Below are 72,089 nucleotides of genomic sequence, written 5' to 3'. Positions count from 1 at the left end.
CTGAATTTGATCGATCAAAAATTTCTTGACAAGTATAAGATTGAGTCTGTACCTTTGTCATCCCCTTTTCCTGTAGTGGCGATTGATAACACTCCGCTAGAGCATGGGTGCGTTTCCTGAAAGGTCACCGGGTTTTCACTCACTGTGAATATGGAGCACCAGGAATCTTTAAATTTGTTTCTACTTGATAAATTGCCTTTTCCAGTCATTCTGGGGTTATCCTGGTTAAAAGTGCACAATCCTGTACTGGACTGGTCATCAAATACTATAAGATCCTGGGGTCAGGGGTGTTATGGGAAATGTTGTGATGTACACATCGCTGCTGTGGTGAAAAATGAGCTACCTGAACCCATTCAGGAATTCTGGAAAGTATTTCCTGAAGTTGAGTCACAAGCTCTGCCTCCGCATAAAGATTACGATTGCGCTATTGAGTTCGTCCCAGGTGCTACTCTCCCTAAGAGTCATTTATTTAATCTGCCGGGAGGGAGGCCTTAAAGGAATACCTGCAGACTAGTCTTGCTGCATGTCATATAAGACCCCCCCAAGTTCCCTGTGGCTGTGGGATTCTTTTTTGTCAAAAAGAAAGATGGGGGTCTTAGGCCGTGTCTGGATTTCAGGGAGATTAACAAGATCACAAGATCATTGTGCGCAATCCTTACCCCTTGGCGCTAATTCCGGATTTGTTTAACTAATTGGTTGGAGCCAAGTGGTTCTCTAGGATTGATCTCCGTGGGGCATATAATTAGCTGCGAATTAAAGAAGGCGATGACTGGAAGGCAGCCTTTAATACCCCAGAAGGTCATTTTGAGTGTCTAGTAATGCCTTTCGGCCTTACAAATGCTCTGGCGTTCTTTCAAAATGTCATCAACAACATTCTGAGACTGTTGATCGGTGGGAGTGTTATCATTTATTTGGATGATATTTTGATCTACTCGCCAGATCTGGAGTCGCATTGGCAGAGTCCGCGAGGTTCTGCAGATTCTGAGAGAAAACTCACTGTTTGCTAAACTGGAGAAATGCGAGTTTGCTGTACAGAAAATTAGCTTTTTGCGGTACATTGTTTACAGTGATGGGTTTGTGATGGACCCGGTGAAGGTTCAGGCGGTATTGGAGTGGCCAAGATGTGAATGCTTGAAGGCAATTCAGAGATTCTTGGGGTTTGCTAATTATTACAGAAAATTCATAAAGAATTTTTCTGTTATCGCCAAACCCCTTACTAATCTGACTAAGAAGGGTGCCAATACTGTCCAATGATCTCCTGAGGCTTTTTGAGCATCTCAAGGAGAAGTTTATCTCTGCTCCTGTCTTAATCCAGACAGACGAGACTAAGCCCTTTCTGGTAACATAGCAACATAGTTTTGAAGACTGAAGGAAGACCTTATGTCCATCTAGTTCAGCCTATTTTTAGTCCTGCTGTTCTGCATTGTTGATCCTGGGGAAGGCAAAAAACCCACAGAGTAGAAGCCAATTTTCTCCATAGGGAAAAAAATTCCTTCCCCTAAGCTGGGTCAAACATCTACCTATAATATTCTATTATTCGTAACCTTCTATACTGTTACTCATAAGAAAAGCATCCATTCCTTTCTTAAATTCATTCAGTGAGTAGGCCATCACCACTTCCTCAGGAAGAGAATTCCAGAGCCTCACTGCTCTTACCGTGAAGAACCCCTCTTCTATGCTGGTGCAGAAATTGTCTTTCCTCCAAACGAAGAGAATGCCCCCTTGTTCTTGTCACAGTCCTTGGTACAAACAGTTCACTGGAGAGATCCCTGTATTGCCCTCTGATTTACTTGTACATATATATTAGGTCTCCCCTAAGTCTTCTCTTTTCTAGAGTAAATAGACCTAATTATGATAACCTTTCTGGGTATTGTAGTGAACCAACTCCGTTTATCATTTTAGTAGCCCGCCTTTGAACCCTTTCAAGTTCAGTAATGTCTTTCTTGAGCACCGGCGTCCAAAATTGCACACAATACTCCAAGTGTGGTCTGACGAGTGATTTGTACAGAGGGAGAATTATGTTTTCATCTCATGTCCCCAGACCTCTTCTAATGCATCCCATGACCCTATTTGCTTTGGTGGCAGCTGCCTGACACTGGGCACTCCAATTTAGCTTCTTATTGACTAAGATGCCTAAGTCTTTTTCCATGTCTGATTTCCCCAGCAGTTTCCCATTTAGTAAGTAATTATAGCATCTGTTTCTCCTTCCCATGTGCATAACCTTACACTTATTTGTGTTAAACCTCATTTGCCATTTTTCAGCCCAATTCTCCAATTTACTCAAATCTGTCTGTAGTTGCAAACTGTCCTCCTTTGTGTTAACTACCTTACATAGTTTTGTATCATCTGCAAATACTGATATTTTACTGTGTAAGCCATCCACTAGATCTTTAATAAATATATTAAATAGTAGGGGGCCCAATACAGAACCCTGTGCTACCCCAATAGTAACCCTGGCTCAATCTGAGTATGCACCATTAATAACCACTCTTTGTTTTCTATCACTAAGCCAGCTACCTACCCATCTACACACATTTTCCCTTAGCCCAAGCTTTCTCATCTTACTTACCAATCTTTTATGTGGGACAGTGTCAAATGCTTTAGAGAAGTCGAGATAAATGACATCCAATTATTCTCCTTGGTCCATTTGAGAGCTTACATCCTCATAGAAGCTGATCAGGTTAGTTTGACAGGAGCAATCCTTCATGAATCCATGTTGATATGGAGTTAAACATTTATTAACATTGAGATATTCCATAATGGTATCCCTTAGAAACCATTCAAAAATTTTACCCACAACAGATGTTAAGCTTACCGGTCTATAGTTTCCAGGTTCCCTTTTACACCCCTTTTTGAATATTGGTACCACATTTGCTTGCCACCAATCAAAAGGAACAGACCCTGTTTCTATAGAGTCTTTAAATATAAGGAATAGAGGTCTGTCTATCACATTACTTAACTCCCTTAATACCCGAGGGTGAATGCCATCAGGGCCTGGTGATTTGTCAATTTTAATCTTACTAAGGCGGTTCTGCACTTCTTCCTGGGTTAGGCAGGTAATACTTAATGGGGAGTTTACATTATCACTCTGCATTTCCCCTGGCAAATCCTTTTCCTGTGTGAACACTGTTGAGAAAAAAGTATTTAAAACATTTGCTTTTCCCACATCGCTCTCTATGATTTCACCCTCATTGTTCTTTAAAGGGCTGACACCATCAATTTTAATCTTAATACTGTTTATATAATTAAAGAATAGTTTGGGATTTGTTTTAATTTCCTTAGCAATGAGTCTCTCAGTTTCCACTTTTGCTAAATGTATTTGTTTTTTACATATTTTATTTTTTTCTCTATAACTTTTTAATGCTTCTTCATTGCCTTCTTGTTTTAGCTTCTTAAATGCCTTGTCCTTGTTATTTAATGCCCTTTTTACATCCTTATTAAGCCACATTGGTGTTCTCCTGTTCCTAGCCCTTTTATTTCTGTACGGTATGGCTAGCTCGCAGTGGGTGTGTAAAACTGATTTAAATATTTCCCATTTATTTTCTGTGCTCCTATTTTTGAGGACATTGTCCCAATCAATTTGGCGAAGGTCCTCTCTAAGCTGATCAAACTTTGCTTTCCTGAAATTCAGCGTTTTTGTAACCCCCTTCCAGGGCACCTTACTGAAGGACAAGTGGAATTGTATTATATTGTGGTCACTGTTCCCTAGGTGCCCATCGACTCGTACTTCTGCTACTCTATCTGGCCTGTGGCTTAAAATTAAGTCCAGAATGGCTGTCCCTCTAGTTGGGCCCTGCACAAGTTGTGACAGATAATTATCCTTGGTCACTGACAGAAATTGGTTTCCTTTCTGAGATACGCAGGTTTCAGTTTCCCAGTCTATGTCGGGGTAGTTGAAGTCCCCCATAATAATGACCTCATTGTGATTTGCTGCTTTGTCTATTTGTTTCAATAATACATTTTCAGAGGTATCTGTTATATTTGGTAGAGGTGGATGCCTCATCAGTAGGAGTGGGAGCTGTTCTGTCATAGAAGGGAGAGGATAGGGTACATCCCTGTGCGTTTTTCTCTAAGAAATTTTCGGAGGCGGAGCTCAACTACGATGTTGGGAACCAAGAATTGCTGGCTATTACGCTTGCGTTTGAGCATTGGTGACATTTTATGGAGGGTGCTAGACATCCTATACAAGTCTTTACTGATCACAAGAATCTGATCTATCTGGATGCTGCCAAACGTTTGAATGCTCGTCAAGCCAGGTGGGCATTGTTTTTTGCACGGTTCCATTTTCCTGTGACATATATCCCTGGGACAAAGAATGTTAAAGCTGATGCTTTGTCTCGAAGTTTCTCCCCAGCAGTTAATACTGAAAAGGAGGAATCTATTCTGCAGAAAGGGCTGGTGGTGGCAGCTTTAGGTTCTGAGTTGGAAAATAGCATTCTTAAAGCCCAGGATACAGCACCAACCAACACTCCGTATGGGAAATGATTTGTGCCTAAAGCCCTGAGGAGAGCTTTGTTTACAGAATGTAATGAGTCTTGTCTGGTGGGTCATCAAGGGATTGCCGAAGCTAGAAAGTCGATCGGTCGGAATTTCTGGTGGCCGGGGTGGCTAAGAGAAATCGTCAAGTGGGTGCATCAGCGTTAAGTGTGCGCTAGGTCTACAGCTTCTCATGCTCCAGCGGCAGGGTTGCTGTGCCCATTAGAGGTTCCTAGTTCCCCATGGACACATCTTGCAATGGATTTTATCACCGTCCTGCCGGTCTCTGAGGGTTTTTCTGTCATCTGAGTTGTGGTAGACCTTTTTAGTAAGATGTGTCATCTGGTCTCGTTCAATAAATTACCCTGCACTAAGACATTTGCCAGGGCATTCGTGAAAGAGATTGTCAGACTCCATGGTGTCCCCACGGACATTGTCTCTGATAGGGGACCACAGTTTGTGGCTCAATTTTGGCGTGCCTTTTGTGACAGACTTAAGCTTCATTTGTCATTTTCATCAGATTATCATCCAGAGTCCAATGGACAGACCGAGAGGAAGAACCAGGACGTTGAGCAGTTTTTGAGATGTTTTGTAGAAGACAATCAGGAGATGTGGTTGGAATATCTACCATTAGCTGAGTTTGCTCTCACTAATCAAATATCTTCTTCGGATGAGTGTTCTCCTTTTTTCTGTTGTACTGGGAAGCATCCATCTTTCTGTCCTTTTTCTAGGATTGGGTCAGCGGTGCCTGAGGAGGAGAGTTTTTCTGGAAATTAGGAAAGGGTTTGGACCAGTGTACGGCATTATCTGAGTCAGGCGAATAGGAGGTCTAAGAAATATTTTGACAAGAAAAGAAGGGAGGCGAGGTTTGTTGTTGGGGACATGGTTTGGTTGTCCTCTAAGAATCTGCGTTTAAAAATCCCTTCCAAAAAATTGGGGACTAAGTTTGTTGGACCCTTCAAAGTGGCTCAGATTGTCAACTCGGCAGCGGTCAGATTGAACATTCCTTTGTCCTGGAAAATTAATTCAGTTTTTCATGTATCTTTGCTGAAGAAAGTTGACACGTCCCTAGTACTGTGCTGCAGAACCATAACATACTCTTTCTTTCATCTTATTTCTGCACCGAATCCTTCAATTATAGGCTCCCCTCAAGGACAGGAAACCAACTGATGCTGGGAATAAGTTCTGCCCTTTAATTCTGTAGGATATCTATCCTTGATGGGGGAATTCCCATGCTCTCATTGGTGCTGTTATGGATGAAAGGAAAAAATAAAGGTCCATTTTATTCCACACATATTTTTTGTAATCTTTAAACACAAGCCTGCACCCAGATTTGTTGACAAGTACGAGATAGACCCTCAGGTCTCTTTGTCTGTTATAAGAAAAAAGCAAAATAATCAGGTGTGGCTTTAACTTCAACTGCTCCTTCACTCTATGTAAACCTTCAAAGATCTTTGTTAAAGTCTACTTTATTTCTGAAATACAAATGTGATATTATATTATTACTATTATTAGAATTATTATTATTATTTAGTAGTAGTAGTAGTTGTAGCAGTAGTAATGGTAGTAGTCACCTGACTGCTACAACCAACCTCTCTCCTCAGTGTTAAAGTGATAAAAAAAGTATTACTATTGCTCCTTGTCCTTGTAGAGATTACTAGAGTGGCCTGCACTGAAGCTCTAGGGGTTTGAGGGAGTGAAAATATTTCCGTTTATTATTTTCAAACACTCTTTGAATTGTATACATTTTTGGAAAGTCAGACAACCCCTTTACTCAGCTGATAATACAAGACCGATATAGAGTAAATAAAATGCAATTTTACAGTATAGCACAAAAGTGAGTACACCCATCACATTTTTGTAAATATTTTATTCTATATTTTGATTGGACAACACAGAATATCTGACACTTTGATACAATGTAAAGCCATCCATGTACAGCTGGTATAAGAGTGTAAATTTGGTGTGCCCACTAAATAACTCAACACACAGCCATTAATGTCTAAACCGCTGGCATCAAAAGTGAGTACACCCCTAAGTGAAAATTGCCAAATTGTGTCCAATTAGCTATCTTTCCTCCCAAGTATCATGTGACTCATTAGTGTTACAAGGTCTCAGAAGTGAATTGGGAGCAGGTGTGGTAAATTTGGTATTATCACTCTCGCACTGTCCCATACTGGTTACTGGAGGTTCAACATGGCACTTCATGTTAAAAAACTGTCTGAGCAACTGAAATGAAATTTGTTGGTCCACAGAAATATGGCCTGAGCTATAAGAAGATTGCCAACACCGTGAAACTGAGCTGCAACATGATGCTGACCTCGACATGGTCGACCAAAGTACTTGAGTGCACAAGCTCAGCGTTATATATAGATGTTGCCTTTTCAAAATAGGCATACGAGTGCAGACAGCATTGCTGCAGAGGTTAAAAGGGTGGAAGTTCAGCCTGTCAATACTCAAACCAGATGCTGCACACTGCATCAAACTGGTCTGCATGACTGTCATTCCAGAAGGAAGCCTCTTTTAAAGATGATGCACAAGAAAGCAGCAAGCACTGATGAAGACAAACAGACTAAGTACAGTACATGGATTATTCTAACCATGTCATGTGGTCTGATGAGACAAAGATAAACTTATTTGGTTCAGATGGTATCAAACGTGTATATCAGAAACCAGGTGGAGAGTAAGATAATCCTTTAATCGTCCCACCGTGGGGAAATTCAGAGTAGAAAGTGTGTATGGCCCACAGTTAAGCATGGTGGTGGGAGTGTCAAGGTTTGGGACTGCATGAGTGCTGCTGGCTGTGGGGAGCTACAGTTCATTTTTAATACCTAGCCAAGGAAAAGCAGACAGCTATAAGCTGGTCTTATTATACTGGGAAAGGGTCAATTTCCATGGAGCTTCCCAGCCTACTAATATCAGCCCCCAGCTGCCTGCTTTGCCTTTGCTGGCTATTAAAAATGGGGGACCCAAAAAAAGATTTGGGATCCCACTATTTTTAATAACCAGATAAGGTGAAAAAGACAGCTGGTGGCTCATCTTAATAGGCTGGCAAGATATTGTGGATATTCTCTCCCTCCCAGCCTAATAAGACCATCCCTGACCCGTCCCAGAAATGGCGCATCCATTAAATTCACCATATGTCACTCTCTGCAAAGGCAAAGTAAACAGCTAAGGGCTGATATTAATAGGCTGGGGAGGTCAATGAATATTGCCCCTATTCCAGCTCACAGCTGTCTACTTTCCCTTGGCAAGTTATTAAAATACAGGGGACACCAGTTTGTTGTTTTTAATTATTTATTTATTTTACACTGTCCCTATGGTAATCAGAGCACAATGGCGGTGGCACCCATGACCCGGCATTTATACAGGCCCGGTCATGTGTTGCACTTTTAAATCACAGCCATGCCAATACTTATTTATTAAGCATCCGAATGCCAAACAGTAAAACAGACTTTTCACTTCAGTAAGGCTAGATTCACATTTGTGAATGGAGGGCTGCGGACTTCCTCCATGAAGCCCTGCCCCCTGCCGCGACTCCTACGGTCAGCTCCGCCTATTTCTGCATGCGGCTTCATGCTGCCTGCGTACCCTATCTTTAACATTGGGTACGCAGGCTGTGCCGCAGTATGCGGATGCCGCTGCATGCATCGTTTTGATGATGCGGCGCCCGCATAAAAATTCCAACATGATGCGTTGTACGGGGGTTGCCACACCGTCAAAACGACGCATGCAGCGGCAGCCTGTGTATCCAATGTTAAAGATAAGGTACGCAAGCCGCATGAAGCCGCATGCAGAAATAGGCGGAGCTGACCGAAGGAGGCACTGCAGGGGGCGGGGCTTCACGGAGGAAGTCCGCAGTCCTCCGTCCGCAAATGTGAAACCAGCCTAAGAAGTCAGTTTTTGTATTCAGCGTCTCCACTACCTACCCCGACCGTAACAATTTTGGTTCACTGATCCCTATTACCACTATACAAGGTATGATAATCCATAAGATGTCAAAGCTGCAGGGTGTTGTAAGGAGGCCCACATGGCAACCAAAATTACATGAGCCTACTCTCTTACGCTTCAGCATTGCAGAAATTCTGCCAGGTAAGTTTTATTACTTTTTTGCAGACTTCAAATTGAATGTCAAAATGTTTGAAGTCTCATGAAACTGCAAATTTTCTGGAAATTTGACTGGAACTAAATCCTCTCAGGATTGATCCGCTCATCTCTATGCACAGAAGGTTCACTTAATACCATTAAGAAAGCTTAACAGTAACACAAGCCATAGACAAATATTAAATTATGTGTCAGACTACGTGTTAGTAGTCAGGTTTCTGTGGTCGCTATGCAGGAATCCAGACCCTCACATTCTGCAGTCTCCTGCTCTTTGCCCACTGCAGAGGAGATTGCTCAGGAGATTGCCTTGCAGCAAATCTCTCCTGAGGCTAAGTCCTTCTCTCCTCTTACTGAGCATGCAGATGGGACAATCTCCCATTGGAGATCGGGAGTCATGTGCTCAGGTCCTGCTCCAAATCTCATTTGTCCATCTCAGAGATCTGGAGGCGTGTGGAAGGTCTCAGCTGCTATAAAAGGCGTGCATGGCTGTTCCGCCATGCTCTAGTATAGACATGCTTGCTGCTGAGTGAATGTTTGATGGATGCATGATCTGGTGAATGACTCATTTGAAACCCCTTCCCTTTGATAATACGCTTGTGTGAGGGATTGAGTTACTACCAGTGCCAGCGCGCTATTGCTCCATACTCAGCTGCTAGCATCCAACATTGCGCCTGCGCCATAGCAGTGTTGTTGAGAGGCAGTATTCACGCTGTGCTGCAGTAGCAGCCCACTTGAGCGTTCGCGGCTGCGACGCTATATACTTGGACACACACGGTAGGTCCAGAAGGACTTAGTGCCGCCATCTTTGGCTATTCCTGTGACCGCTTACCGTGTGTGTTATTGCTCTCAGCTCCTGTGACCCCTCAGTACTTTATGTTTTTGCCATCTCTGTGACTAAACAGAGATTGCTTTGTGCACCAGGGTGAAGGCTAACCCCATGCGCACCTCCGCCATATTGCTATGCCACCGTCTAGCAGCGGTTATACCACCTACCGCACGGTGGACCCCGAGCGGCGAACGCACTTTATTTATATTTTTATTTAGTGCTTTCCACCGTTCCTAACACTACGCTTTCTTTGTGCCTTGAGATCCCAGTACGGTATTATCTGTCTAAATTCCATTAACACGTTCAGTATTTCAGTCAAAACCAGGAGTAGGTGAAAAATGGAGAAGCGGTGCACATGTTTCTATTTTCCACTGATTGTTCCACTCTTGATTATGGCTTACAAATACTGATGTAAAATAATGACCAAATACTGAACATTTGAACATGGCTTAGGGTAAATTATAGGCCAAACAGGAAATACAGACTGAAATTAGGCTTGATCTCATTATCATTAGCAAACTTATATATTTTCAGGGGTCATTGAATCTAGGTGTTGTAATTGTATATTGCTTACATACACTCAGCACCTATTTTTAAGTCCCTCTATGTGTATCTTTACTTAATTTCTCCAAATTTTACTTTATTTCCTTTATACAGTATATGTCTAGGTCCTGTAAAAGACAAACATTATTGTGAGATTGTGAATACACTAGCAGTGCTGTCCTCCAGCTACAAGAGATCTCTGTCGTCTCTAGCATAGACTCTATTGTGGACTTCATGGTGTAGTGAGAACTCTGATTGAGTTGAAAGGCGGAGGACATACATGAGTGAGATCCGTCACCATCCTTAGAGCTTGGTGCCCTTGGTGTCCCAGAAACTGTGTAAAGTACATGAGAATCGTGTCTCTGTTCCAGTAACGATCAATCAATGCTTCATGTGACAAGTCCATCTTACCCTGCCCAGCCTCTCCACTAACGGCTGAACAGATAGTCAGACAGACTTCTCAACAAGCACGTTATGGTCAGTAAATCTTGAGCTTGGCAATCACCATATTGATTACGGTGGGAGCATAAACGCAGACCTAGAGAGAGTTTGGTGCTAAGTGTAGATTGTCAGGCAGAAACATTGCTAGCAGAACTGTACGAACTAGAGCTAGATGCTTACAGCATTAGAGAGACATATACAGTACATATACTCTTAACGAAACCCTCCCTTCAGAGAATTGCTAAGTTCGTGAACTGTTGTGCTGCGCCACTGCTGGGTCGGCCACTTGCACTCATCTAATTGCGCTGTTGTTCATAAGTTAACTACACTGCTACCACATTAGGAAGAAGCATCGGTCTAGCAAATTATAGTGTTTGATAGAACATTCTGGGCGTATAGGTTTTTCCCTCAGGCTTTGTCAGAGGAACTCAAGCTCCATTTTTGGTAAAGAATAGTTCCTTGACAAATCGTCTAGTTGCGTTCTTTGTTCACGAACCATTGCATCCTGTCAAAACCACCCCAGTACACAGTCTACATTATATCTATGTTAGCTTGTCTATCCCCACCAGAGGACCCCTTAGAGACTCAGGTTTCATGTAGAAATCATTTTTTGGGATGTGAAAAAATTGTTTGATTTCCATCAGCATTTTGGATCGGATTTCCATCAATGTTTTGTCACTTTTTACCATTACTGTAAAGAGCGCACCAAACTGGAAATTCATGACCTTTGGTGTGAATGGAGCTAGGAAGAATCATGTTCTAGCCACCAAAACCACCACATTCAGAAACTTAAGACTGATTTTCAGTGACAAAAATTTCTGCCCAAATCTGTCACATGCAAATATACCCTAATATTATCTAGCAATGTATTGTACTAAAATCTATGCAATACATATACAAATCATTTTTATTAGCCTCTAACATTTGGGCAAAACTCTGCTCATATTAAAAAAAGGTACAATAAATTGGCACGTTAACTTGTTTGCATATTACACAAGGCTTTTTTTGACATTTAATACATTCAGATCTTTCTTTGTTTTATGAAATAAAACTTTAGAGCCCGACACTTGTCTCGTAGTCATGCACGCATTTCTTTTGACAGCTAATGATGTTTTCTCTGCCTGATTATTAAATTAGTATAACAAGTTTTTTTATTTGCTAAAACAATGAATACTAAGGGTTTGATAAACCCTTTGCCTCCTACGTACAAGGAAAACATCACTTTCTTTTTTTTATTGGATCACACCTCTATTATGACTTTGTCTTCATCCAATTATTGAAACAAATAAATAAAGATTGTTATTTTCAAAAGCTTTTTATTACAGCTTTTCCACTTAATAGGGCCCAAGTCTCTGATTAAACTATAACATAGCAGAGCACAATGCTGTGCAGACAATGCATATTGCAATGCCTCTAGCTGTCAATTAGACAAAGAATTCAAGTAGATACAGCTGCATACTTCCTACCCCCCTTGCGATCCCTTCTCCCTTTTTATTCTGATGTGGGATGCACTAAACCACTCAATTATGCGATAAACAATTCAGTCCGTCAACAACACGCTTTTGCACTTTTTGAAATGGTGTTTAGAGGTAGATAAATGAAAACAAGCATGGCAGCCTGCCACCGTGTATTCTGCTCCCTGGATCTTTGCAGGGCACTGAGCAAGAAGAGACTTAGCATAAGTGTTTCCTGGAGCCCAAGACATGTCATTTGTGAGCAGACAATAGCGGTTTGTTTTCTAGATAGCTGATGTCTAGTTTAATGCTAGTTGGCGTTTTCAAGCAGTAATGGGTTCACAAGCTGTTCTGAGCATTGCGTAAAGGATATTTTTTTGTCCGCCAACCTTCTACTACAATTCAGAAAATTTAAAGAGTTATTTAATAAAGGCACATTTGGATGAAAGATCGTTTCCAAAAATAAGTGAACATGTAAAATTGTGAAGGACAATTCCGTGGTCAATATTGATAATGGGCTCCTGAGTAACTGATACTAAGCTGAGCATGGTCTGCCTAAAATACAGAAAAGATTAGGATTTTAAAAACTGCATTTAGCTTCCTGCTGTGTTATCACCATCCTAAATTCAGATCTGCCAGATGGATTTATTCTATAATTTGTGTCGTTCATTTTAGCAGTGAACGGGTTAGTTTCTTTATCAGAAATCAACAGAGCTGTTACTTTAATTTGATCTCTTGCTGTGTTAATTGGGTTGTTAAGCCTTCTTCTTGCTATGGCCACAATATATAAGGTTCTGTAATTATATGAAGAAGAATGGGGAATACATTTGATTAAACTAGTATATAGCTTTATCTATTTACTAGCTGAAGAGCCTGGCGCTGCCTGGGCATAGTAACTAACTACGGTTAGTTATAACAAATTATAATGATTATATCTATATATATATATAATGCTGAGTGTAGAGCCCCGTCCACTCCGCATAGTCACATTCAATATAATATCCCACATCATCTCGTCAGCCAGAGCTACCGGACTACTACCCATAATATCCCACATCATCCCATCAGCCAGAGCCACCGGACTACTACCCATAATATCCCACATCATCCCATCAGCCAGAGCCACCGGACTACTACCCATAATATCCCACATCATCCCATCAGCCAGTAAAAGTAGAATAGTAAAATTGCACAGAAACATGGTTCACTAAGATCCCAGGTTTTCTACTGATCAGTCTGATATTCTCACTTATCTGCCACCATAAATAGCATATTCAAGCAAAAAAAGGAAGCACATTTAATCAAACCAGGGCCATTTTCCCTCCACAGAGATATAGACTTCAGTCCTAACAGAGGATTTTTCATAGGCTCCCGTTCAGATGGAGACTACAGTCTTAGTGAGGATTGGCATAGAATAGGGACCTGGAAAACGAGAAATGCCTTAACGTGGCTTCCAGGTACACATAACTTGGCCATTTTATGCGCTAAACTTTCACAATTTTTCATACTTCTAATGCAGTAATGCAATTCATTATTCGTTTTTCATGTTTGCATGGTTTGGCGCTACAGTGTTCTTCCTTTTTTGCTTGAATGTATATGAGTTGGTGACTCTAGGTTAAGCACCTGTTCACACTATGCTTATGCTTGGATGTGACGGTCAGTTTTTTAAATTTGTTTCCATAAATAGCACAGTCATGCTTTTCATCAATGGACAGGCCCAAACCTTATACATTAGTACAGTAGAGAAACCTTCACACACATTTTCATGCATCGTCAACTTGTAATTTGTCTGGCTGAGTTGCTCATAGATGTACAGCATCTGTATGCAGTATAGTATCATATTTAATGGGTTGTTATGGGGAAAGCATTACGTGTTATATGGGTATATTCAGGTGAATTATGGGGAAAGTAGCACTTTAAAAAACTCACAGCATCAGAGCACAGTAAAACATCAATAATGCAAAAAAGTGTCTGTGAGAAAATATTAAATCCACATGACATTTAATATGTGCACTTTCCTACATTCATGTGTGTCACTTAATGATGCCACAAGGGAGGGGAGATTCATTTCTGTCATGTGCTCTGTGCTCCTTTCTGGGGGGGCAGACAATGGCTGGGAGCTTATGTTCCTGGGGATGCAAGATTTCTCCCACCATGTCAGTGTCTGCTGAGGTGTTGTCAAGTGGAAAACTTGCTTATAGCCACCAATCAAAGCTCAGCTACTTTTAACCAGCTCTGGTGAAATGAGAGGTGCTTAGTGATTGGTTGCAAGGAAAACTGTTGATCATAGCAACCAATCACAGCTGAGCTTCTTTTGAACAGCTCTGGTGAAATGAAAGATGCTTCATGATTGGTTGGTGATACACACATACATACATTCATTTTTATATATAGAGATTTATCTATCTCTAGTTATCTATTTCTATATACAATAACCACTGGCAGACATTGGCAGAAATGGACCATGCAAAAACAAAATATGGGCCCTTTGCAGCCCAAGAGCTCCTAAAAATGCAAAGTTGCATCTGATTTGGAGGTAGAAATGGACCACTTTAACTCTTGGGTCCCTTTGCACAGGTTGCACCAATGATATGTCTGGCCCTGAACACAACACAACATTAAAATTGTGACTCTAAATAGTACGGCAGCACCTGTTATGAACTTGTAAGGGGTTGAATTGCTACAAAAAATGAATGACTGAATGAATATTGATGTTTCTTGGCCATATACATGGATAAATGACAATGCAACACAAGAAGATTAAGAAGAGTACAGTACAGAAAGCTGTAGACGATGATGATAGTGATGTTGACAATGACCCGGCACTACTTGAGGATGTCACATAGCTACAAGAAAAGAAAATTTCAAAAAGGAGAAGGACAGCTTGAGCATTAGTCATGTTGCTAGCCAATTTTCTTTTACCATGTGAGCAGGTGATACCATTTCATTAGTTGCTAGAGAGCCCTGGCTCCATGCTGATTTTTGTCAGGACTTCCAAGGTTTATGGTCTCCTTGGAGAACTTGCACACAGCAAAAGATTTGTTGTCTAGCTCAGTAACAAAGAAAATAATTCACATTCCCGAAATGATCATGCATAGAATTTTCCACCACCATGCCTACATTTTGTGCTTTCTTGAACTGTTGGGTCTCCTCTATGAACAGCAGGTGGGGCATTATGTACTCCGAAGCTGACCATGTGGGATGTAAAACTGCCCCTGAAATATCTTTTGACATGATGTAGCCTCCTACGTGTATCACTGAGGCAAACCCCATTGATCTGATGATATCACCTTCTTGTGAACCCATTCAGGAAATCCTTGCCCCTTTCCCCTCTCCATCTCCTGATTTCCACCTCCAGATTTGCTCTGAATTGGAGTGCCACAACCACCTTCGCTGCCATTGCAAGTGTCCCAAGCACCATGACTAACAATACCACAACTACTACCACCACCAACTCGACAACCCCCATTTTATTCAAGTTCAAACTGTAACTATTCATCTCATTCAGCACATAAACCGGAAGAAGTTGTGGTGATATACCTTATTTAGCACCCAGAGTGCTGTGATCCAAGGGAACAGGTAAGAAAAACCATATGTCACTGACAGAATTGAAATTGAATTGATCTGCAATCAAAAAGATTAACTCTTCTGGCAGAGAAGGAAAAATGGGCAGAATACTTATTCAAATTGTTGATGTCATTATTGGAGATCAGTGGCATAGCTACAGTATAGGGGTGCTGTGATCATAGTTACTGGGTCCCTAAGGCAGAGAGGCTCACAGTTCCCCTCTCCACGATAATGATTGCTATGCTGTACTAGCTGCATTGACAACTTGTTTAAGATACCCAGCCATGAAATACTATTGTAAAATGAGAAAAAAGAAAAATGACGCCACTCCAAAAGTAGAAAAATAAAAAAGTTTTACTTTGGCAAATCAAGCCATATTAAAAACAAGAAGCCTGACGCGTTTCAAATGCGTCAAATGCACTCTTAGTCATAGGATACAAGAACATGCAATGAAACAAATATATATACAAAAGACAAACCAATCAAAATACAACAATCATTAGTTACATATGTGCAAGATGTGGTTGCTGAAAACTCTGAACAGGAAAAAACCTCTTCTATAGAACAAACCATTTTAGAATGCATGCATATAAGAAATTTGATGTTCAATTTTGAAATCCAAAATATTTAGCGCATAAAGAGCATTTTTTTATTATTTATTACCTCCTCATATAAGATGAAAAAATAAATCTCAAATACAAAAAACCTCGAAAAAATTGAAGAAATATCTCCCTGGTGAATGAATGAAAAAATACTTCATTGCTCCTGAAAAAATGTTAATAAAATGCTCAGGGATACACATTTTCATATATATATGTATATATGAATGTATATATATATTTTGCTACATGTACATCCAATATATTGTGTTCCGTCTATATGCAGCAAATACAATATGTAACGAATTGTGAATTCCAATTAATGAAGGAAAAAAATCTCTTTGATTTTATCTATGTCAAAATTACATGAATTGCACCAGATCCCAGCACACTTGTGAAAACCAAGAGTAAACCTCCAAAAAAACACTCGGTCCCGTTTCACTTAGTGACGCACCAGCGCTCCCGACAATGATACGACCTGGTAAGGATCGCTGGTGCGTCGCTAAATGGTCGCTAGTAAGCTTCCAAACAGGCAGATCTCTTCAGCGACGCAGCAATGATCCGGCGATCCGTGTAACGACCTCGCCGGTCGTTGGTACCTTGTCACACAGCAGCTTTTCAGACGATTCCCGCCTGCGTCCCTGAGTTCTGCGTCGCCAACGAGGTCGCTCGTCAGGGTCAAACACAGCGATGCGCGCAGACACCGACGATCAAAAAATGGCCCAGGACATTCGAGCACGATCAGCGATATCCAGCGGGGGGGGCGGTCGCTGCTGGGTGTCACATGTAGAGAGATCGCTGGCGAGATCGCTGTTGCATCACAAAATCAGTGACGCTTCAACGATCTCACTAGCGATCTCGCTATGTGAGAAGGGGCTTTAATCACAAGGTACAAGAGAATTTTTTGCAATGAGACAAATAAAAATACAAAGAACAAGCCAATGAAAATATAACAATCATTAATTGCATACATGCAACGTATGGTTGCTGAAAGATTTGGAAAAGAAAAAAAAAACTTCCTCTAATATACATAGAACAAGTAATTTTTTGAATTCATACCTGCAGGAAATTTGGTGTTCAATTTTAGAATCCAAAATGCTTCGCACATAAAAATTTTTTTTCAAATGCAAAAAATCTGAAAAAAAAAATGTCTCCCTGGTGGACATTTAAAAAATGTTTTGCTGCACCTGAATAACATGCATACTGTATCTTCCTTTACAAATGGATCCTTCATCTAATTTTAAATTGGAATTGTCTAATTTAATTTGGGAAGGTATATCTTCCAATGTTCTTGATTCCAAGGTTGGCAAGTGGCTGTTGCCAGATTTCCCCATTATGTCTATTTTTCATGGTCTCCCTAAAACACACAAGGAGGTTTTTCCTCCCCCTTTAAGGCTAGTTTCACACTTGCTTTTTTTTGCAGCGCGTTTTTCCCGCAAAAAAACGCATTGAAAAAACGCATACATAAGCATACAACTGCTGCGTTTTTTTCAAGCATTTTTATGAGCATGCATGAAAAAAACGCAGCGTTTTTATGCGTTTGTATGCGTTTTTAGCGCGTTTTTACCGCGTTTGCGTTTTTTTCCAACATTTTTAGGTGGCCCCTCACACTACCCAAACCATGACTTTACTAACCCTAACCCTGACCCTAACCCTAACCCTGACCCTAACCCTAACCCTAACCCTGACCCTAACCCTTAACCAAATCATACTTAACCCTAACCCAAACCCTAAACCCTAACTAACCCTAACCCTAACCCTAACCCTGACCCTAACCCTAACCCTAACCCTGACCCTAACCCTAACCCTAACCCTAACCCTGACCCTAACCCTAACCCTAACCCTGACCCTAACCCTTAACAAAACCATACTTAACCCTAACCCTGACCCTAACCCTAACCCTAACCCTAATCCTGACCCTAACCCTGACCCTAACCCTAACCCTAACCCTGACCCTAACCCTTAACAAAACCATACTTAACCCTAATCCTGACCCTAACCCTGACCCTAATCCTTAACAAAACCATACTTAACCCTAATCCTGACCCTAACCCTAACCCTAACCCTAACCCTGACCCTAACCCTTAACAAAACCATACTTAACCCTAATCCTGACCCTAACCCTGACCCTAATCCTTAACAAAACCATACTTAACCCTAATCCTGACCCTAACCCTGACCCTAACCCTAACCCTAACCCTAACCCTGACCCTAACCCTAACCCTAACCCTGACCCTAACCCTTAACAAAACCATACTTAACCCTAATCCTGACCCTAACCCTGACCCTAATCCTTAACAAAACCATACTTAACCCTAATCCTGACCCTAACCCTGACCCTAACCCTAACCCTAACCCTAACCCTGACCCTAACCCTAACCCTAACCCTAACCCTGACCCTAACCCTTAACAAAACCATACTTAACCCTAATCCTGACCCTAACCATGACCCTAATCCTTAACAAAACCATACTTAACCCTAACCCTGACCCTAACCCTAACCCTAACCCTGACCCTGACCATAACCCTAACCCTAAACCCCCTTAACTAACCCTAACTCTAACCCAAACCCCTAAATTTCATGGTTTAAAAAAAAAACGCAGATGCAAAAAAACGCATACATGAGCATGCCAGTGCGCACATATGCGCATCCATAGGCTATAATGGCCATTTCTAGCGCAAAACGTGCGCATATGTGCGCATGCGCTTTTTTGCAGGGCCAAAAAATGCAACATGCTGCGTCTGGAAAATCCCAACGCACACCCCAAAAAAACGCAGCGCATGAAAATCGCATACATGCGCTGACCAGTGCGCAGGTATGCGCACCCATGTTAAATATAGGGGAAAAAACGCATGCGCAGGTGTGCGTTTTTTTCCAGCGCTAAAAAACGCAAATGTGAAACCAGCCTAAGACCCATTATCTCCAGTATAGGTTCTCTAAACGAAAACCTTAGTTCCTGGGTTGATAGCCACTTGCAGCCCTTGGTATCTAGAGTTCCTGGCTATTTAAAAGATTCTTCTTCTGTCGTAACTGCATTTGATGATTTGCAATGGGAACAGGGTTTTTGTTTTTTTACATGTGATGTTGTCAATCGCTATTCATCCATTCCACGTGCTTTGGCACTTCAGGCTATCAGTCATCATTTGAATTGTTATAGTAACTATTCTGCGCACCTAAAATCTTTCATTGTCGGATCGCTCACATACCTGCTGTATCATAATTTTTTTATGTTTAACAAAAAGTTTTTTTTGCAAACCCTTGGTGCTCCGATGGGGTTGAAATTTTCCCCGTCCCTAGCCATTCTCTATATGACCTGGTGGGAAGAAAAATTTATTTTTTCTGATTTAAACCCATTTTCTCATTATATTCACTGTTTCGGCAGGTATGTGGACGATCTGATCTTTATATGAAAGCGTCCTTGTGCAGACTTAAATTCATTTCATACTTTTTTGAATTCTAACAATTTAAATTTTTCCTTCACCATAAGTAGAATTGGGAATAAAGGGCCATTCCTAGACATTTGGTTGACAGGAGATGTTCACAGTCAAAAAATACACACTTCCGAAAAACGTTTCTGTCAATGAGCTTCTTTTGTCATGGTCCTCACATGACAAGCACACAATTAAGGACATCCCATATGGAGAGTTTAATAGAGTCAGATGTCTCTGTTCTGACCATGAGTCATTTTTGAAAGAAAGTCGCATTGCCAGTCAGCGTCTTTTAGATAGAGGTTATAATCAACATGCGATACATCTTGCTTTAAATATAGTCTCTAATCAACCTAGATTTTTTCTAATGCCGCTATCCCTTCCAATTTGCCCATAACTTTTTCCACACCTTACAGCCCCCAGTTTAATTCCATCAAAGCGATAGTTAAAAAATATTTGCCCGATCTTAATCAGGATTAAAAATTGAGTACAATAATAAGTCATGGATGTCGCTATGTGGAGAAAAAAGGTTTTAGTTTGAGGAATGCGCTCTCACCTAGTTTATTTCATGAAGTTTCAACTAGTAATTTTTGGATATCTACTCAGGGTTCTATAAGTGTGCGGGGAACCGATGTAATGCATGCAACTTTGCTTCAGATAAAACCAAAGAGATTTTTTCTTGTTCCGTTCCCGGTTTTGCCCCTAAAAAAATTACCTTTCATTAATTGTAATTCACAATTTGTAATATATTGTATTCATTGCACAATATGCAAAGTACAATATATTGGGTGTACATCTAGGAAAATAAAAAACGCATCTCTGAGCACCTTACTAACATTGTAAATAAAAATGCATGTTATTCAGGTGCAGCAAAACATTTTTTAAATGTCCACCAGGGAGACATTTCTTTTTTCAGATTTTTTGCAGTTGAAAAAATTTCCCACCCTATACGAGGGGGTAATAAACAAAAAATGCTCTTTATGTGCAAAGCATTTTGGGTTCTAAAATTGAACATCAAATTTCCTGCAGGTATGAATTCTAAAAATTACTTGTTCTATATTTATTAGAGGAATTATTTTTTTTTCTTTTTCAGATCTTTCGGCAACCATACTTTGCATATATGTAACCAATGATTGTTATATTTTCTTTGGTAGTTCTTTGTATTTTTATTTGTCTCATTGCAAAAAATTCTCTTGTATCTTGTGAATAAAGCCCCCGTTACACACTGCGATATCGCTAGCAATATCGCTGCAAAGTCACCGATTTTGTGACGTTGCAGCGATATTGTTAGCGATATCGCTGTGTCTGATACTTACCTCCGACCGGCTCCCCCGCTGGTTATCGCTAATCGCGCGAGAAGCTCCTGGACCATTCCTCGTCGGTCACTTCCTGCGGCGCTTCCTGTGGCGCCGACGAGCGACGCGTGGAGCCGGGCGGGAGGACGCAGGATCGCCGCGTCTGACAGGTAAGTAGCGATCCCCGTCCCCAGCGATGTCGCTGGTGAGATCTGCCTGTGCGGCAGCTCACTAGCGACCACCTAGCGATTCACCAGCGATCCTGACCGCGTCATATCGCTGGTCGGGATCGCTGGTGAGTCGCTAGGTGTAACGGTACCCTAAGAGTGTTTTTTTTGAGGTTTACTCTGAGTTTTCACAGGTGTGCTGGGATCTGGTGCAATTCATGTAATTTTGACATAGATAAAATCAAAGAGATTTTTCTTTTTTTTTTTCCCTTCAATGATTGGAATTCACAATTCGTTACATATTGTATTTGCCACATATAGGCGAAACACAATATATTGGCTGTACATGTAGCAAAATTTCTATATATATATGTATATATATATAAGAAAATGTGTATCCCTGAGCGTTTTATTAACATTTTTTCAGGAGAAATGAAGTATTTTTTCATTCATTCACCAGAGAGATATTTCTTCTCATTTTTCAACGTTTTTTGTATTTGAGATTTATTTTTTCATCTTATATGAGGAGGCAATAAATAATAAAAAATGCTCTTTATGCGCTAAATATTTTGGATTTAAAAATTGCACATCAAATTTCTAATATACATGCATTCTAAAATGGTTTGTTCTATAGAAGAGTTTTTTTCCTGTTCAGAGTTTTCAGCGACCACATCTTGCACATATGTAACTAATGATTGTTGTATTTTGATTGGTTTGTCTTTTGTATATATATTTGTTTCATTGCATGTTCTTGTATCCTATGACTAAGAGTGCATTTGACGCACTCGAAACGCGTCACACTTGTTGTTTTTAATATAGCAAATACTGGGCACACTCAAGGAGTTTAGATGCAATAAATTGGAAATTTTAATACATACAGTAGCCACTAGTAGCAAACTTTCGGTCATGATAGACCTTCATCAGTGTACTACAAAAGAAAATAAAGTGCAAAATAATAAATATGAAACATAACAGAAGTATATACAAAGTCAAAGATCGAATACATTAATATATGTAAATAACAAGTAGGAGGCCAATCCAACATTTATAAATAGGCTTTGTAGAGACCAAAATTAAGGAGAGCCAGAGCAAACCTAGCTAGGGTTAAATATTAGATGCTAATGTGAGTATCTCACATACTGGTAGACAGAAATCTAAGGTAGAAAAGGGGGGGGGCTACATTTCTGGGCCATGATGAACATATAAGGCAGAGGCCAAAAGCAGACGAGACATACCGGTATAGAAGTGTTGCCCGGAGCTTAAGTGGTCAGTGACCTGTAGTCAGGTATGCTGTGATAAAATAGTGGATAATGCTGTGATGGTGATAAGTAAATGAGGCCAGACCAGTGCAACCTTAACTTACCAAAATAGATACACGCCAGGTATCCTATGACGTGGTGTCCACCGCCAGTCAGGGAGGTGTGGGGGAGAGCGGCTAGTGTCTATTTATAGAGTGCAGAGTGACCGCTCAGCGTGCTGTGCATGGGTGCCTAGGATGGCAGGCAGGAAGTGACGCGTGTGGTCCACAAGGCGGAAGTGACGGTGATATGCATTCCAACTGCAGGAAGTAGCCGGTCTATGCGTTCAAAGGAGCGCTTGTATTTGCATATCACAGTGTAGTGAAGAGCTGGTGAGGAGACGGAGCCAGTGGGTCCAGGGCAGGACAGAAATAGATAGGAACGTAGTAAATGAAGGATAAGTATTCAATTCATTCAATATTGGCGACTGTGTAGAAAATGGAAAGTGGAGTCAGAGATTGATACATGACAATATGAATATCACAGAAACATTGTTCAATTAATAAAGATTATAGAAATTATAAAAATCATAAAAAGGGCAAATACATAGTTCGGCACTAGATTTATATGAAACATTGTAAGTCATAGTCTCAATGGATGGGTGGGCAGATTGTAGTATAAGCCAATTTTTCCGTATTGCCTTATGAATGAGATACGCAGATGGATGGTAGTGGTGGATGAATGGAATTCGGTCAACAGTATTTTTGTTCCTAGAATTAGTTGTGGTATTGTGAGAGTCTAAGACATGTGGAGGGTAACCCCTCTCTAGAAATTTAGATTTCATTTCGCTGATGCAAAGTGCTTGTGACTGGGGGTCAGTGACTATTCTGGTGACCCTTTTAATTTGGGAATATGGTATAGACTCCTTCATTCTTGTAGGGTGGAAACTGTCGTAGTGAAGGACACTATTCCTGTCAGTGTGTATAGAGTACAGGTCAGTTGTTAGGTAGCCCCTATTGTCCTTAATGACTAGGGTGTCAAGGAAGCTAATTTGGTCATTATGGTGTGTCATGGTAAAGTCAAGTCCGGGCCAGGAGGTCCTGAGGAATGAGAAAAACATTCAAGGGATGTGAAGTCCCCTGTCCAGATGCAAAAAATGTCATCTATGAATCTCTGGCATGGGTACGGAAGAGATCATTGGTATAGATGAGGGACTACTCGTAATGAGCCATGTAGGCATTGGCATACGGAGGCGCGACGTTTGAGCCCATTGCTGTGTCTTTTACCTGTAGGTAGTAGGATTCCTCAAAAAAAAAGAATTTTTTAGTGAGAACAATAGAGAGAATGTCACAGCAAAGGTCTATCTGGTCTGGGTCCATGTTGGAGTTGGATAGGAGATGGCGTGTGGAGGCTATGCCATTAGAATGGGGTATGGACGTATACATGTCCTTTACATCTAAAGAGACCAGTATTGCATCTGATGGGACAGGACTGATATCACGAATAGTTGTAAGAAAAGCTCCCGTGTCAAGGAGAAATGGAGCTGTATTTTTTATTAATGGAGTGATGATTTTTTCCAAGTATATTGAGATGGGGACAAAATGGAGTCTGTAGAGGCTACTATCGGTATGCCAGGTGTATTCTGGAGGCTCTTGTAAATTTTGGGCAGAATATAGAAGACCGGTGTGATGGGGTATTTTTCTGTCAAAAAATCACATGTCATTTTGTCTATTACACCCCTAGCCAAAAATTCATCCAAGATATTTTGTAACTCAATTTGGATCTGATTCATGGGGTTGCATGGGAGTTTCTTATATGTGTTACTGTCATTAAGTTGACGGTAGACCTCCCTGACATACAGGGCTCTGTCCATTACAACAATGGCACCGCCCTTGTCTGCTCGCTTTATGATGAGGTCTTTCTTTTGTTGTAAAGAACTAAGAGCCTGTCGGTCCAGTGGGGAAAGGTTAGATGGGTAGTGTTGTAGTCCTCTGTCAATATCGTTCTGTAATTTTTGGAAGATGGTATCAACAAACTGGCTAAATATTTCGACCGCATGGGAGCCTGACGGAGGCCTGTATGTACTCTTGTTACATAGGCCGAGGCTTGCAGCAGATAAACATTTATCCGAGGGAACGTGGGAAATTGATTGTTGTCTGTGTCACTATTGGCAAAGTGGAATTTGAGGCATAATGATCTGTAGAATCTTTAAAGGTCCATCTCAAGGTGAAAGGTATTTGATATTTAGTATTTTGCACTTTACTTTCTTTTATAGTACACTGATGAAGGTCTATCAATTTCCAATTTATTGCATCTAAACTCCTTGAGTGTGCCCAGTATTTGATATATGGTTTATAAGGTTTGGGAACCTACTGTTTAGCACCTCCTTCATTGGCTGTGCTAACATTCATTCCTATAAAATGTTTTTAATATGGCTTGATTTGCCAAAATAAAACTTCTATTTTTCTATTTTTGGAGTGCCATCATTTTTCTTTTTTCTGTGATTGCTACGCTTACTAGCTTGGATGTGCACCCTCCTGCCTCATGTGTTATGGCTCAACCAATTTGGACATATGGACTAATTTCGTAGCAGCTCCAAATCTCCCTTCTGTGTATTGTAAAACAAGTAAGGTTCGTCAGTAGAGTTGAGCGATACCGTCCGATACTTCAAAGTATCGTATCGGATGGTATCGGCCGATCTTTAAAAAAAGTATCGGTATCGCCGATTCCGATACCGGAAGTCCCATTCAAGTCTATGGGACTTCCGGTATCGGAATAAGAAAAACCCTTTCCTGCCCTTGTACAGCCTCTCTGGGGTCTGTACGGGCCTTTCGGGGGGCTGTGCCGGCCTGCCAGGGGGTCTGTGCAGGCTCCGGTGGTCTGTGCCGGCCTGCCGGTGGTCTGTGCAGGCTCCGGGGGGCTGTGCCGGCCTGCCGGGGGGCTGTGCCGGCCTGCCGGGGGGCTGTGCAGGCTCCGGGGGGCTGTGCCGGCCTGCCGGGGGGCTGTGCCGGCCTGCCGGTGGTCTGTGCAGGCTCCGGGGGTCTGTGCAGGCATCGTCCGATGGGACTACAAGTCCCATCGGGCGATGCCTGCTACCATGACAGTGATTGACACATTAGCCAATGATGGGACAGTAGTAGTCCCATCATCCGGCTAATGTGTTAAATGTAAAAAAAAAAAAAAAAAAAAAATTACATGCTACATACATACAACATGCATACTACATACATGCTACATTCATACTACATACTACATACATGCTACATTCATACTACATAAATACTACATGCAACATACATACTACATATATACTACATGCATGCTACATACATACTGCATGCTACATACATACCACATATATACTACATACATACTACATGCATGCTACATGCTACATACATAACACATATATACTACATGCATGCTACATACATACTACATGCTACATACTACATATATACTACATGCATGCTACATACTACATGCTACATACATACTACATGCATGCTACATACATACTACATACATACTACATATATACTACATGCATGCTACATACATACTACATGCTACATACTACATGCATGCTACATACATACTACATGCTACATACTACATATATACTACATGCATGCTACATACATACTACATATATACTACATGCATGCTACATACTACATGCTACATACATACTACATATATACTACATTCATACTACATACTACATATATACTACATACATACTACATACATACTACATACATACTACATGCATGCTACATACATACTACATGCATGCTACATACATACCACATACATACTACATGCTACATACATACCACATATATACTACATACATACAATACATTCATACAATACATACATAGACATACAGTACATATAACATAGAGTAACATACTTACCAATACTTGTCACATTGTTCCCCGAAGCCATTGTCTATTCCGGGATAAATATTAACATAACAAACCACAAAAATACTCACCCACGATCCGAAGCAGTCCACGAGTGTGTCCCACGACGATCTTGGGTAGAGAACTGCAGCATCAGATGATGCTGCCGTTCTCTACGGGCTGCAGGAATCCAATGACGGAAGGTAGGTATCCTTCCGCACTGTATTCCTCCGCCACTTAAAAAAAAAAAAGTCCCTAGTCTCACTTTATGCCATTGCTGTGTGGGAAATTCCCACACAGCAATGGCATAAAGTGAGACTAGGGACTTTTTTTTTTTAAGTGGCGGAGGAATACAGTGCGGAAGGATACCTACCTTCCGTCATTGGATTCCTACAGCCCGTAGAGAACGGCAGCATCATCTGATGCTGCAGTTCTCTACCCAAGATCGTCGTGGGACACACTCGTGGACTGCTTCGGATCGTGGGTGAGTATTTTTGTGGTTTGTTATGTTAATATTTATCCCGGAATAGACAATGGCTTCGGGGAACAATGTGACAAGTATTGGTAAGTATGTTACTCTATGTTATATGTACTGTATGTCTATGTATGTATTGTATGAATGTATTGTATGTATGTAGTATATATGTGGTATGTATGTAGCATGTAGTATGTATGTGGTATGTATGTAGCATGCATGTAGTATGCATGTAGCATGCATGTAGCATGCATGTAGCATGCATGTAGTATGTATGTAGTATGTATGTAGTATGTATGTAGCATGTATGTAGCATGCAGTATGTATGTAGTATATATGTAGTATGTATGTAGTATATATGTAGTATGTAGTATGTATGTAGCATGCATGTAGTATATATGTAGTATGTATGTAGCATGCATGTAGTATGTATGTAGCATGTAGTATATATGTAGCATGCAGCATGTATGTAGTATGTATGTAGTATATATGTAGTATGCATGTAGTATGTATGTAGTATGTATGTAGCATGCAGTATGTATGTAGCATGTATGTAGTATGTATGTAGTATATATGTAGTATGTATGTAGCATGCATGTAGTATGTATGTAGTATGTATGTAGCATGCAGTATGTAGCATGTATGTAGTATGTATGTAGTATGTATGTATGTAGTATGTATGTAGCATGCAGTATGTATGTAGCATGCAGTATGTATGTAGCATGTATGTAGTATGTATGTAGTATATATGTAGTATGTATGTAGTATGTATGTAGTATGTATGTAGTATGTATGTAGCATGCAGTATGTATGTAGCATGTATGTAGTATGTATGTAGTATATATGTAGCATGCATGTAGTATGTATGTAGCATGCATGTAGTATTTTTTTTTTTTTTTTTTTTTTTTTTAACATTTAACACATTAGCCGGATGATGGGACTACTACTGTCCCATCATTGGCTAATGTGTCAATCACTGTCATGGTAGCAGGCATCGCCCGATGGGACTTGTAGTCCCATCGGACGATGCTTGCACAGACCCCCGGACATCAGCACAGCCCCCCGGCAGGCCGGCACAGCCCCCCGGCAGGCCGGTACAGACCCCCACAGGGTGCACAGACCACCGGCAGGCCGGCACAGCCCCCCGGCAGGCCGGTACAGACCCCGGGCAGTCCACACAGCCCCCCGGCAGGCCGGCACAGCCCCCCGGCAGGCCGGCAGAGACCCCCGGAAGGCCCGAAATGACGGCGCATCATGATGCGCACACACCGCGCATCATGATGACGTCAGGCCGTCAATCAACTGAACTTCCGATTCCGATGCCGAATTCCGATATTGAAAAAATATCGGAAGTCGGTATCGGAATTCCGATACAGCAAGTATCGGCCGATACCCGATACTTGCGGTATCGGAATGCTCAACACTATTCGTCAGATGAAATGAAAAGTCGGAGGCAGAGAAGGAGATAGCAAGATTTACTGAACAGGCAATTAACAAGTAATACTCCACGCAGGGAGGCAAGAATAATATGGCAGCGGCGGGAATTGCACACAGACACAATGCTCAAGATTAAGATATACAAAGTAAAACTTATCGGTTTTAGTCCTTGCAGGGGAAAGACTGGAAAATCTCCAGACGGCGGCGCAATTCGTGGACAAAGTTTTTAGCTCTGTTACGGAGGAACGAGAAGCACTGTCTCATGGCAGTATTGATGGATCCGGTCCTGCTTGGCTTGAGTGCACTAGAACGTGGAAACAGTCCTTGATGTGGATTCCTCAGGAATGGCGCCGAACACGAGCCATCGGCACGCTCACAGTCCGCAGCAGCGAGTGATCTTTTGGGGTAGTCTCTAGGCAGCTTATCCATTACCACAGACAAGACAGGGCTGTCTAGAACCACAGGGTTAGATGATAACTCAAAAGCATCAAAGTCAATCTTATGGTCAGCAAGCTGAGGCATGGGCAGCGTGGAGTTGTCAGCCGAAGCAGTGGAGAGGGAGTCAACCTTCTCCTGTCACTTTCCCATCAAGTCTGACGCGTTCCCGCACTCAGTCCTTCTTATATACCCCGTTCCCCCTGCTGTTCAGTGGGAAGGTATTTCCCTCTCAGAAGAAGCCTCCCCCGGCAACAGTGGTGACAGTCCCAATAGTTCCGGCCTTAAAGGGCACCGGAAACCACTGACTACAACTGCCTCGGCTCATCTTGCCTGTGTTGAGATAGTGTTGGCAGATATGCAACAGATACAGACTTGTATGTGTGCAGGAGAAGTTTACACTTTTCAGACAGTAGATGTGATGTTGTTACTGTTACATGCTTAATTGAATGTAATCCATTTACTTTTACAGGGTGGGCCATTTTATATGGGTACACCTAAATAAAATGGGAATAGTTAGTGATATCAACTTCCTGTTTGTGGCACATTAGTATATGGGAGGGGAGAAACCCTTCAAGATGGGTGGTGACCATGGTGGCCATTTTGAAGTCGGCCATTTTGGATCCAACTTTATTTTTTCCAATGGGAAGAGGGTCATGTGGTACATCAAACTTATTGAGAATTTGACAAGAAAAACAACCTTGTGCTTGGGTTTAACATAACTTTATTCATTCATGAGTTATTTACAAGTTTATGACAACTTATAAAATGTGTCCAAAGTGCTGCCCATTGTGTTGGATTGTCAGTGCAACCCTCTTCTCCCACTCTTGATACACTGATAGCAGCACCACAGAAGAAATGCTAGCACAGGCTTCCAGTATCCATTGTTTCAGATGCTGCACATCTCGTATCTTCACAGCATAGACAATTGCCTTCAAATGACCCCAAAGATAAAAGTCTAAGGGGGTCAGATCGGGAGACCTTGGGGACCATTCAACTGGCTCACGATGACCACCCACTTTCCAGGAAACTGTTCATGAAGGAATGCTTGGACCTGACACCCATAATTGATGGTATGGTGTGGTATATAGGGTACAAAGATAGTGGGGCCATTCTTCATCAATGGAAACCTCAATGCCACTGGATATCTGAAATTGCTACATGATAATGTGTTACCCACTTTATGCACTGAATATGGCACGTTCCCCAAGTTTTTCCAGCAAGATGGTGCACCACCACATTATGGGTGTCAGGTCAGAGCACTTCTACAAGGAATCTGACTGCCTTAGACTAGTATTTCTTCTGCAGTGTTGCTATCAATTTGTCAAGAGTGGGAGAAGAAGGTTGCATTGACAATCCAACACAATGGGCAGCACTTTGAGCACATTTTATAAGTGGTCATAAACTTGTAAATAACTCATGAAAGAATAAAGTTACGCTAAAACCAAGAACACCATTGTTTTTCTTGTGAAATTCTCAATAAGTTTGATGTGTCACATGACCCTCTTCCCATTGGAAAAAATCAAGTTGGATCCAAAATGGCTGACTTCAAAATGGCCACCATGGTCACCACCCATCTTAAGATGAAATTAAGTGCAAAGAAAGACATGCAGGAGCATATAAACTCCATGACGGAGGTGATAACACAGCTGAGATCAGTCAGTAAAGACATTAAGGAAAACCATACAGCAGCAATATTATTGTGTAGTTTACCACTAGAGATGCACTAGAGACAAGATATAAAGCAGATATTACACTGGAGTTTGTAAAGACCAGACTTATAGATGAATATTATAGTAGGAAAGAGCAATCAACTGATTCCACTGAAAGGAATAGTGAAAATGCTCTTAAAGCAACAGACAAGAAGCCCAATAATACAGAGACAAGACAATGTTTCAGATGTAAAAATGGGACATTTAAAGAAAGTCTATACTCTATAGAAAGTAGAACAACAGAAATTACACCTAAAGGAGAATAAACAGAAAGTAAAAAGCACAATTTCTATCCCACATGTCGATCACTAAAATGGTACACTTAAAGTAACTGATACAGAGTCATCGTCAGGCTGGTTTACTGACTCAGGAGCAACAAGTCACATTACTAGTGATAAAATCTTCTTTGCTGAACTTGATGAAAATAAGAAGGAAGCAATTTATCTTGCAGATGGGAGTAAAATAACCGTAGACGGTGTTGGAAAAGGAATGCTAATCTGTCCTGATAGATTTGGGCATAATTCAAAATTACTACACCATGTTCTATATTATTATGCAAATTATATTTTTCTCTGAATCTCCTAAAAGGTCAGTGCAAATGACAGTCAGTCTAATGAAAGTCATCACCCGTTAGAGTATACATCGAATTTCATTGAAGAAACCTCCCAATGATAACAGTATAATCTCCAAAATGAATAAAAACTCACAATGCACTGTTCCAAATTATTAGGAACAATAAAATTTCTAAACATTTGATATGTTTTAAAGAACTGAAAATGCTCATTTGTGGAATTTGCAGCATTAGGAGGTCACATTCACTGAACAAAAAAAGCTATTTAACTCCAAAACATCCTAACAGGCCAAGTTACATGTTAACATGGGGACCCTTCTTTGATATCGCCTTCCCAATTCTTTCATCCATTGAACTTGTGAGTTTTTGTAGAGTTTCTGCCTGTATTTCTTTGCATGAAGTCAGAATAGCCTCCCAGAGCTGCAGTTTTGATGTGAACTGCCTCCCACCCTCATAGATCTTTTGCTTGATGATACTCCAAAGGTTCTCTATAGGGTTGAGGTCATGGGAAGATGGTGGCCATACTGTGAGTTTATCTCCTTTTATGCCCATAGCAGCCAATGACTCAGATGTATTCTTTGCAACATGAGATGGTGTATTGTCATGCATGAAGATGATTTTGCTCCTGAAGGCATGTTTCTGCTTTTCATACCATGGAAGAAAATTGTCAGTCAGAAACTCTACATACTTTGCAGAGGTCATTTTTACACCTTCAGGAACTTTAAAGGGCCCTACTAGCTGTTTCCCCATGATTCCGGCCCAAAACATGACTCCTCCACCTTCTTGCTGACGTCGCAGCCTTGTTGGGACATGGTGGTCATCTACCAACCATCCACTACTCCATCCATCTGGACCATCCAGGGTTGCTCGACACTCTTCAGTAAAAAAGACTGTTTGAAAATTAGTCTTCATGTAAGTCTGGGCCCACTGCAACCATTTCTGCTTGTGAGCACTGTTTAGGGGTGGCCGAATAGTAGGTTTATGTGTAGTAATCGCAGGTACGCGGGATTCAATGACGATACGGGAGATGGGATGAGCTTAAGATGTAGATTTTATATATATGTATACCTATAGGGCTATCTTGAGTAACCAAACAAGCTAATAACCGTTATTCTCGCAGGGATCAAAACAAGAATACACTGGTAACACAAATTCGACTAACCCGGCCAAGACCGGACGCTATAGGGCCGTGGTATGGCCAACTACGGGTCCTGAGTATTAACTACAACGTGTCACTTATCCTCTCTGACATCAGGCAGAGTGGTGGTCGATGATGCTTCAGCGTTTCAGCCGCTGGGCCCAGCTGACGAGGATCTGGTGGAGACTTCGTGCGTTCCTACACCCAGGCGAAGTGGGGGCACAGCAGGCCCCTGAAGAGTTCCTCTGCGTTGCAATTCCCGGTGGAGGCGGGACGGCGTTGCCCGGGGACCAGAAGGTGTAGGTCACAGCCTTAAGCTGGGGACACGCAGCGGCCACGGCTGGCGGCGAACAGGCCGGAGCCGCGGGCCGGAGCCGAGCTGTGGGGGCCGCAGCCGTGGGCTGGAGTGAAATGGCGGTGGCCGCAGGCAGCAGCAGACAGGTCGCAGCTGCGGGCTGGAGTGGAGCAGCGGCGGACGGCAGCAGACAGGCCGCAGCTGCAGGCTGGAGTCGAGCGGTGGCCGCTGCGGGCGACAGCGGACAGGCCGAAACAGCGGCCTGGAGTGGAGCAGCGGCGGCTGCGGGCGGCAGCTGACAGGCCGCAGCAGCGGGCTGCAGTTGGGTGATGGCAGCCTCTAGAAGCGCGGTTGAACGGTCGGTGTCACTCTGCTGGACGGCTCGATGCCATCTCCCTTCTGTCTGCAGTGAGTCTCCCTTCAGTCTCTCCAGTCGCTGCTCTCCTCTTCTTGCTCTGGCTCTCGCTCTGGCTCTCTGGTGCCCTCTAGCTTCCTTGCTCCTTCTCTCCTACTCCGTTGACTGCCCCTTGCTGGCGTCCTCAGCCCCTTTTATACTGGCTCCACCCCCATCCCTTCTAGAACTCTCTGTGTTCCGTCTCCTAATTATGTCCCCCGGAAACCGTCCTCCTAGGAACCTTGGTGACAGTCCCCCTGGTTCCGGTCCGGTGACACAGCGGGGACTTCTCCTCCTACATATGCACCACAGCAAGCCTTTGAAGGATCCTACACCTTGAGGTTCGAGGGACTCCAGAGGCACCAGCAGCTTCAAATATCTGTTTGCTGGTTTGTAATGGCTTTTTATCAGCTGCTTTCTTAATCCGATGATCTTGCCTGGCAGAAACCTTCCTCATTCCGCCTTTATCAGCATGAACATGTCTGTGCTCAGAATCAGTAACAGTACGATGATCACGCTTAAGTTTTCCGAAAATATCTAATGTTTTTATCCCTTGACCAAGGCATTGCACTATTTGATGCTTTTCAGCAGCAGAGAGATCCTTTTTCTTTCCCATATTACTTGAAAACTGTGGCCTGCTCAATAGTGTGGAACATCCAGTTTTCCTTTTATTGGGCTCACATGGCATACTAATTATCACAGGTATCTGAGATTGATTTCAGTGATCCAAAGACCCTGAGACACAATACCATCAATGGGTTTCATTAAAAAAAAAACGCTATGACACTTAAAAACAATTTGCATAATAATTTGGAACATGGTGTAGTAAAAGATGTGTTACATGTTCCAGGACTAGAAGAAGTATTGTTATCCGTAAAGTGTCTGCGAACCAAAGGACTTAGGGCCCCGTCACACATAACGACGCTACAGCGATCCCGCTAATGATACAACCAGATAAGGATTGTTGCTGCATTGTTATGTGATCGCTGGTGAGATGTCAAACAGACAGATCTACCCAACGACGCAGCAACGATACAACGAGCAATGGGATCTTTGTAACGATGTCATAGTTTGTAAGGCCGAAAAAATACATTAGTCCATCCAGTTCAGCCTCTAAAATTCGGAATTCGGCGGTCGTTGAAACCCTGTCACACCACTTCTGCTCTGACGATGCAGATCACGATGTGGGTTGTACTCTGTGATGTTGTAGGCACCCAGGCATGGTTTAGCATTGCCTTTTCCGTGCCCCCTTGTCTCTGATTGGTGGTCACTACTGCGTTCTGATTGGCGGCGCTTCTGTTCTTTGTTCCTGACTCCGTGAACAAAGGTAACCTAGCAGCTCTTCTGTTATTTGTTCCTGCCTGCGTGTTGGTTTACAGATTGCACTAGCGTTCACCGGCTGCAACTCCAAACCGAATTCTATATTCTTCCACGTTATTGTTGGACACCTATACTTTGTGGGTATCAAATAAGATTTATTTTAAAAAACAATTTACAATTATCGGCTGTGATGGCTTTTGAGGGAGGGAGGGCGTGGCACCTATCTGTGTCCATATGGTTTTGTATGGGCAGCCATTTTAGGCGGGCTTGTGTGCACATACCCGTGAAAGCCAAAAACTTGTGCACTTCCAACTTTTTTTGGGGGAGGGGGGTTTCTAAAAGTACCATTTGTGTCATCAAAAGCATTTCCATTTCATCAACTTTATTGAACAACTACATGTTCTCTGCTATCATAGCTCTTGAGGGAGGGGCATTTTTTCTATCTGTGGATGGGCAGCCATTTTAAGTGGACTCGGTGCCCACACCCACATTTTAACGACTACAGTAGTGCGCTTCAAGCTGATTTTTTTTTTCAAATTTAACATGTATGCTCACTGTATGCTCTTCTTAATTTCAGATGTCTTACAATACTGAGGAGTTTGTTTGTGAACTTATCGAACTGTATCGGTCTCTGCCCTGCCTTTGGCAAATTAAGTTGGCCGATTACAGTAATAGAATGAAAAAAAGGGAGGCATACGAGAAAATGATTGCCCTCTTTAAGCAGCATAATCCAAGCGAGAAGGTGGATGAAAGCCTTGTTCACAAAAAAGTCCAAGGTCTATGCACGGTGTATAAATAGGAGCTCAACAAGGTGGAAAAGTCAAGGAAGTCAGGTGCTGTCACGGATGAGGTTTATGTGCCCTCGTTGTGGTATTATGACTTGTTTGGCTTCACCCGTGACTAGGAGCTACCACGGGCAACGGTATTATCGGTGCGGCTGACCCTGGAAGAAGACCCTGGTATCCATAATGATCCAGACTCCCCAGTTGGAGATGTAAGTACCTTCTTTGCTTCCCAGAATATAGCAATTTACATTTGTATGTGCATTCCTATTGTTGAATTGAAAATAGTAACTAAGGTTTTACCTGTTTAATTCTGCAGTTTACAAAAGTTTTCCCTTCCAGTTCAGATAAGTACACAACTATACTCTATTTGCCCGACTCCGTTCTCATTACCTTGAGTTAACCCATGCTGGTCATGATAAATGCAATGCCAAATAATTCAGTGTTGTGCTGCATGATGTTCAAAAATATTTTGTTGTGTTTTGCTTTAACCGTTATTTTCTTTTTCTGCAGCTCCATCAGCAAGAACTTGTAACTCCAACAACTGAGGACATCACGGGTAGTGAACACAGTATGGAGGACCCTTGTGAGAGGTATAGTCAAGAGCCAGTGCCTTCTACTCTACCTCGTCGACAACACCTTTCTCGAAAAAGAAAGGCCGCTGCGCAGCCATGTCCTGATCTTCTGTGTTTGGCTAACCAAATTATGGCTCATCAGACCAAGACCTGCATGGACACTTTTGCTAACTTTGCGTCTGATAGACTGGGTAAGCTGGATGCTAGACAAAGGAGCCATGCCGAAAGGGTGATATTTGAAACTTTAAGTAAAGCCGCAGAAGGACAACTGGATGAGTCTTCAACAGTACGGAGTGTGCTCGACCGGGATCCTTCCGAGCAGTCATGGACACAAATGCCGGAGCCACTTTGGAGCACGCCTGTGCAGAGGATTGGTCCTCCGCAAAACCTGACGATCCACCCCCCCACCCCAGTGTCCCGCATTTCCACAATCTTTTTTGTCTCAAATTTCTTCTCCGCCCAGGTGAGGTTATTTGACTGACAAAAACAGTACCAGGACTTGTAGCGCAGTTTTACTTTTTGCTTATTTTTTTATAGTAATATTGTACACTAATAGAACATTTACCAATTTATTAACTTATGTTATTGTTGAAATAATTGTATTTAAATAAAAAAAATTTTGTACTTATAACTTGCACTGGTCTTTGATGAATAAAGCATATCCTTTTTGTGCCATGACAACTTGGCGGGGTAATGGGCTTGGTGCATATATATTGATGCGTACATGTTATGGATGTGAGTAGATGTAATGGATGTGCTAGATCAGGGGTTTCAAACTCGACAGATTAAAATGGGCCGCACATCAAAAAAAAAAAATTGGCACGGAGGCCCCTGATCATGTGACCCCCTCACTCCTCCCTCCCCCTCCTGTGACCTCATCCCAGGTCCTGTGCAGAGTGTGCACACAGAACAGCCATCGCGGACCGCAGATGCCTGCCTCAGGGGCCGTGTTTGACACCTCTGTGCTAGATGAAACATAACATTCCAAAAAAAAAAAAACACAACAGCGGATAACAACTAAACAACTTTTTTAATACCTGGGCAAAACAATGCCCAGTCATGCTTACAGAAAAAAAAAAGGTAAAACGAAAAAAAAAAAAAGAATTAGTTGGGGCTGCCGCCCTGTTCTTGGGCTGCCAATGAACGGAGCAGAAGGGCTCTGTGGGTCTGTAATGCCTCAATGGCTCTCCCCAGTGAAGCTATCAGGTCTGCATTAGAGGGGATTTCTAAAAGGAAAGGGATAGTTAAACCTTTAATTCTATACAAGGATCAAATTAACATGGAATGTGTTTGCTATTTCACACTTACGATTTTGTGCTTCCTGGTCATCATGACTGGATGCCGCGTCAGCCGTTGCTTTGGGTTGGGATGGGCTAACGTACCACCCCGAGCCTCTTGCATCCTCGGGCTGTGGGGCAGCAGTTGAGTCATCATTGTCCTCCTCCTGTTGCTCTGGGTCTGCAGGTGTAGGAGGAAAGAAAACCCCATTATGTACAATGCAATAGTAAACTGAAGGCCGAAGAATAATCTAAAGTTTATTTAATGAGATTTTTATTATTATTAATTTAACATGAGCGACATTAACGTTTTTAGGGTTGTGTCGGGTTTCATGACACCCGACTTTCTCGAAATCGGCCGACTATAGAGAAAAGTCGGGGGTCCGACTGAAACACGAAACACGAAATCCAATGCAAGTCAATGGTGAAGCAAAGTCGGCAGGGAATGGAGGACAGTAAACGCACCTACAGTGCCCATTTCAATGCCAACAACATCAATTCTTATTATTTAAGCTTGTCAACCTTAATTTACTTAATAATAATAGTTGCACATTGAAAACTGGGGGTTATTTGGTTGAAGTTGGGGGGTAGGGCTGGCTCCAGTTTTTTGTGTGCCCCTGGCCAAAGAGTGTCAGTGCGCCCTTTTAACACATACAACAATTCATGATGCTCCGATACGGCAGACAAATATTGGTATAGTACAATGAAAAATACTTCACTTCTTACATGACATGACTGATATCCATGTTAAATTATACAATAGCTCAAAAAACGGACAGTATATTGCTCCATACCGTATTATGGCCACCATATATTTCCCCATACAGAATAATTGGTCACATCTAATGTTCCATACAGTATAGGATGAGCTCCACAGAATGCTACAGTATATGATGGCCCTCATGGATGATGCTCCAGTGTCTGATGGGCCCAAATAATGCTCCATATATAATGTGCTCCATTTCTTATGCTCCAGTGTATAATGGGCCCCGTACATGCTGCTCCAGTATCGGATGTCCCCCATTTGTAATACTCCAGTATATGATGGGCCACATGGATGATTCTCCAGTGTCTGATGGGCCCAAATAATGCTCCAGTTATAATGTGCCCCATTTCTTATGCTCCACTGTATAATGGGCCCCATACATGCTGCTCCAGTATCGGATGTCCCCATTTGTAATGCTACAGTGTATGATGGCCCTCATGGATGATGCTCCAGTGTATGATGGGCCAAAATAATTCTCCATATAACAGGGGGTGTTTTAATGAGTCAACAAATGGGACAGTTTAATAGGGCGGGAAGTTATGAACGTGTCAATACCAAATATGTTTTTCTTTTTTTTTTTTTTTTAATATTCTGTTATTATGGAGGTTTCAATTTTTTTTTCTTTATATATGTTTGGTTTATCTGTTTTTTTTACATTATTCACTTTTTTTATTTTTTCAATATTACATTGTCCAGGGGGGGTCATCGATGGCATGTATCAGATCGCCGATCTCGCACGTCACACAGCGATGTGTCAGATCAGCGATGTGACAGGCACAGCACAAGGCCTCTGCCATTTATATCTCACAAGTGCAGTGAGTGCTGCTGATGGAGGCAAACTTATGACGGCTATGTATAACAACACTCACCACGATGGGATGCGCTCTGTGAGCGTATGCTGGCAAGGCGGTCACGCAATCTGTAACACAGATCTTCCAGTTTTTTTTGGATCTGCGTGGTGGATCGGTGAATGCCTAACTGTGTTGCCAGGCCACGCTTAATCCTGCGCAGCACAGCCTGCTTGTGCAGAACTGGATGGTCATAGTGTTATGCACACTCATAGTCTCGTGCTGTCATTTCTTCTATGAGGTAACGCACCTCAGCCTCCCCCCACGGTGATGCACGTCGCCTGGCCGCCATTTTAACGCCTCAGTAAACAGACTAGGCCGCAATAGCGTTCTAAGACAAGCCCACGACGCATCAGCTCCGCCCAGTGTTATTGAAGTGCGACGGGTATTAGAGAACACTAATGCGTTCCCTAAAGTCTCGCCAGTGATCTCATTTCATTACTGTGACGCAATAGCGTCCTGAAATTGGTGCTTCATCTATATAACACTGCGATGCTGTATGAAGGATGTTTAGTGAATGGATATATATCTCTTTTTGTAAAACAACATATATCCATATGACTATATATGTATGCATACATGTAGGTCTGTAAGTTTGATTGTGTATATGTGCGTGTGTGTATATGTGTATTTGTATATATGTGTGTAGATGTGTATGTATAGGAATATGTATGTTTTTATGTATATATCGGTATACAATTGAGGATACGTTGGTTTAAGAGCAGCATGTCCTCGCTGAACTTTCCTCCCATGTCTCGTCTAACATGCTCTTTACTCAAAGAAGAGATCCCAAAAGGGAGAAAAAAAAAACACCTGGTTCCTGCACTGCTATACTTCAACTCTCAAATGGAGGAAATCCAGTCGATTCTAGGAGTAGGTTCCAATATCAATGCTTTATTTCATGGTACATACAGAGACAACGTGTTTCGAGGTCCATTCCATGACCTCTTCCTCAGGTCGGATGTACAACGATGAAGGATGTATGTATTTTTTCTTTCTCCCTTTTGGGATCTCCTCTTTGAGTAATGGACCTGTCTGTCTACACCCTCCTGCTGCAGCTTCATTATATGGGATTGAGCGTATTTAGTAATTGTGGCTTTACACAACCTCTGAGGGTGAGTACCCTGAACAATTTAAATTTTACTTATTATATCGGCTAAAGCCCTATGGGCACGCTTTTGTGGTTTCTTTTATCTCTAACATGCTCTTTGACAATCTACCATATGGTTTCCGCCCCATCACTCCACAGAGACAGCCCTGACCAAAACTGATCACTGTACAAAATTGACAGTTGACCACTGCCTCCTAATACAGATCCTCTCCTACTTTGGCATTAAAAACCTTGCCGTTTCCAAATGCACATTGAGCATGTCCCACTCCCACACTTCCGTCTCATCCCACCCTCTGTCTGTTGGGAGTCCCCCAAGGCTCTGTTCAAGTACCCCTAATATTCTCAAACTATACACCTGGCCTGGGGCGACACAGAAAGTCCCACGGATTCCAGTACCACGTATAAGCCAATGATAATAATAATAATAAGGGTCCTTACAAAAAGAAACAATGAGAAACCAAGGTTTTGTGACGTAAAAAAAACAAGTTTATTAGACAAAGCATGAGAAAACTGTAAAAATACTGAAGAGAAACATATTTATCCATAAGCAAAAAACACATTATATTATCAAAATATGTACAAAAATAAAAGTACTGCAGTAGTCCTCTATAAGGTCTGGTGCTGCCAATTAACAGCACCGGGACCGTTAAAATAAGAACAGTAATTGTCTCTGCAGGTCTTCGCATCCTATGTGTTTCTTCTGGGTCCCAAAGGCCGAAGGTCAGATATTGTGTGTTCATTTGCCGGCCTTTCGCCGAGCTGAACTTCTCCATTAGGGTTCACAGAGTCCACAAAGCCAGGAGGACAATATGAAAAAGAATCCCGCTGGCGAAGAAAATTGTGAAACACACAACAGGTCAAAACAACAGAGTCAATGGACTCAAGTTTCATGTTAATGGGTGTGTGCAAAACCCGAAAGCGATTAGCCATGATTCCAAAGGCATTCTCCACAACACGACGTGCCCTTGATAAATGGTAATTATAAATTCTCTGTTCCGGTGTGAGGGTTTTTTGAGGGAAAGGTTTTATAAGATTGGGATGAAGCGGGAATGCCTCATCGCTAGCGCTGAGCGATACCATCCGATATTGAGAAATATCGGATCGGATTGGATCGGCCGATACCCAAAAAGTATCGGGTATTGCCGATTCCGATACCGGAAGTCCCATTCAAGTCAATGGGACAGAAATATTGGAATTAAAAAAACCCCTTTCTTTACTTGTACATCCAGTTCGGGACGGGGGAAGAGTGTGCTCGGTGCGTGGGCGGACACTGTGCGTGTCTGTGTGTGCGGGCGGGGTCTGTACGGGCCTCTCAGGGGTCTGTGCGGGCCTGCCGTGGGTCTGTGCGGGCCTGCCGGGGGTCTGTGCGGGCTGTCGGGGGTCTGTACGGGCCTGCCGGGGGTCTGTGCGGGCTGCCGGGGGTCTGTGCGTGCTGTCGGGGACCTGTGCGGGTTGTCGGGGGTCTGTGTGCGCCTGTCGGGGGTCTGTGCGGGCTGCCAAGGGTCTGTGCGGGCCTGCCGGGGGTCTGTACGGGCCTGCCGGAGGTCTGTGAGGGCCTGCCGGGGGTCTGTGCGGGCCTGCCTGGGGTTGTGTGTGTGTGCAGGCATCGTCCGATAGGACTACAAGTCCCATCAGGCTATGCCTGCTACAGTGACAGTGATTTACACATTAGCCAATGATGGCACAGTAGTAGTCCCATCATCCGGCTAATGTCTTGAATGTAAAAAAAAAACAAAAAACATACATACTACATATATACTACATTCATACAACATACATACATACTACATACATACTTCATATATACTACATTCATACATACTACATACATACTTCATATATACTACATTCATACAACATACATACATACTACATACATACTACATATATACTGCATTCATACAAAATACATACATACATACTTCATATATACTACATTCATACAACATACATACATACTACATATATGCTACATATATATTACATTCATACAACATACATACATACTAAATACATACTTAATATATACTACATTCATACAGCATACATACATACTTCATATATACTACATTCATACAACATACATACATACTACATATATACTACATTCATACAACATACATACATACTACATACTACATACATACTATATTCATACAACATACATACATAGTACATACTACATACATACTACATACATACAACATGCATAAAACATGCTACAGACATACAACACACATACTACATACATACTACATACAATACATTCATGCATTCATACAATACATACATATAGACATACAGTACATATAACATAGAGTACATACTCACCATCACTTGTCACTTTGATCCCCGAAGCCAGTGTCATCTATAAAAAATATGAAAAAAACAAACAAGCAATATACTCCCTGATCCGCAGAAATCCACGAGTGTCCCATGACGATCTCCCGTGGAGAACAGCAGCATCAGCTGATGCACGCGCTCTCTAGGGGCTCCAGAAGGTAGGTATCCTTCTGCACTGTATTCCTCCGCCACTGTAAAAAAATAGTCCCTAGTCTCACTTTTGGCATTGCTGTGTGAGAAAGTTCCCATGCAGCTTTTGCCATAAAGTGAGACCAGTGAACTATAGTAAACTCTCAGTGATGCAGTGCAGGAGTGGGACACTCGTGGATTTCTGCGGATCAGGGAGTATATTGCTTGTTTGTTTTTTTCATATTTTTTATAGATGACACTGGCTTCGGGGAACAAAGTGACAAGTGATGGTGAGTATGTACTCTATGTTATATGCAATGTATGTCTATATGTATGTATTGCATGAATGTATGAATGTATTATATGCAGTATGTAGTATGTATGTAGCATGTATGTAGTATGCATTTTGTATGTCTGTAGCATGTTGTATGTATGCTGTATGCATATAGTATGTACTATGTATATATTGTGGTCCAGTGACCGCTGTGTCCGCTAGGGGGGCGCTGTGTGGGTGTCCCAGGACAGCCGTATAAACATTTCCATTGCCCTGATAGGTGTAGGATACTGAAAGATCATAATGATCAGCAGAGGTACTGCTGACTAGTACGTTCTGTTACAATGTGTCAGGGAAGCCTGTGTGTGGTTGTCTGCAATAGGACCTTGGGTGAGGTCATAGCCATGTGATCACCTGTGGGTGTGGTTATGGACCATATAAGGTACCTGAGGTCTGGTCACATGTGGGTGAATGCAGGGACCCGATTGGTCCAGAGAGGAAGGTCCCGCTGACATAGGGCTTCCTGCCTGACAGCACATGTGGACGCTGTGTGTAATGGCGGTGTGTGCCTGTTAGTTCCCTGGAGGGAATAAACGTGCAGTATGGTGAAACAGCACGAGGCAACCCTGACGTGGGTAAGGCAACTTGGTGGCTAGAAAGCCTGCGCATTGAACAGTGCATAATTTGTCTGATGCAAGGATAACAGAGCTGAACTCTGTAATAGACGCAGTGCTGGCTGTATGCTATTTTCTGTTGCTGTGACGGTTTATGAAGCTGAAATAAACCGCATGGATTATACTGCTTTATGAAAACCCGTGCTGGATGTGACTTATTCGCTGCCAAGCGAGTGTCCCCCAACCCTGAAGGACAGCGCTACCTCACAAATGGTGGAGAATGCGGGCAATATAGTAGCCTTGTTGCTGGGGGCAACGGAAAAGGACTGCCAAAAAAAAAAAGGAAAAAAACTTTGTTGCTAAGGGCTGCGGTTCCAACAGCCCATGTTACAGTGCTGGCAACGCTGAGCCAGGAGGGCTGACGGTTGTGAAAGCCGCATACTGACAGCAGCTCAGTGAAAGAGACTGGTGATTGCTAGGGTGCCTCTGCAGATAAGAGGTACCCGAGGACCTGTGTGGCCGACACAGGTAACGGACAGGTGTTCGTTGTTGTACTGACCTGGATCAGTGAGCAAGGTCCTGGAGGGTCAGTGTTGGGAGGTTCTGGGAGAGGAATCGGATCCCTGGAACACGTGATATGACCTTGGACCTGGTGAAGCCGGAGTGTTGGGAGACCCTGGGAGGAGGGTCTGCTCCCTGAATAGCACCCGGTGTGCCCTGTGTGTTGGACGGTCTCGGGCGGAGACGGTACGTCCTGAATAGCGCACAGGATACGCGAGTTTTTTGGAGTTTTTCGTGCATGTGTTTTTTCTTTTTTTCCTCTGCAAAACCTGAAGGTGCTTGCTGTGGCTCAGTGGGGTCACGAAGATCTCGCAGCACTTTTTTTCCTTTTTTTGGGATCTCCTCTTTCAGCATTGGTAGCAGACGCTGTCTGTCTACACCATCCTGTTGCAGCTTTATTGCATGTGACTAAGCGGATACAGTAGTTGTGGCTTTACACAACTATTAAGGGTGAGTACCCTGTATTATTTCTGTATACCCATTATACCTGCACTGGTAAGGCCCTATGGGCGCGCTTTTGTGGTTTCTTTTATCTTCGAGGGTGACAAGCGGCTTCCGGTAACCCGGCGGGGTTACGAAGGGGACAAGCGGCTTCCGGTGGATCGGCGGGTCCACGAAGACGGCGCAGCAGGAGCTGCAGTGACACCAGCAGCTGTGTGTGAACAGCAGCTGGTGGTGCCGGTGATCGGTGACAGCAGGAGCTGTGGTGGTGCCAACAAAGACTTGTGTGGTATCGTAAGAGACACAAACTGTGTGGTGTGAACTGTGGTCTGAGAAGACCGGTATAACCGACATGGGGAGATCCCGAAAGGGGGTGGAGTCCCAAAAGGGGGTGGTGACCCAAATCGGGGTCGTAGCACAAAAGGGGGTGGAGTCCCAAATTGGCGCGGTAACACAAAAAGGGGTGGAGTCCCGGGAGGGGGCGGCAACCCAAAGTGGGGTGGTGGTCCAGAAAAGGGCCAAGTTTGAAGAAATGACAGCACTAGATGACTCAGTGGGTATGTCTGGAGTACCGCAGTGTGTGTGTATGACTTGGTCAGAATGTGGGATATCCTTTCCAGATAGTGACGATGGGCCGCAGGTGTGTACCGTGATGCTGCATCGGGAAGGAGTCCCTGGTAGGCTGGACTCAAAGAGTCAGGTGACTCTCACAGGAACTCCGCTTGTTTTAGCTCTGACCGAGAAAAACGTCAGAGTTCGCTGCCTCCACGGGGTCATCGTGAATTATAAGGTGGACAGAGTCCTAATTGAGATGACAAAGGGGGAGTGCCAAGGTGGTAGTATGCCACCAAACTTAGTGCATACCTTTGAGAGGCGCCGGGACTTTGTCATGTTTAAAGATGTGGGGCAGGAGGATAGAGACGTTTCTACTGTAGTGCTAGCAGACACTAAGATGCTGACGCCTCATAACGTGGACAGCCTAGACGTAAGGGCGACCGGAGAAAGAATTGCGTCAGACGAATTTACTGACCTGACGTCACCTGAAGCGTACCACAGTGTGAATGAAAATGGTGTGGTAAACAAAAAGAGCGGAGCTGACACACGGATAGAGAGTGTCTTGGGGGTTCACCGTATGGTGTGGTGTGACTGTGACATGTTGTTGCCAGTAGCCACCACTAGGACAGAATCTAATGCTGTGCTGACTGAAACTCATGACAGGACTGGTGGTAACCTGATCGAGAGGATAACTGGAATAGAAACACAGTCAGAGGGTAACCGGGAGGTTCACTCAACTGATAGGACTGACTCAGTGGTACCCTTTGACGATATAGTTAAAGAATTAGTGGTGCGACATGTGCTGGCCAAAAGAGAACAAGATCAGGAGATACAACTAATAAAAGAGACAGTGGAAGAACATGTCAAACAAGAGAGAATCTTGAGACAATTGGCCGAGCACAAGGTGGAGGGGTTCGAGAAAGAAGTCTTGGAGCTCAGAGGTCACCTGTCCACCTGGCAAAGTGTGAACAAGAGCCTTAAGGAAGAGATTGAGGAACTCAGAGGAGTAGTAGAAGGTCTTCTGCGGGAGAAGAGCTTGGACGGAGATGTGCAACGGTTGGGTCCGAGTGATAACAAGACGGAACTGCCGGTACCTATTTTGGCAAAGGCTCGCGAGGAGGTAAAATCTCCTGAAGTTGGTGAGCAAAGAGCCGAAGAAGACAGTCACCCGGTCGGGTCAACTGTAGTGAGGGAAGTGCCCGTGGTAAAGCCAGAGTCTTCTGTCCAGGAAGAGAGCAAGACCACGACCTTCAAATCTGTGATCGAGGTACCCGAAGACATGCAAGAAGCCTGTGCGGAGGAAGGTGTACATGAGGCTTTCAAAGAGGCAGTCAAAGCGTGTGAGGTGCACTGGGCACCTGAGACTCGGCAGTTGGTGATAGTATCAGCCAGGGAAGATACATCAAACCGAGTAGCTGTCCTGAAAGAGATGCATTTGCAGTGTCTGCGTGTCAAACAATTGGTTAGGCAGAGTAATATGAAGGCTGCTCGACGCCTAGAGATAGCAAGAGAGGCTATGGATCGGTTGGGTTTGAGGAAAGATGTGGTCCCGGTACCCAAAGCTCTGATTGGGAGAATCATTGGAAGGTCCGGGAAGATAATGCAAGACCTTGTGAATATCTCCGGTGTGGTGAGGGTGAGGATCCCTCCTGATGATGACCAGGTATCCAGGGAAGTGGATAGGATTTCAATCATGGTGGTTGGCTCCGTGGAAAGCCTGAGAGACTTTCGGATGCTCGTGGAGTATCGAGTGGAGTACCTGCAAGAAATTGAGCAGTTGAGGCTGGACCGTCGGTGAATAAATAAAGAAATACAGAATACCAGGTGGCGGCCGCCTCCAACCCAAGATGTAAGGACCCGAACGGTTCCTCCAAGAAGTGACAGGGCAGATGGCAGAAGAGTGTCAGCAAGGGGTAGTTTGACTGGCAGGATGACGTTGAAAGTCCATAGTTCCTGTGAGACGCTGACTGAGACTCAGACCAGACAGCAGGCTCTACTAAGACTTATGACCGCACCAACCGAGAGAGACGGTCAGTGAGCGAAAGATCAGGTGACGAAGCGTACTGCAGACAGGTGGAGACTAGAGAGTGTCTGATGATGCAGACAAACCGTGACGGGAGGGTCAAAGACAATGACCGGTATTATGACCGCTGGGAGCGGGGGAGGCCTAACCTAGAGATGAGGCCGTATGACAAATGGAGACGGTTCTCTCGACCTGGTGGGCAAGGTGTAGTGAGTGCCCAGTCTCGAGAGCCGGGGGTTATGCTGTGTGTTCAACCCCACAGGTTTGAACATAGGGGGGAGGTATGTGGTGCAGTGACCGCTGTGTCCGCTAGGGGGCGCTGTGTGGGTGTCCCAGGACAGCCGTATAAACATTTCCATTGCCCTGATAGGTGTAGGATACTGAAAGATCATAATGATCAGCAGAGGTACTGCTGACTAGTACGTTCTGTTACAATGTGTCAGGGAAGCCTGTGTGTGGTTGTCTGCAATAGGACCTTGGGTGAGGTCATAGCCATGTGATCACCTGTGGGTGTGGTTATGGACCATATAAGGTACCTGAGGTCTGGTCACATGTGGGTGAATGCAGGGACCCGATTGGTCCAGAGAGGAAGGTCCCGCTGACATAGGGCTTCCTGCCTGACAGCACATGTGGACGCTGTGTGTAATGGCGGTGTGTGCCTGTTAGTTCCCTGGAGGGAATAAACGTGCAGTATGGTGAAACAGCACGAGGCAACCCTGACGTGGGTAAGGCAACTTGGTGGCTAGAAAGCCTGCGCATTGAACAGTGCATAATTTGTCTGATGCAAGGATAACAGAGCTGAACTCTGTAATAGACGCAGTGCTGGCTGTATGCTATTTTCTGTTGCTGTGACGGTTTATGAAGCTGAAATAAACCGCATGGATTATACTGCTTTATGAAAACCTGTGCTGGATGTGACTTATTCGCTGCCAAGCGAGTGTCCCCCAACCCTGAAGGACAGCGCTACCTCACAATATGTATGTTGTATGAATGTAGTATATATGTAGTATGTAGTATGCATGTATGTATGTTGTATGAATGTAGTATATATGTAGTATGTATGTAGTATGCATGTATGTATGTTGTATGAATGTAGTATATATGTAGTATGTATGTAGTATGTATGTATGTTGTATGAATGTAGTATATATGAAGTATGTATGTAGTATGTATGTATTTTGTATGAATGTTGTATATATGTAGTATGTATGTAGTATGTATATATATATATATTTTTTTTTTATATTCAACACATTAGCCGGATGATGGGACTACTACTGTCCCATCATTGGCTAATGTGTCAATCACTGTCACTTTCATCTTTCATCTTTTTAAGAAATCTCAAGATGGAAGAGGCCAGGAGCCATTTGGTGAGCTGCATTTCTTGCTACATGTTCACAGATTTACCAGTGGAAAAGCCAAACTTCACATGTCACAAATGCAAGCTTGTGACCCTGTTGGAGGAAAAGTTGCAAAATCTCGAAGAGAGGTTAGCTACGTTGAAGATCATTAAGGAAGGTGAAGAGTTCTTGGACAGAGCAGAATTATCTCTTCATGTTACAGAAAGAGAAGAAATTCAAAGTGCACCTGAAGAAACAGAGGAATGGAGACATGTGACCCAGAGAAGCAGGAGGATCAGGAGGCAGTCAGCACCCATACTGCTCAGAAACCAGTACCAGGCTCTCACGCAGGAAAACGATGAAGAAATACATCAGGATAAGACTTTGCCAACAAACAGCAACCTTTTACGCCTTCAGAGTCCTCCTGGATGGAGAAAGAAAAATGTTGTGAAGAAGAAACGGAGAGTGGTGGTCATGGGGGATTCCCTGTTGAGAGGAACAGAGGCCGCTATCTGCAGACCGGATATAACTTCAAGAGAAATGTGCTGTCTTCCAGGTGCAAAAATTAAAGATGTGTCTGACAGGATATCAGGACTCTTCAGACCTACAGATGACTACCCATTCCTGCTACTACATGTGGGGACAAATGACACCGCAAGAAATGACCTGGAAACCATCTGCAGAGACTTTGAAGACTTAGGCAAGAAAGTGAAAGAACTGGGAGCGCAGGTGGTCTTCTCTTCCATCCTCCCAGTGGATGGCCATGGAACAAGGAGGTGGAATAAGATTCTGCAGGTGAACAACTGGCTACGTCGATGGTGCCGTCAGCAACGATTTGGATTTCTGGATCACGGAGTGAACTACTTATACGATGGACTACTTGCTAGAGATGGGGTGCACCTTACGAAGACTGGAAAGCAGGTATTTGGAAGTCGCCTTGCTACACTTGTAAGGAGAGCTTTAAACTAGAACAACATGGGAAGGGAAGCAAAAGACCAGAAAAAGCCATACACCTGACAAATGCTACTGAGAACTCTGCTATTAGAAGTGGAAAGGAAGAACAAAGACGAAAGAATCTAATTAAAAAAAATATTGGAGAAAGAGAAACCAATCACAAACTAAAATGTTTCTATACTAATGCACAAAGCATGGGCAACAAACAAGGAGAATTGGAACTACTAACACAGGAAAAGAAATATGATGTCATTGGAATCACTGAAACTTGGTGGGACAATACACATGATTGGAATACAAGACTAGAAGGATACAACTTATTTGCAAGAAACAGACTTGATAAACGAGGAGGGGGTGTCGCATTGTATGTTAGAAATGCGTATATCTGCACAGAGATTGAAGCTTCAGAGACTGGGAGTTCTGTGGAAACTGTTTGGGTAAGAATACAAGGACAGAACAATGGAAAGGACACCATTGTAGGCATTTACTACAGGCCGCCTGTGCAAGCTGAAGATATGGATGAACTCTTTATGCATCAAATGGCCAAATTCTCCAAAAAATATGACATAGTTGTCATGGGAGATTTCAACTATCCAGACATTTGTTGGGAATCTCTCTCAGGCAAAACTAACAGGTCAAGGAAATTCTTATCCTCTCTTGCTGACAACTTTATCTTCCAAAAGGTAAAGGAGAAAACAAGGGGAACTGCTACCTTGGATCTAATCCTTATAAACAGGGAGGAAATGGTTGAGGAGGTAAAAGTGGCTGGGACCCTAGGAGGTAGCGACCATGCTATTTTAGAATTTTGGATAACTAGAGGCGGAAGACCTGTGAAGACTCAGACGTCAAGGTTAGATTTCAGAAAGGCAGATTTTAAGGGATTCAGAAAGAGAATTGGAGGGATCCAATGGCTGGATATCCTTAAAGACAAAAATGTCCAGGAAGGATGGGAAATCTTGAAAAATGAAATTCTCAAAGCACAGTTGTTAACAATTCCGAAAAGAGGGAAGAATAGGAAGCATTTAAGGAAACCAGGATGGATGAACACAGAACTTAAGCACATGCTAAAAAGGAAGAAAAACATGTTTATAAAATGGAAAGAAGGAGGCATATCTAAAGAAGAATATAATGCTGTCTGCAGAACATGCAAGGCACAAATCAGATTAGCTAAAGCTGAAAATGAATTGAGGCTTGCAAGAGATGTCAAAAGCAATAATAAAGGATTTTGGGGATATGTCAAAAGTAAAAGAAAAGTCAAAGATGCTATAGGATTTTTACAGGATGAAAATGATGAAATGGTAAGACAGGATGTTGAGAAGGCTGAACTTTTAAATTCCTATTTTGCATCTGTTTTCTCTCAGAAAGGAAATGTAACATCAACTGCTATTCACTGTCCTATTAAGGGAATAGAAGAATCCAGGATATCTATAAACAGAAAGATAGTGAGGAAACACTTAGCTAACCTAAATGTATTCAAGTCTCCAGGTCCAGATGAATTACACCCCAGAGTACTGAAGGAGATAGCAGAAGATATTTTTGAACCCCTCTCCATAATCTTTGAAAATTCTTGGAGAACAGGAGAAGTGCCAGAAGACTGGAGAAGAGCAAATGTTGTTCCTATCTTCAAAAAGGGGAAGAAGGTGGACCCAGGCAACTATAGGCCGGTGAGTCTGACTTCTATACCAGGAAAGATCTTTGAACAAATTATTAAACAACATGTATGTCAATACCTGGATAAGAATGAAGTGATTAAACAGAGTCAGCATGGGTTTGTAACTAATAAGTCATGTCAGACTAATTTAATTTCCTTCTATGATGGTATTACTGATTGGGTGGATCAAGGAAATGCTGTAGATATAGTATATCTTGACTTCAGCAAAGCATTTGACAAAGTCTCTCATACAATCCTTATTGAAAAAATGACTAAGTATGGAATGGACAAGGCAACTGTTAGGTGGATTCATAACTGGCTTAGTGATCGGACCCAAAGAGTGGTCGTAAATGGCTGCACATCCAGTTGGAAGAATGTCTCAAGTGGGGTACCACAGGGCTCTGTCCTGGGCCCTGTATTGTTCAACATCTTTATCAACGATTTAGATGAAGGAATTGAGGGTAAACTGATTAAATTTGCTGATGACACAAAGCTAGGAGGGATAGCTAATACTAGAGAAGAGAGAGAGAGGATTCAAAAAGATTTAAATAAAATGGAGAAGTGGGCAGCAACTAACAGAATGGTTTTTAACAGGGAGAAATGCAAAGTACTACATCTGGGCAATAAAAATGAAAAAAGCATATATAGAATGGGAGGAATAGGGCTAAGTGACAGCACATGTGAAAAAGACTTGGGTATACTAATAGATCGCAGACTGAATATGAGTCAACAGTGTGATGCAGCAGCAAAAAAGGCAAATGCAATTCTAGGATGTATTAACAGAAGCATACAGTCTAGATCACGTGAAGTAATTATTTCCCTCTACTCCTCTTTGGTCAGACCTCATCTGGAATATTGTGTCCAATTTTGGGCACCACATTTTAAAAAAGACATCAACAAACTGGAGCAAGTTCAGAAAAGAGCGACCAGAATGGTGACCGGTCTGCAAACCCTGTCTTATGAGGAAAGGTTGCAGGATTTGGGAATGTTTAGTTTGCAAAAGAGAAGACTGAGAGGAGACTTAATAGCTGTCTACAAATATCTAAAGGGCTGTCACATTGTAGAAGGATCAACTTTATTCTCATTTGCAAAAGGAAAGACTAGAAGCAATGGGATGAAGCTGAATGGGAGGAGACACAGATTAGATATTAGAAAAAACTTTTTGACAGTTAGAGTGATCAATGAGTGGAACAGGCTGCCACGAGAAGTGGTGAGTTCTCCTTCAATGGAAGTCTTCAAACAGAGGCTGGACAGACATCTAACTGGGATGATTTAGCGAATCCTGCTTTGAGCAGGGGGTTGGACCAGATGGCCCAGGAGGTCCCTTCCAACTCTACGATTCTATGATTCTATGATTGCAGCAGGCATAGCCCGATGGGACTTGTAGTCCCATTGGACGATGCCTGCACACACACAAGCCCCGGCAGGCCCGTACAGACCCCCGGCAGCCCGCACAGACCCCCGGCAGGCCCGCACAGACCCCCGTCAGGCCCGCACAGACCCCCGGCAGGCCCGCACTGACCCCCGACAGCCCGCACAGACCCCCGACAGGCCCGCACAGACCCCTGGCAGGCCCGCACAGACCCCCGGCAGCCCGCACAGACCCCCAGCAGGCCTGCACAGACCCCGAGCAGGCCCGCACAGACCGCGCATCATGATGACATCATTTCAGCAGCCAATCACAGCCACAACACTGGCTCATTGCATTATGGGAACTTCCGATTCCGGTATCCGATAATGTAAAAATATCGGTACTCGGTATCAGAATTCCGATACAGCGAATATCGTCCGATACCCGATATTTGCAGTATCGGAATGCTCAACACTACTCATCGCCAATAAAAACAAAGTTAAGGTTTCCTCTAATGTTTGAGTTGGGAGGCAAGTGAAGTTCAGAGTTATACAAACGCTCTCGAAAAAATGTATTCTCCAAAACTCCTCCATCAGAAACCCTTCCATTCATGCCAATGTCAACATAAATGAATTCGTAGTTTGCATTTACAAGGGCCATCAGTATGATGCTGAAATTGCCCTTATAGTTGAAGAAATATGATGCGCTGTTAGGTGGTTGAGTTATACGGACATGTTTACCATCCAAAGCCCCACCACAGTTTTGGAACTGCCACAGCTGATCAAAATCATTGGCGATCTTGCTCCATTCCGCCTCCGTGGTGGGAAACTCAATGTAGCTCCGAAGACAACTGAAAATCGCCACACGCGTTTCCGGAATGAGAACGCTCAGCAGTGGCCTTGAGATGGCGGAAGAAAAATGCAAATCTTGCAAGGAGCGTCCGGTGGCCAGGAATCGCAACGTGACTGCCAATCTCTCATCTGCTGGGATGGCAGCACGCATCACTGTATCCTTGCGTTCGATTAGTGGAGTGATTTATTCTAGTAAAAAGGTGAATGATTCCTCAGACATCCGCAGATAATTGCGGAAATCATGCGGATATTTTCCTGAAGCTCTTTCACCAGCTGCATGTGGGACAATTCTGACCTCTTCTGTTGCCATTCTCTTGTCAACATGCGACGCTTTCTTTTTGAACGCCTCTTCTGCATCCGTGATTCTTCTTGACGCCGATGTTCCTCAACAAGTAATGCAACAACCACAACAGCACACTCTGCATTATTCATGATGGTGCAAACTGAAAAAAAAAGGTATAATAGTTGTTTTGTTGGGGGTTGGGTGCGTGCACTCAAGACCACCTAAAATGGCTGACCAGGCATTAAACATATGCACAGACAAAGAAACCACACCCTCCCTCCAACAAGAGCAATGAAAGCAGATAATTGTTAACTGTTCTATATAGTTGTGAAAATGGAAACGCAGTAGAGACCCCGAATGATGCCTACTGTGATTAGGAGAACCGTTGATGAATAGAAATGTCAGTGTGGAATCGCAGCTGGAGAACTCTAATTCGATCTGTGACCAGCAAGAAGGGACAAAGTACACAAACACTGCTATGCTGCCTTCTTCATGTGGACAGGAACAAAAAGAAAAGCGCCACTGTGTTACATTCTTTAAGGGCAAGGACGCCAATCAGAACGCAGTAGCGACCACCTATGGGTGCTGAGGGGCACGGAAAAGGCACCGCTTAAACACACCTATGTTTCTCGTTTCAAGTCGCTAGCGAGGTCATTGGTTAGGTGTCAAACAGGACGATGCATGTTACCCAGCGGGGCCTCAATGACCAAAAAAAGTCCAGACCATTCCGAAACAACCAGCGATCTCACAGCCGGCCTGGTCGCCGCTACCTGTCACACGTAGTGAGATCGCTTGTAAGGTCACTGTTGCGTCACAAAACTTGTGACTCAGCAGCGATCTCGCTAGCGATCTCACTGTGTGTGACGGGGGCTTAAAGCTACAAGAGTATCTATACCTAAAGAGAGTGAGTCAAAAAGCACAAGACGACCTGACTTGGTACATACTGATGTATGTAGACTCATGAAAGTGATCACATCAGGAGGTAATAGATATATGGAGACCTTCATAGATGAATACTCAAGCTACACAGTCACATTCTTGATAAAGAACAAAAGTGTAGTTTTTGAAAAATTTGAAGGCTATGTGACAAAGTCAAATAACAAGTTTCAGAGGAAGCCAATCATCATCAGAAGTGATAATGGAGGTGAATTTACAGTACACCAAATAGAAGACTACTTAAGACAGAATGAAATAGAGCAACAAAAGACTGTTCTATGAACACCTGAACAGAACGGGGTAGGAGAAAGAAAAAACAGAACTCTGACTGAAATGATAAGATGTATGCTAACAGATGCCAAGCTACCAGATAAATATTGGGGTGAAGCAGCAATGACAGCTACTTATCTGCAAAACAGACTTTTTCCAAGAAAACTGAAAAAAAAAAAAACATATGAACTGTGGCAAGGTAAGAAACCAAGTGTGAATCTTTTAAGAGTTTTTGGTTGCAAAGTTTTTGTGTTTATTCCAGAAGAAAAACGCTCCAAACTTCAAAACAGAGCCATTGAAGGAATATTTGTCAGATATAATGACAATTGCAAAGGATACAGAATCCTAGATCCAAAGACAAACAGAATCACAGTGAGTAACAGTGTAACATTCATTGAAGATCTAAATAATGACATAGCTAAAGCTATTCTCAGGAATATGGAGAAGACTTTGATGAGACATTTGCTCCAGTTGTCAAACACACCACAAAGCAAATGCAGTTGAAACATCTGGATGTAAATTCAGCACTTCTGAATGGAGACTTAACAGAAGACATTTACATGGAACAACCCCAGGATTCAAGGATGAAAGTAAACCAAAAAACAAAAATGGTTTGTAAGCTACAGAAAAGTATATATGGTTTAAAACAAGCCGCTAAAGCGTGGAATGATAAAATCACTGAAGTACTCATAAATGAACATTTTCAAAGAAGCAAAGTGGATCCGTGTCTATATACAAAGAGACTGACAGACAGATGGATCTATATGCTGATATATGTGGGCGATATTTTAATTTTTTTTTTTAAATAAAAGAAAGGGATGAAGAGGTGATAGAGAAAATTTTGGATCAACACTTCGAGATCAAAAATCTGGGAAATGTGAAACAGTACCTAGGAATACAGCTAGAAATAGAAGAAGATGGGAGTTTCCTTCTTAATCAAAATCACATCATTCAAGACATAATCAAAACATTTGCATTGAAAGAGGCAAACAAGTAAAGTCTCTAATGGAAACCAACTATCTGAAGGAAATAGTGAACAGAATCTGTTACCAAATAATGAACAATACAGAAAGGCAATGGGAAAATTATTATATCTTGCGACTGTTACAAGGCCAGACATTGCAGCAGCAATTTTGAGCGGGAAGTTGTCAAAGACAAGCAAAATGGATTGGAATGCAGTGAAGAGAGTAATCCGTTATTTGAAAGGGACTAGCATTGTTAAACTGAAACTATCTGCAAGTGAGAAATCCATTTTAACCAGATACGTTGATGTAGACTGGGCTGGAGATCCAATTGACAAGAAATCTACCAGTGGCTATCTTTTCTTGCTCTCAGGCAGGCCAATTAGTTGGACTAGTAAGAAACAATCTATAGTAACACTGCTGACGACAGAAGCAGAATATGTCGCCGCAGCACATGCCGGGCTAGACTTTCTATGGTTAAGACAACTGCAGTGCTAACAAGACATAGGACAACAACAATTGCGACCAACAAAGGATGTATGAGGACAATCAAGGATGTCTACTTCTTGCTCATATGGAAAGAGTTAATCCAAGAACTAAACACATTGATGTGAAGTTTCACTTCTTGAGGGATCACCAGGAACAAGGAATCCTAAATTTGGAGTACTGACCAACTGAAGATATGACAGCAGATATTTTCACAAAGGTATTGAATGCTGAAAGACATCATAGACTGATGAAGAAATTAGGCTTAAAGGAAATCTGTCACCCTTTTTTTGTCTTGCAGCTGCCGACATAGACATCGGGGGCTTTTCTACAGCATTCTGTAATGCTGTAGATAAGCCTCCGATGTAACCTGAAATAGAAGAAAAACACATTATATTATACTCACCGGGGTGGGCGGTCCGGTGGTTGTTGCGGTCTGGTCCGACGCCTCCCTTCTTCATGCGATGACGTCCTCTTCTCCCGTCCTGTAATGGCTGCGGCACAAGCGCACTGCTCTGCCCTGTTGAGGGCAGAGCAGAGTCCTGCAGTGCGCAGGCATCGGGAGAGGTCTGGCGCCTGCGCACTGCAGAATTCTGCTCTGCCCTCAACATAATATTATTATTATTAATAATAATAATATTATAGCGCCATTTATTCCATGATCTTATATTTAACTGTGTTCTTTTTGGCTACTCAAATACAAACTAGTGATGAGAGAGCACTAAAATGCTCAGATTCTCATTACTCGAACAGAGCAATTCCTAATGTTCGGGTGCTCGTTTCAAGTAACGGCGAGCACTAAGCATTTCCAGGATTATTCGGCTGGAGCTTGGGTCCCCGCCCTGCATTTTTGTCGATCTTTAGTGAGCCAATAAACATGCAGTTATTGTCTGCCAAGCACTCTAGTGCCACAGCCATCTTTGCTGTGGTATTACAGTGATTGGCTGGCCACACAGCATCATCAGGTCTATTTCAGTCACCTCTGGATTCAGACCGTGCAAGGAGAGCTGCTGCTGACATAGGGAGTGATTTGTGCTTTTATTAGTTAGTGTGGGTATACCATTATTGAATCCACATATCCAGCTAAACCAACAGTCCTTCATAGGACTAATTATGGGGTATATAGATTGCAGTGCTAGGTAGGCAGGGGAGTGTATGTGCGTATATACACATCAGTGCAAGGCATGCAGGCACTGTATGTAGGAATATAGATATCATTGCATACATCAAGAGGGTCCATTCCGTAACTGTCTGCTGCTGCCTATTACATACACTGCTCAAAAAAATAAAGGGAACACTCAAATAAGACATCCTAGATCTGAATGAATGAAACATTCTCATTGAATACTTGTACAAAGTTGAATGTGCTGACAACAAAATCAAACTAAAATCATCAATGGAAAACAAATTTATTAACCAATGGAGGCCTGGATTTGGAGTCACACACAAAATTAAAGTGGAATGTAATGTCCTTAAAACAAGTTAAAATGAGGCTCATTATTGTGTGAGGCCTCCACGTTCCTGTATGACATCTCTGATGTACAATGTCTGGGCATGCTCCTGAGGAGGGGGTGGATGGTCTCCTGAGGGATCTCCTCGCAGACCTGGACTAAAGCATCTGCCAACTCCTGGACAGTCTGTGGTGCAACATGATGTTGGTGGATTGAGTGAGACTTGATGTCCCAGATGTGCTTAATTGGATTCAGGTCTGGGGAACGGGTGGTCCAGTCCATAGCTTTAAAGCCTTCATCTTGCAGGAACTGCTGACACACTCCAGCCACATGAGGTCTGGCATTGTCCTGCATTAGGAGGAGCCCAAGGCCAACTGTTATGATTGGGTCACCGAGGAGGAAAGCAAGATCAAGCAAAGCCACAGAAAACTAGAGAGGTTGGTAACTAAGCGGATTGCAGACCCCTGATCCTATCCACACAACTAGCAGTAGCTGTGGAGCGTACCTACGATGATTCTAGATGCCTCGACACACCCGGAGAACTAAATAAGCCTAAAGCAAGAAAGGGGAAATCTAAACTGCCCCAGAGCAGACCCCAAAGGAATAGATAGCCCCCAAACATATATTGTCGGTGAGACAAGATGAAAACACAAATGCAGGTAGGAAAATAGGCTGAGCAAACGATGGGGCCCACACTAACTAGACAGGACAGGAAAGGAAAGACACTGTCTGCAATCACGCAAAAAAACCTGCAAAAAATGTCCAACACGTCTGATAGAAAAATACTGAAGTCACTCGACTTTGCCCACTATATCAGCACTCTGGCATATTCTGAAAGCAGAGCAAAAAGAGGCCAATCTAATAAGGGACAAAAACAAACTGGCACAATCAGTAACATAAGGATGGAAATTCAGCACAGCCCCAGCCGGGGCTGGCTGACCACACAAAACTGAATAGACAAAACCAAATCAAATGTGAACAATAGCAAAAGAACACTTAGCGTAAGCATGCAGGGACTGAGCTGGAAACTAAGACGTCAGGAGGCAGGAAAAAAATCACCAGCAGGGATAGAGGGAGTCAGCAGTCTTAAATCCAGTCAGAAACTCCAGATGTCCAATCGTCCTCCTCATTATCAGGTGGCAGGCCTCTGTTAATTAGATCAGCTTCATTACCTCCTGTAACCACCAGAGGGAGCCCGGAATGAGAACTTGCAACCCCTCTGTCAATATAACCAGCTCCACTACCTTCACTAGTAACCAGAGGTAGGCAAGAAAGTGAATTCACAACAGCCAACCACACCAGCATATGGTCTCATAAGGGGTCTGAGGATCTCATCTCGGTACCTAATGGTAGTCAGGCTACCTCTGGCAAGCACATGGAGGACTGTGCGTCCCTCCAAAGAAATGCCACCCCACACCATTACTGACCCACTGCCAAACTGGTCATGCTGAAGGATGTTGCAGGCAGCAGATCTCTCTCCACAGCATCTTCAGACTCTGTCACATCTGTCACATGTGCTCAGTGTGAACACGCTTTCATCTGTGAAGAGCACAGGGTGTAAGTGGCGATTTTGCCAATCCTGGTGTTCTGTGGCAAATGCCAAGCGTCCTGCACGGTGTTGGGCTGTGAGCACAACCCCCATCTATAGACGTCGGGCACTCAGACCATCGTCATGGAGTCAGTTTCTAACCGCTTGTACAGACACATGCACATTTGAGGCCTGCTGGAGGTCATTTTGCAGGGCTCTGGCAGTGTTCCTCCTGTTCCTCCTTGCACAAACATGGAGGTAGCGGTCCTGCAGCTGGGTTGTTGCCCTCCTACAGCCCCTCCATGTCTCCTGGAGTACTGGCCTGTCTCCTGGTAGCGCCTCCAGCCTCTGGACACTCCACTGACAGACACAGCAAACCTTCTTGCCACAGCTCACATTGATGTGCCATTCTGGATGAGCTGTACTACCTGAGCTACTTGTGTGGGTTGTAGAGTCTGTCTCATGCCACCACGAGTGTGAAAGCACAACCAACATTCAAAAGTGACCAAAACATCAGCCAGAAAGCATTGGTACTGAGATGTGGTCTGTGGTCCCCACCTGCAGAACCACTCCTTTATTGAGTGTGTCTTGATAATCGCCAATAATTTCCATCTGTTGTCTATTTCATTTGCACAACAGCATGTGAAATTGATTGTCAATCAGTGTTGCTTCCTAAGTGGATAGTTTGATTTCACAGAAGTTTGATTTACTTGAAGTTATATTTTGTTGTTTAAGTGTTCTCTTTATTTTTTTGAGCAGTGTATATTAACCGGATATATAGCCCCAGGTATCAGTGGGCAGGAATATTTTTTTGGCATCTTAATCCTGATTATTTTATTCCAAAGCAATCCAGAACTCCCCACTTTTCTCCATTTGCATGTTGGCACAGCAGAATACAGCCAGAGCCTTTTCATATTACATTGTGAAACTCCAGCTATTTTAAATGTGGTTGCCCATCCCAGCCATCACATCTGAGTGCTCAGAAATTTCTGACATTTTTGTGGTACTGTTACATTTTTTTGGAGTTTCTTATAGAATTTCTCGACACAATTTTTCTGCCCAAAAAATACTTAGTCACAGGGCAGATATTTTACACCGTGTTTTGTCCGCCACACGGATCGCATGTCATTGCACTCAAAATTGTGCCATTTCAGGCCTCCATAGGATTTTTTTGTTGTGTCATATCTTAGCCTACTTGTTGACACAATTTAGCTTGGCAAAAAAATAAAAAAATACAGGCCACATGTTGAACAGTGTGGTATCTCCATCAGACACCAGATCTATCTGTGGGCAACAAATTGTGGCATTTCAGGCCTTCATTCTCCTTTTTTGGCTGTATCTTACCATAATTCTACACAGTATTTTTCTGTAAAAAAAAATCATACAGGCCACATATTGAACAGTGCGGTATCTCCTACAGACGCCTGATCTATCTGTGGGCTACAAATTGTGTCATTTCAGGCCTCCATTCTACTGTATTTGCTGTCTGTTTCCCTAGGTCTACACATTATTTTGGGGTAAAAAATAAATAAATACAGTCCACATATTTAACAGTCTGGTATCTCCGTCAGACGCCTGATCTATATGTGGGCAGCAAATTTTGGCCTCCATTCTCCTTTTTTGGCTGTGTCTTACTGTAATTCTATACGGTATTTTTCTGTAAGTAAACAAACATACAGGCCACATATTGAACAGTGTGGTATCTCCGTCAGACACCTGATCTATCTGTGGGCTGCAAATTGTGTCATTTCAGGCCTACATTCTACTGTTTTTGCTGTATCTAACCCTAGTTATTGACTGCAGTTTGATAAAAAGTAATTTTTTTCCTACAGTCCAGATATTTTAAAGTGTGTTTTTCCTGCACACGGATCACATACAAGTTCGCTCCCAATTCAGACATTTGTAATGAACGTGGAAAATATTGTAATCCATATAAAATGGGAAGGCGCGTGGCAAGGGTCAGGGAAGAGGACGTGATGATAATGGCGCATGCAGACGCCGAGGAGATGGGCAAGCTGAAATTGTGCCACAACAAACACCCACATCTTCTTGCCGGAACTTCATGACCCAATTATCTAGGGGCCTGCAGCAGGACATCACTATTGAAACCAGAGCAGTGTGAAACGGTTGTTGATTGGTTAGCGGACAATGCTTCCGGCCAGTTTGCCACCACAACCACTACCACCCTGTCAAGTCACGGTCAAGTCTGAGTAGCTGTGAGCCTGGACCACATATTCCTCACCCTGATCTTCCTTCCTCCCACCATGCCAAATGCCCGGAGACAACTAATCCCACACTTGGATACTCCGAAGAGCTGTTCAGTTTTCCATTTATAGATTCGGACTTCTTGCCTGGTCCACTTGAATCAGGCATGATGAGATCGCATGTAGTGATGCCCAAATATTTGAGCAGCCACGGTCACACGAAGAGGTGCATGATGATGAGACACAATTGTCAGCAAGTCAGGAGGAGGACCAGGGTGCGAAAGTGGAAGTCGTGGTGGTGGATGATATAGTAACTGACCCAACCTGGCAGGAGGACATGCAGAGTGAGGACAGCAGCACACAGGGGAAAGGAGGTGTAGCACCTCAACAGGCAGGAAGAAGCAGTGTGGTGGCCACAGACAGAAGGTGGGCAACCGTTACTCGTAACATCAACACAACAGAAGTTGGCAGTGCAACTGTTAGGTCTTCCCAAGTCTGGTTGTTTTTTAAAGACTCTGCCGATAATCCCAAACTGGCCATTTGCACCACCTGCCATGCCCGCATCAGCAGGGGTAGCAAAACTAGCAGCCTGACCACCATCAGCATGATCAGGCACATGACAGCAAAACACCCAACTTTGTGGGCCGAACCCAAGGCTCCAGGAACAGTGTCTGTGCGTGAAAACACTGCTTCTTCCACTGTTTTGTGTGCGAGCCAATCCCCTGTCCATGGTGCATGCGAAGATGCCTACTGCCCTGCACCTGTCATTGCCCACACTCAACTACCACCGTCCTCAAGCACGTCCATGTCCTTATCCCAGCGCAGCCTTCAGTTGTGCATACCTCAGTCATTGGAACGCAACCGTAAATACGCAATCAACGCCCCACAAGCCATAGTACTAAATTCACACATTTCTCATCTGTTTGCAGTCAAAATCTTACTTTTTAGGCTTGTGGAGATGGAAGCTTTCCGCAACCTTATGGCGGCAGCCATCCCAAGTTACTCGGTCCCCATCCGTCACTATTTTTCCTGGTGTGCCATCCCAGCATTACACAAGCACATGTCCTTCAACATTAGCCGTGCCCTGAACAATGCTGTTACTGTGAATGTCCACCTAACCACGGACACGTGGACAAGTGCTTGTGGGCAGAGATGCTACATCTTGCTGGCAGCATACTGGGTTAACATAGTGGAAGCCGAGACCCAGATGGACCTTTGAATGGAACACGTCCTCCCAACGCCGAGGATTGTGGGACGTCGCTCATGGTTGCCCCCACAGTCTACAGCTCCTGCACCTCCTCCTCTTCAGCCTCCATCTCCAAAATCACCACATCAGTCACAAGCTGGAAGCACTGCAGCGCTGCCTCAACCAAGCGTCAACAGGCTGTACTGAAGCTAATATGCTTAAGTGACAAACTGCACAATGCTGAACAGTAGTGGACAGCTCTGAAAGAGCAGACAAATGTGTGGCTTACACCGCTGAATCTACAGCCAGGCATGGCCGTGTGTGACAATGGCTGGAACCTGGTGGCAGCTCTGAGGCGAGGCAAACTCACACACGTTCCATGCCTGGCCCATGTACTTATCCTCATTGTTCAATGGTTTCTCAAAAGCAACCCGGAGCTGCCGGATCTGCTTGTCAAAGTACGCCATGTGTGTGCCCATTTTAGAAAGTCAGCTTCAGCTTCCGCCACCCTTGCTGTGCTTCAGAAGCATTTGCAGCTTCCGGCTCACCGACTGGTGTGTGATGTCAGCATGCATTGGAACGCAACACTGCACATGTTGGAAAGGATATGTGAGCAGAAGAGGGCAGTTGTTGACTACCACCATCAACAAGGCCATCAGTATTCAGTGCAGAATCAACACATAAGACCTCAGGAAAGGACATGGATGTCAGACCTATGTACCATCCTACAAAACTTTGAGGAGTCCACGAAGATGGTGAGTGATGATGACGCCATAACTAGCATCACCATCCCCCTTCTCTGTCTTCTAAAACGCTCTCTGCTCACAATCAAAGAGGTGGCATTGCAGGCTGAGCATGATGAGATGGAGCAAGGAATCACAGCCCAGCCGCATGTCATCCCAACGTGGATTGGTTGACAATGAGGAAGAGGAGGAGAAGGAAGAACATGGACTACTTTCATGCGCTACAGACAGTACTACAAGCACAACTGTTATACGGTCTGTTCGGCGTGGATGGCCTAAGGTCAGGGAGGGGGAGGAGCAGGAGATGGAGGAGAGCATGGTCAGTTGTCCTCTTGTTGAGGACACCGAAGTTTTGCCTGTTAGCAGTCTGCCACGCATGGCTGACTTTATGTTACACTGCCTTTCCCGTGACCCTCGTATTATCAAAATTTTGGCTGACAATCATTACTGGTTGGTGACACTTCTAGACCCATGCTACAAGGAGCACTTTCAATCTCTTCTTCCAGAAGCAGACAAGGGTACTAAAATGGTGCAGTGCCAGAAAGTCCTTGTTGCGGAATTATTAAAAAATTCCCATCTGAAAACGCTGGCGGCAGAGTTTGCAGTTTGTTGGACAACCAAAGAGTACAGGCGAGAGAGAGAACTCAAATCCAGCAGAGCAGGGGAACACTGGCAACATTCTGGGAGAGTTTTTTCAGACCCTCCCATCTTAGTGGCCTTGATGCGCGGCGTACTCTCACAAGAAGTGCAAAGTTTTGGAAGACGGTGAGGGAGTATCTTGCTGACCTTACCAACGTCCTTGAAGATTCCTCTGTGCCTTTTAATTATTGGGTCTCAAAGCTGTATACGTGTCAAGAACTGGTTCTCTATGCCTTGGAGGTCCTGGCCTGTCCTGCTGCTAGCATTTTGTTTTGTGGAATTATAACTGATAAGCGCATCTGCCTGTCAACTGAAAATGTGGACAGGTTGACTCTTATAAAAATGAACAAAAGCTGTATTGGGGTAAACTTCTGTACACCACCGCATGATAACAGTGAAACCTATGACCACAAATCCAGTGTCTTATTTTGTGAGGTATATTCCCATGCACCTCTTCACACCCACACAGGGGTATACACTTCCTGATTTTGGATATTTGCTGTTATCCTCCTCCTTCTCCTCATACTCATCATCCACCACTAGATCACCATGGTGACCGTGGTCCATGATGCAACAGCCACTAGAAATTTTTGCAAGGGTGTTTATGATGCCAATCCAAAAATGTTTACACTCTATGTTGAGGTGTCCCCCCAGGGTAAAATGTTTTTCAGCCTGTACACTTAGTGTATGAGCATTACAAGTATAGGAGACCAGCTCCTTTAAACTGGGAAAACATTTTTCGGGGGCCATCCTCCACCAGGGTAATCGTGGTCCGTGATGCAACAGCCACTATACTTTTTTGCAAGAGTAGTTATGATGGCCGTAAAAAAAATTTTTTACACAGTAGGTTGATGTGTACCCCCCAGGGGGAAATGTTTCTCAGCCCATAAACTTAATGTATGGGCATTGCAAGTATAGGAGACCCACTCCTGTAAATTGGAAAACATTTTTCAGAGGCCATACTCCACATCTCTACAGACACTACCACTAGAACAAGAGGGTGACCGTGGTCCGTGATGGAACCGTCACTATACTTTTTTGCAAGGATGTTTATGATGCCCTTCTAAAAATGTTTGTCAGCCCATACACTTGTAATGTATGGGCATTACAAGTATAGGAGACCCGCTCCTGTAAACTGGGAAAACAGTTTTAGTAGGCCATCCTCCACGTCTCTTCCGACACCACCACTAGATCACCAGAGTAATCGTGGTCCGTGATGCAGCAGCCACTATACTGTTTTGCAAGGGTGGTTATGATGGCCGTAAAAACTATATTTACACAGTAGGTTGATTTGTATTCCCCAGGGGGAAATGTTTGTCAGCCCATACACTTAGTGTATGGGCATTACAAGTAAAGGAGACTCGATTCTGTAAGCTGGGAAAGCATTTTTCGGAGGCCATACTCCTTGTCTTCTCTGACACCACCACTAGATCATCAGGGTAATAGATGCAACAGCCACTATACTTTTTTTCAAGGGTGTTTATGACGGTCGTAAAAAAATATATTACACAGTATATATTACACAGTAGGTTGTTGTGTACCCTCCAGGGGGAAATGTTTGTGAGCCCATACACATAGTGTATGGGCATTACAAGTATAGAAGACCCGCTCCTGTAAACTGGGAAAACATTTTTCGGAGACCGATCTCCTCATTTCTTCCTTGGGGGATTGGAGTGTGTGCAAATTTTAGGCAGACCTTGTATTCACTTCATTGGCAAACTTTAGGTGACTTAAAAAAATCAGAATAATGGGAACTTTGGTTTCATGTGCCCATCCAGTGCATGTGTTTAAAGGTTTATTGGGGTGTGTGTAACTTTGGTGCAGGGAAGGCTTTGCATTGAATGCATAAGTAAACAGTATGGGAGTGCCAAATGAATACTGGGAACTCTGGTTGCATGTGGTCATCCATGACGTCTGTTCAATGGGTTGTTGGGGTGTGTCCAAATTTTGGGCAGCCCTGACACTCTCTGCATATGCAATAACAGTACTGTATAAGAGTCCCAATGTTTAGTAATGGGAACAACAAAGCATAGCCAGCTGATGGCTCTCTAAGAATAGTGGGGGCCGACTGCTGGCCCTCTAAAAATAGACTTTGTGACTTTCAGAGTTCCTCCTTCATAAATGAAACAGGATGTGTCTGATGATGTGTCACACACCACATGGCCAGAGAAGGTTGTAAACTGTTAAAATGACATTTTCCAGTGAATGCATTTGTCTTTGAAAGTAATGCTAAAGTTGAAAAACGCATCAAAAACGCTACGTTTGAACATAGCCCAAGTGGTGGAGGAAAATTTTTGATTTGGGTTAATTATTTTGCCTTATGTAAAAGTCATATTTCGAAGGAAAATCCATTTTAGTTTTTGTTTTTATCTTTTTTCATGCACCTGTAAAAATAGCGTAAAACTCTGACAACATTGTTCACAGCTGTGACCTGGGAGTCAGAAATGCGTACAGGGGCATTCCCCATGATGTTCACATGTTATTTGAGCACTGTTTCCATCATTTTCAGATGTTTTTAGACTTTAGAAGGACCCCCATTGTTTAGAGCTGTGACCTAGGAGTGAGAAATGCTTCCAGGGGCAGTTACCATGATGTTCCTGTGTCATTTTAACAGTGTTTCCATAATTTTCTGATGTTTTAAGACCTTGAAAGGACCCTCGGGGGGTCGTGGTAAAAATACTCGATTTTCTCATAGACTTACATTGGGCTCGTTGCTTGGGTCGAGTACCCGAGTATATTAATTTGCTCGACCTGAGCAATGAGCACCCAAGCATTTTAGTGCTCGCTCATCACTATTAATTACAAATAATCTCACTTCCTTCATTCAAATATAGGAAATGTGAGAACAATAGATATAACATAACTTTAAAAAATTGAAAATTAAATTAAAAAATTGAAAATTATAAAATATCATGTGCCACCTCTAAAAAAGGGGAAAGTAACAATGAGTCCAAGAATTTAGTCCTCTTTTTTTGGGACTTAGGGTTGCTCCTCCTTATTAAAAAAAAGATTCAGTAAATATGTGATCAGATTTCCCCTGAAGTTTGAAAATCAAAATCAACAGTGAAGGATTTGTGTCATGGGGTGAGTCATACACTAATCCACATTTATTTAAATGCTGATCAATGGTCCACACATGTCCATGAGAAAAAACTATGTAAATGTGCATGAATTCATGGGATAATAGATTCTAGATCTCATTTCCCTGAGAGTGGGCTACTTCTCCATTGTTTTACATGATTATTATATGCTAGATGATAAGTAACAATGGTCAGATCAAGGCCACTTCTATAGGGAAATAATATATGGGAGGACAGACCCTCAGCCCCCCAAAAGAAGATTGATTTCTTGGACTGAGTGTTACTTTACCCTTTTTTAAAGGTAACACATATTTTATAGTTTTGAATTATTAAAAGTTATGTCTTATCTATTATTCTCACATTTGCTACATTTGAATTGCAGTGAAAATATTGAAATGGATGGAAAAAGTGATAAATGGAAGGACAACAAAGGACAACAGCGTGGGGAAGAGCCCTGGAAGCATATGTGACTCCCAGATCTCTGCTGAGAATAGTGAAGTCACACTTTTACTCTACTTTAAGGACTTACAATAAAACATTAAAAATCGATAAGAAATTGAAGTTTACAGAAAGAAAATGTTAAGAAACATTCTGTCCTGTATAGTGACTTGTAAATAAGGCAAAACTTAAAAAGGATTTTAAAAAAAATAATTTAAGTACACCAATTTTTAAAACATTGGAAAATGTGCCAAAAATGTGATGGAAGAGAGACTCAGACACAGAGGGACTCAGAGGGACTGAGATACACTCATAAAAGCTCTGTACCCAGTGTAAATCCTGACAAAAATTACAATCAGGGTCATCCATACACCTTTGAAGGCACCAACTGCATCCCTGATCCTGGCTTGCTTCCTTCTGTCTTCTGACCATCCTAGGCCCTGCCGTCCACTCACTAGTTTCAGGATCCTGGCTCTCCCATCTGCAGTCCAGAAGAACACCAGTCATGAAGGCTGTGGCCTGGGTTCCGGCCACAGTGGTTCCTGTAAAGGGGGCGGTTTCAGACCTTAAGCTTCTACCACCTTTGCTATTGCGCCAGCCTGGTCTGGTTCCAATGTTTCTCCAGTTTCTCCATTGGTAGTCTCGCGGGATTCTGCCATTTTTTTCATCCACTAAGCACATAATGTTTTATAAATGATTAATTGAATCCAGGAAAAAATTTCAACTCTTCTTTGAAGTGCTCTTTACTATCGAAATGTACCACAGAGCACATAATACTCTATGAGTGAGTAATTGAATCCAGAAATATTTTTCTATGCTTTTTTGGAGTGTTGTATACCACCAAAATGAAATAGAATGCATGTAATACTTTACTGATGAATAGTGATGACCATTCCGATACTGCAAATATCGGGTATCGGCCGATATTCGCGGTATCGGAATTCCGATACCGAGTACCGATATTTTTACAATATCGAATACCGGAATTGGAAGTTCCCATAATGCAATAAGCCAGTTGTGTTAGCCATGTTAACTAATGGCATGGCTGTGATTGGCTGCTAAAGTGATGTCATCATGATGCGCGGTCTGTGCGGGCCTGCGGGGGGTCTGTATGGGCCTGCCGGGGGTCTGTGCGGGCTGCCGGGGGTCTGTGCAGGCCTGCCGGGGGTCTGTGCGGGCTGCTGGGGGTCTGTGCGGGCCTGCTGGGGGTCTGTATGGGCCTGCCGGGGGTCTGTGCGGGCTGCCGGGGGTCTGTGCGGGCCTGCCGGGGGTGGTGCGGGCTGCCGGGGGTCTGTGCGGGCCTGCCGGGGGTCTGTGCGGGCTGCCGGGGGTCTGTGCGGGCCTGCCGGGGGTCGTGCGGGCTGCCGGGGGTCTGTACGGGCCTGCCGGGGGTCTGTGCGGGACTGCCGGGGGTCTGTGCGGGCTGCCGAGGGTCTGTACGGGCCTGCCAGGGGTCTGTACGGGCCTGCTGGTGGTCTGTGCGAGCCTGCCAGGGGTTGTGTGTGTGTGCAGGCATCGTCCGATGGGACTACAAGTCCCATCGGGCTATGCCTGCTACAATGACAGTGATTGACCCATTAGCCAATGATGGCACAGTAGTAGTCCCATCATCCGGCTAATGTGTTGAATGTAAAAAAAAACATACATACGACATACTACATACATACTACATTCATAAAACATACATACTTACTACATACATACTTCATATATACTACATTCATACAACATACATACATACTACATATATACTACATTCATACAACATACATACATACTACATACATACTACATATATACTACATTCATACAACATACATACATACTACATACATACTACATATATACTACATTCATAGAACAAACATACATACTACATACATACTACATTCATACAACATACATACTTACTACATACATACTTCATATATACTGCATTCATACAACATACATACATACTACATATATACTACATTCATACAACATACATACATACTACATACTACATACATACTACATATATACTACATTCATACAACATACATACATACTACATACATACTACATATATACTACATTCATACAACATACATACTGTGGGGATGTGGCTCGCTTAGGTGCAGCGCGAGACAAATATGAGACAGGTTCTTCAACAGTGCTTGCGGTTTATTCACGGCATAAACGCACAAGGCAACGTAACACCAAACAAATAGCCTTTTAGCTCAGGCAAAATAACACAAAATGTCCGTAGTTGTAGACTCAGAGCAGGAGTCTCAGCACACATGGGAGGCTTAGTCCTCCCCACACACAACTCCCTGGTTCAGGAGCAGGCCACATTATAAGGCTGTAGCCACACCCACAAACTCAGCACCTGACTGTGACCTCACCACAGGTCCTTCAAACAACCACAATAATATCTGGTACGCTTTACTTATGCCTTACATTATAGAGACAAGCCATTTATGAGGCACATATCTCCCATCAATTACACGACCCTTAGCCCTGCCACATACCTCCCCCCTCTGCCTAAAGCCGTGGGGCTTGGCACTTTCACCTACCAGGCAAGGGATTCTGGAGAGGGCATCGGCATTCCCATGTAGCTTCCCGGCCCTATGCTCTACATGGAAGCTGAAGTCTTGTAGGGCTAAGAACCAGCGGGTGACCCTAGCATTCTTGCCCTTTGTTTCCCTCATCCACCTGAGTGGGGCATGGTCGGATATTAATCTAAACTTCCGTCCCACCAGGTAGTACCGTAATGTGTCCACTGCCCATTTTATGGCCAAACACTCCTTCTCTACAACTGAGTAATTTCTCTCACAAGGAGTCAACTTCCTACTCAAGTAGAGAACAGGATGCTCCTCCCCACGTATCTCTTGGGAGAGGACTGCTCCTATCCCGACATCTGAGGCATCTGTCTGGAGGACAAATTCACGTTTAAAGTCTGGGGCCACCAAAACGGGTTGCTTGCAAAGAGCTCCCTTCATTTCTTGGAAGGCTGACTCTGCTTCTTCGGACCAGCTGACCATCACTGACTTCGTCCCCTTAAGCAGATCAGTTAGAGGTGCAGCCATTGTGGCGAAGTTTGGGATGAACCTCCTGTAATATCCCACAATCCCCAGGAAAGCTTTAACTTGCTTCTTTGACAGAGGTCTCGGCCATGTCTGAATTGCTTCCACTTTATTGATTTGGGGTTTGATCTCGCCACGCCCCACTACATATCCGAGGTACTTGGCTTCTTCTCTCCCCAAGGCACACTTCTTCGGGTTTATTGTAAACCCCGCCTCTCTTAGAGCATCAAACACTGCTTGGACCTTCTCCAGGTGAGTCTCCCAGTCCGGGGTAAAGATGACGATATCATCTAGATATGCGGCAGCATATAGCTTATGAGGTGCAAGGATTCTATCCATCGCCCTCTGGAAGGTTGCTGGAGCTCCCTGTAGGCCAAACGGCATCCGGACATACTGGAAGCACCTGTCTGGTGTGGAGAATGCCGTCTTCTCCTTGGCTTCCTGTGCCATGGGAATCTGCCAATATCCCTTTGTCAGATCCAAAGTGGTTATGTATCTGGCCGGTCCAAGTCTCTCGATGAGCTCATCAACGCGTGGCATGGGATAAGCGTCGAACTTGGAGACCTCATTCAGCTTTCGGTAATCGTTGCAGAACCTCCATTCACCATCAGGTTTTGGGACCAGGACAATCGGGCTCGACCAGCCGCTCTTGGATTCCTCAATGACCCCGAGCTTCAACATACGCTGCACCTCCTTGGAGATTACCTCTCGCCGGGCCTCAGGAATACGATAGGGTTTCACGTTCACCCGCACATGTGGCTCGGTCAGAATTTCGTGCTCCACGACCTTCGTGCTCCCCGGCAACTCTGAGAACAGGTCGCGGTTTTTCTGGAGTAACTCCCGGCACTGCTGTTTCTGGGCCTTCGACAGAGTCTCCGCTATGGTAACGGCTCCAACCTCCCCTTCTAGGTTGCCCAGCAAGCACGGAGTTACCCCTGGCTCTCTATCTTGCCATGGCTTGATAAGGTTAATATGGTAAACCTGGTATGGCTTCCGTCTTCCGGGTTGGTGGATCTTGTAGTTTACGTCTCCCAGCTTCTCCACCACCTCATATGGCCCTTGCCACTTGGCCAAGAACTTACTTTCCACCGTCGGGATTAGCACGAGAACTCGGTCTCCCGGATTGAACTGCCTCACTCTGGCTGACCGGTTGTAGACCCTGGCCTGAGCCTCTTGTGCCTGGCGGAGATGTTCTTTAACAATGGGCATCACCTTCGCAACCCTCTGCTGCCTCAGTGCCACATGCTCAATGACGCTTCTGTGGGGCGTGACTTCGGCTTCCCAGGTTTCCTTGGCTATATCTAGGAGACCTCGTGGATGCCGGCCGTACAGAAGCTCGAAGGGGGAGAACCCCGTGGAGGCCTGGGGAACTTCACGGATAGAAAACAGTAAATACGGTAGGAGACAATCCCAGTCTCTACCATCTTCCTCTATGACTTTTCTCAGCATGCTCTTCAGTGTCTTGTTAAACCTCTCAACAAGGCCATCTGACTGCGGATGGTACACTGAAGTCCTTAACTGGGAAATTTGCAAGACTCTGCACAATTCTCTCATCACTTTGCTCATAAAAGGTGTCCCCTGGTCGGTCAGGATCTCCTTCGGCAAACCCGTCCGGGAAAACACATGGACCAGCTCACGGGCTATACTCTTCGCGGAGGAGTTTCTCAGGGGAATGGCCTCAGGATAGCGTGTGGCATAGTCCAGGATGACTAATATATACTGATGCCCCCGAGCTGATTTAACTAAGGGACCGACCAAGTCGATGGTAATTCTCTCAAATGGCACCTCAATAATGGGCAGTGGCACAAGAGGGTTCCGAAAATGAGATGTGGGGGCAGTTAACTGACATGTCGGGCAGGACCTGCAATAGTTTACTATTTCCCGGTGACACCCAGGCCAATAGAACCTCTGTACAACCCGTTCCTGGGTTTTTTCCACCCCCAGGTGTCCCCCCAAGATGTGTGAATGGGCCATGTCCAACACTTTTCGTCTATAGGGGCCTGGTACTATTAACTGCTCTGCCACCTCCTCCCTTATTTTCGTGACCCGGTACAACAATTCCCCACTCAACATAAAATGGGGAAACCTTGTGTCTGCTCCTGGCTCTTGTGCAACCCCATTAATGACGGTGACATTGTTAAAGGCTTCCCTTAGTGTGGGGTCCCTATGTTGGGCAGTCCCAAAATTCTCCCCGGCCACCCCTAACTCCGGGATGTCAGGTACAGGGGACCCTTCCTCTTCATCCCCAACAAGGACACATAAAGGAAAGTCGTCTGCCTCTGGTGGTGGCGATACCTCAGTGGGTTGGATTGGTTCCCTGCTCTTGCTAGCACACTCAGAACCCCTCCCCCACAGATCCCAAAACAGACAGAAATCCCGGCCAATAATTATGGGATGCAACAAGTCTCGAACAACACCAACTTCATGCGACTCGGTGCCATGCGCCGTTTCAATCTTCACCCTAGCCATAGGGTAGTCCTTTGCATCGCCATGTATGCACCGAACACCAATCTTTTTACCCGGGAGTATGTTTAGAGGAAAA

General features: G+C 43.5%; 1 protein-coding gene and 1 long non-coding RNA gene across 2 annotated transcripts; one reads left to right on the top strand and one right to left on the bottom strand.

Annotated features, from left to right (window-relative positions):
- Positions 1–36,195: 36,195 nt before the first annotated feature.
- Positions 36,196–36,639, bottom strand: LOC141054195 (uncharacterized). The gene is made up of 2 exons (XR_012221375.1): positions 36,493–36,639; positions 36,196–36,410 (listed from the first exon to the last, which is right to left on the bottom strand). It is a non-coding gene; the product is annotated as an uncharacterized lncRNA (long non-coding RNA).
- An 18,199-nt stretch (positions 36,640–54,838) lies between these two features.
- LOC141054203 (uncharacterized) lies at positions 54,839–55,222 on the top strand. Its single transcript, XM_073551430.1, has one exon. The coding sequence runs from the start codon at positions 54,839–54,841 to the stop codon at positions 55,220–55,222; it is 384 nt and encodes a 127-aa protein (XP_073407531.1).
- Positions 55,223–72,089: the final 16,867 nt, after the last annotated feature.

This window comes from Dendrobates tinctorius, unplaced genomic scaffold (genome assembly GCF_039654945.1).
Source record: "Dendrobates tinctorius isolate UK_male_01 unplaced genomic scaffold, ASM3965494v1 ptg000177l, whole genome shotgun sequence".
Lineage (NCBI taxonomy): Eukaryota > Metazoa > Chordata > Amphibia > Anura > Dendrobatidae > Dendrobates > Dendrobates tinctorius.
Note: the sequence above shows the minus strand (reverse complement) of the source record. Positions and strands in the feature narration are given on the sequence as shown.

What these genes read in the sequence shown, in the direction of transcription:
- LOC141054203 (XM_073551430.1), top strand. Translation starts at nt 54,839, where the DNA reads ATGGGAAAATTATTATATCTTGCGACTGTTACAAGGCCAGACATTGCA.